The sequence below is a fragment of the Loxodonta africana genome, chromosome 7 (assembly GCF_030014295.1).
Source record: "Loxodonta africana isolate mLoxAfr1 chromosome 7, mLoxAfr1.hap2, whole genome shotgun sequence".
Taxonomy (NCBI): Eukaryota; Metazoa; Chordata; class Mammalia; order Proboscidea; family Elephantidae; genus Loxodonta; species Loxodonta africana.
The window spans coordinates 34012086-34084174 of NC_087348.1; the positions used below are offsets into that span (position 1 = coordinate 34012086).

At 36.6% G+C, this 72089-nt stretch overlaps 3 protein-coding genes across 3 annotated transcripts; all 3 read right to left on the reverse strand.

Moving 5' to 3' along the window:
* Positions 1-11600: 11600 nt before the first annotated feature.
* Positions 11601-12518, reverse strand: LOC100676427 (olfactory receptor 4A15-like). Its single transcript, XM_023550603.2, has one exon. It carries the CDS (start codon positions 12516-12518, stop codon positions 11601-11603), a length of 918 nt encoding a protein of 305 aa, XP_023406371.2.
* Positions 12519-26805: 14287 nt separating this feature from the next.
* On the reverse strand, positions 26806-27915 carry LOC111747562 (putative olfactory receptor 4A4). The gene has a single exon (XM_023550604.2). It carries the CDS (start codon positions 27913-27915, stop codon positions 26884-26886), a length of 1032 nt encoding a protein of 343 aa, XP_023406372.2. The 3' UTR covers positions 26806-26883.
* A 25352-nt stretch (positions 27916-53267) lies between these two features.
* Positions 53268-54185, reverse strand: LOC100676709 (olfactory receptor 4A15-like). Its single transcript, XM_003412070.2, has one exon. The coding sequence runs from the start codon at positions 54183-54185 to the stop codon at positions 53268-53270; it is 918 nt and encodes a 305-aa protein (XP_003412118.2).
* Between the last annotated feature and the right edge of the window lie 17904 nt (positions 54186-72089).

The following is a 72089-nucleotide window of genomic DNA, read 5'->3' on the forward strand; positions in this document are numbered from 1 at the left end:
TATGGTATTTTATTTCTAGCATTTCAAGGAGTCACCATATTTTACATTTCCACCAGTAGTGCATAAGAGAGCCAATCTCCCCACGACCTCTCCAACATTTGTCATTTTCTGTTTTATTTTTATGAGTTCCAGTAATGTCCAGGCGACACGATATCTCTTTGTAGTTTTGATTTGCATTTCCCTAATGGCTAGTGAACAATGAAGTAAAGCAGTTGAACACACAATTTCAAAGGACTGCTTGAAAAGACAAAGTAAAGCATTACAAAATGCACAAAGACCTAGAGTTAGAAAAAGAAAAGGGAAGAACACACTTGTCATTTTTTAAGCTGAAAGAACTGAAGAAAAATTCAAGCCTTGAGCTGCAACATTAAAGTATGGGAAAATATTAAGTGATTCGGGAAGCATCAAAACAATGGAAGCAATATACAGAGTCACCATATTAAAAAGAATTTGTTGACATTCAACCATTTCAGGAGGTAGCATGTGATCAGGAATCAATGGTACTAAAGGAAGAGGTCCAAGCTGCGCTGAAGGCACTGGCATAAAACAAGGCTCCAGGAATTGACAGAATACCAACTGAAATGTTTCAACAAATTCATGCAGCGCTGGAAGTCCACACTTGTTTATGCCAAGAAATTTGGAAGACAGCTACCTGGCCAACCAACTAGAAGAGATCCATATTTGTGATCATTTAAAAGAAATTATCGTTTGCAGAAATTATCAAAGAATATCATTAATACCACCCAGAAGTAAAATGTTGCTCAAGATTATTCAAAAACAGTTGCAGCAGTACATTGACAGGGAGCTTCCAGAAATTCAAGCACGATTTGGAAGATGAGGAACAAAGGATATCATTGCTGATGACAGATGAATCTTGGCTGAAACTAGAGAATGCCAGAAAGCTGTTTACTGTGTTTATTGACTATGCCAAAGTATCCAAATTATGGGTAACATTAAGAAGAATGGGAATTCCAGAATGCTTAATTGTGCTCATGTGGAATATATATACAGACCAAGTGGCAGTCTTTCAAACAGAACAAAAGAATACTGTGTGGTTGAAAATCAGGAAAGGTGTAGGTCAGGTTTGTATTCTTTCACCATGCTTATTCAATCTGTATGCTGAACAAATAATCCAGGCAGCTAAACTATATGAAGAAGAACAGGCAGGCAACAGAATTGGAGGAGGACTCATTAACAACCTATGTTATGCAGATGACACAACCCTGCTTGCTGAAAGTGAAGAGGACTTGAAGTTCTTGAACACCAAAAACTATAGCTTTCAGTATAGATTAAACCTTAACATAAAGAAAATAAAAGCCTTCACAAGTGGACCAATAAACAACATCATGATAAACAGAGAAACAATTGAAGTTGTCAAGAAATTCATTTTACTTGCATCAACAATCAACAGCAATGGAAGCAGCAGTCAAGAAATCAAAGAGCATATTGCATTGGGCAAGTCTGCTGCAAAACACCTCTTTAAAGTGTGAAAGAGTAAAGATGTCACTTTAAGGACTAAGGTGTGCCTGACTGAACCGTGGTGTTTTCAATTGCCTCATATGCGTGTGAAAACTAGACAATGAATAAGGATGTATGAAGAAAAGACATCTTTGAATTGTGCTGTTGATGAGGAATATTGAATATACCACGGACTGCCAGAAGAACGAACACATCTGTTTCTGAGTAAGCACAGCCAGAATGCTCCTTAGTACCAAGAATAGCAGGACTTCCTGTCAAATACTTTGGGCATGTTATCGGGGGAAGGAGTCACTGGAAAAGAACACCATACTTGGCAAAGCAGTGGGTCAGCAAAAAAGAGGAAGATCTTCAAGGCGATGGTTTGATACAGAGGTTACAACAATGGGCTCAAGCATAACAACTGTGAGGACAGCGCAGGACCGGCCAGTGTTTCTTTCTGTTGTACATAGGGTCGCTATGTGTTGGAAATGACTGGAAGGCACCTAACAACAACAACAATGGCTAATGTTTGTGAACATTTTCTCGTATGTCGTAGCTGCCTGAATATCTTCTTTGATGAAGTGTGTGTTCGTATCCTTTGCTCATTTTTCAATTGGATTTTTGTCTTTTTGTTGTTTTGGTGTTGAAGTATTCTATAGATTTTAGACATTAGAACCTTCTTGGATATGTCTTAGTCAAATTTTTTTTTTTTCTCTGTGTGTTCTCTTGTTACCCCTTTGGTGAAGTCTTTTGATGAGCATAATTGTTTAATTTTTAGAAGATCCCAGTTATCTAACTTATTTTCTTGTGTGTGTCCATTGTAAGTAATGGTTTGCATTGTATTTATGCCATATAACAGGGCCCCTAGCATTTCCCTATTTTTTCTTCCATGATCTTTATCATTTAACTTTTTATATTTATGACTTCGATCCATTTTGAGTTAATTTTTGTGTATGGTGTGAAGTGTGGGGTCCTGTTTCATTTTTTTTACAGATGGATGTCCAAATTTGCCAGCACCATGTTTTGAAAAGTCTTTTTCTTATTTAATGGATTTTAGTCCTTTGTCAAAGATCAACTGACAATTGGTGGAATGATTTACCTCTGGGTTCTTGATTGTGTTCTTTTGGTCTATGCATCTGTCATTTTACCAGTACAAGGTTGTTTTCACTACTGTGGCTATATAGTAAGCTCTGATATCAGGTAGTGTGAGGCCTTCCTACTTTGTTCTTTTTCTTCAATAATGCCTTTTTTATCTGGGACACTTCCTTTTCCATTTAAAGAGATTTGTTTATCCATCTTGTTAAAGAATGCTGTTGGTATTTGGATTGGGATTGCGTTATATCTGTAGATCTCTTCGGTAAAATTGACATTTTCACAATGTTGACTCCTCCTATTCATGAGCATGGTATGTTATTTTCCATTTATGTAGGTCTCTTTTGGATTCTTGTTGTAGTGTTCTGAATTTTTCTTTGTATAGGTCTTTTACGTTCCTGGTTAGATTTATACCTAAGTATTTTATCTTTTTAGGGGCTATTATAAATGGTATTGTTTTCCTGATTTCCTTTACAAAGCTCTCTTTGTTTATGTATATGAATCCAAATGATTTGTATACATTGATCTTGTATCCCACTACTCTGCTGAATCTTTGTACTAGTTCCAGGAGTTTTTTTTTTTTTTCTCTTGTATGTGTGTGTGTTTGTGGAATATTTGGGGTTTTCTGTGTGTAAGATCATATCATCAGCAAATAGGGATAGTTTTATTTCTTCCTTCCCAATTTGGATAGCCTTTATTTCTTTTTCTTACCTTATGTTAAATAAGAGTACCAATAAAGCACATCATTGTCTTCTTCCCATTCTTAGGGTGAATGCTTTCAGCCTCTCTCCATTGAGAATGACACTGGATGATAATTTTGTATGTTGTTGTTAGGTGCCATCTAGTTGGCTTAAATTTATGGCGACCCTATGTACAACAGAAAGAAATATTACTCAGTCCTGCGCCATCCTCACAATCATTGTTACGCTTAAGCCTACTGTTGCAGCCATTGTGTCAATCCATCTCTTTGAAGTTCTTCTTCTTTTTCACTGATGGTCTACTTTACCAAGTATGATGTTCTTCTCAAGGGAACAATCCCTCCTGATAACATGTTCAAATTATGTGAGACATAATCTCACCATCGTTGTCTCTAAGGAGCATTTTGGTTGTGCTCTTTCCAAGATAGACTTGTTCATTTCTCTGGCAGTTCATAGTATATTCAATATTCTTTGCCAACACCAAATTCAAAAGTGTCAATTCTTCTCCGTCTTCCTTATTCATCCTCCAGCTTTCACATGCATATAAGGAGATTGAAAACACAATGACTTGGGTCTGGCACATCTTAGTCTTCAAGATGACATCTTTGCTTTTCAACATTTTGAAGAGGTTTCTTGCACCAGATTTGCCCAGTGCAATGGGTTTTTGGATTTCTTGCCTGTTGCTTCCATAGGTGTCGACTGTGGATCCAAGTAAAAAGGATTCCTTGACAACTTCAATCTTTTCTTCGTTTATCATGATGCTGCTTATTGGTCCACTTGTGAGGGTTTTTGTTTTCTTTATGTCGAAGTGTAAATCCATACTGAAGGTTGTGGTTATTGATCTTAATTAGTAAGTGCTTCAAGTCCTCTTCACTTTCAGCAAGCACATTTGTGTCATCTGCATAACCCAAGTTGTTAACAAGTCTTCCTCCAATCCTAATGCCACATTCTTCTTCATATGGACCAGTTTCTTGGATTATTTGCCCAGCATGCAGATTAAATAGGTATGGTGAAAGGATACAACCCTGACACATGCCTTCCTGAATTTAAACCATGCAGTATCTCTTTGTTCTGTTCAAAAGACTGCCTCTTGATCCACGTACAGATTCCTCAAGAGCACAACTAAGTGTTTTGGAAGTCCCATTTTTCGCAATGCTATCCATAATGTGTTATGATCCACACAGTCGAATGTCTTTGCATAGTCAATAAAAGCCAGGCAAGCATCTTTCTGATATTCATTGCTTTCAGCCAGGATCCATCTGACATCAGCATTGATAATCCTCATTCTATGTCCTCTTCTGAATCTAGCTTGAATATCTGACTGTTCCCTGTTGATGTACTGCTGTAGCCACTTTTGAATGATCTTCAGCAAAATTTTACATGCATGTAATAATGATGACATTGTTCGATAATTTACACATTTGGTTGGGTCACTTCTCTTGGGAATGGGCACAAATACGGATCTCTTCCAGTCAGATGGCCAAGTAGCAATCTTTCAAATTTCTTGGCATAGACAAGTGAGCACTTCCAGTGCTGCATCCATCTGTTGAAACATCTCAACTGGCATTCTGTCAATTCCTAGAGCTTTGTTTGTCGCCGATGCCTTCAGTGCAACTTTCGCCTCTTCCTTCAGTACCTTAGGTTACCTCCTGAAATGCTTAAACATTGACCAATTCTTTTTGGTATAGCGACTCTGTGTATTTTTTTTTTTTTCATCTTCTTTTGATGCTTCCTGGGTTGTTTACTATTTTCCCTGTAGACTCTTTTACTGTTGCAACAAGGGTCTTGAATTTTCTCTTGAGTTCTTTCAGCTTGAGAAATGCAGAACATGTTCTTCTCTTTTGGACAAACTCTTTGCACATACCCTTATAATACTTTAGTTTGTCTTCTCAAGCTGCTATTTTAAATCTTCTGATCAGCAATTTTACTGGTTTTGTATAGCCCCCCCAAAAAATATAGGTGCTTTTTAATATATTCAGGAATTTCCCATCTATTCCTATTCTATTGAGAATTTTGGGTTTTTTTTTTTTCCTTTTTTTAAATCAGGAATTTGTGTTGGATTTTATCAAATCCTTTTCCACTTTGAATGAGATAATTATGTGATTCTTTCCTCTTGTTTTATTTATGTGGTAGATTACATTGTTTGATTTTCTAACGTTGAACTACCTTTGCATACCTAGTATGAGTCCTGCATGGTTGTCGTGTTTTTTTTTGTTTTTTGTTTTTTTTTATGATGCTGTATTCTATTGAGTAGAATTTTTTATGTATATTCATGAGATTTTTTTTTTTTATGTGCTTTGGGTCAGTTCCTACCCATAAACCAAAAAAAAAAAAAAAAAGCCATTGCTGTGGAGTCGATTCTGACTCATAGTGACCCTATAGGACAGAGTAGAACTGCTCCATGGTTTACGAGGAACTCCTAGTGGATTCGAAGTGCTGCCCTTTAGTTAGCAGCCATAGCATTTAACAACTACACCACCAGGATTTTCATTGTGACTCATAGGGACTCTGTTTACAACAGATCCTCACAATCCTTGCTATGCTTGAGCTCATTGTTGCAGCCTTCTGTGTCAATTCACCTCATTGAGGGTCTTCCTCTTTTCTGCGGACCTTCTACTTTACAAAGCATCATGTCTTTCTCCAGGGACTGATTCTCCCTGATAACATATCCAAAGAATGTGAGATGTACTTTTGCCATCCTTGCTTCCAAGGAGCATTCAGGTTGTGCTTCTTCCAAGGAGCATTCAGGTTGTGCTTCTTCCAAGGAGCATTCAGGTTGTGCTTCTTCCAAGGAGCATTCAGGTTGTGCTTCTTCCAAGACAGATTTGTTCATTCTTTTGTTAGTCCATGGAACATTTCAAAGAATGGGACTTCCAGAATACTTGATTGTGTTCATGAGGAATCTGTACATGGATAAAGAGGCAGTCTTTTGAACAGAACAAGGGGATACTGCATGGTTTAAACTCAAGAAAGATGCATATCAGCGTTGTATCCTTTCACCATATTCAATCTGCATGCTGGGCAAATAATCCAAGACACTGGACTACATGAAGAAGAGTGTGGCATTAGCATTGGAGGAAGACTTATTAACAACCTGCGTTACGCAGACGACACAAACTTGCTTGCTGAAAATGAAGAGAACTTGAAGAACTTGCTAATGAAGATCAAAGACCACACCCTTCAGTATGGATTATACCTCAACATAAAGAAAACAAAAATCCTCACAAGTGGACCAATAAGCAGCATCATGATAAATGGAGAAAAGATTGAAGTTGTCAAGGAACCCTTTCTACTTGGATCCACAATCAACATCCATGGAAACAGCAGTCAAGAAATGAAAAAAACCCATCAACATTGGGCAAATCCGGTGCAAGAAACCTCTTCAAAATGTTGAGAAGCAAAGATGTCACCTTGAAGACTAGGAGCGCCTGACCCAAGTCATGGAGTTTTCAATCGCTTCATATGCCTGTGAAAGCTGGAGGATGAATAAGGAAGACGGAGAAGAATTGACACTTTTGAATTTGGTGTTGGCAAAGAATATTGAATATACCAGAGGAATGAACAAATCTGTCCTAGAAGAAGCACAACCAGAATGCTCCTTAGAAACAAGGATGGCGAGACTATGTCTCACATAATTTGAACATATTATCAGGAGGGATTGTTCCCTTGAGAAGAACATCACATTTGGTAAAGCAGAGGATCAGTAAAAAAGCAGAATACCCTCAACAAGATGGATTGACACAATGGTTGCAACAGTGGGCTTAAGCATAACAATGATCTTGAGGATGGGGCAGGGTTGGGCAATGTTTCCTTCTGTTTTATATAGGGTCACTATGAATTTAAGGAGAAACCCTGGTGGTGTAGTGGTTAAGTGCTAGGGCTGCTAACCAAAGGGTTAGCAGTTTGAGTCGGCCAGGCACTCCTTGGAAACTCTATGGGGCAGTTCTACTCTGTCCTATAGAGTCGCTATGAGTCGGAATGGACTCAATGACACTAGGTTTGGTTTTGATTTGGTTATGAATTTAAGCCAACTACATGGCACCTAACAACAAAAACGTACGAAACCAACAAACAATGTCATTCTCAATGGAGAAAGGCTGAAAGCATTCACCCTGAGGCTGGGAACAAGACCATGATATGCTTTATTGCCACACTTATTTAACATATTGCTAGAAGTAACCTAGGGCAACAAAGTTAAGAAAAAGAAATAAGGGCATCCAAATTGGAAAGGAAGAAATAAAACTACCCCTATTTGCAGATATGGTCCTATACACAGAAAACCCTAAATATTCCACATACACACACACACAAAAGGAAAAAAACAAAACAAAACAAACAAACAAACAAAAAACACTGGAACTAATAGAAAGATTCAACAGAGAAGCAGAATACAAGATCAACATAAAAAAATTATTTGGATTCGTATACACCAACAAAGAGAGCTTTGTAAAGGATATCAGGAAAACAATACCATTTATTGTTGTTGTTGTTAGGTGCCATCGAGTCAGTTCTGATTCATAGCGATCCTATGCACAACAGAACAAAACACTGCCCGGTCCTGTGCCATCCTTGCAATCGATGTTGTGCTTGAGCTCATTGTTGCAGCCACTGTGTCAATCTACCTCATTGAGGGTCTTCCACTTTTCCACTGACCCTGTACTCTGCCAAGCATGATGTCCTTCTCCAGGGACTAATCTGTCCTGACAACATGTCCAAAGTATGTAAGACGCAGTCTCGCCATCCTTGCTTCTAAGGAGCATTCTGGTTGTACTTCTTCTAAGACAGATTTGTTCATTCTTTTGGCAGTCTATGGTATATTCAATATTCTTCAGCAACACCACAATTCAAAGGTATCAACTCTTCTTCAGTCTTCCTTAATCATTGTCCAGCTTTCACATGCATATGATATGATTGAAAATACCATGGCTTGGGTCAGGCACACCTTAGTCTTCAGGGTGACATCTTTGCTCTTCAACACGTTGAAGAGGTCCTTTGCAGCAGATTTGCCCAATGCAATGCATCTTTTGATTTCTTGACTGTTGCTTCCATGGCTGTTGATTGTGGATCCAAGTAAAATGAAATCCTTGGCAACTTCAATCTTTTCTCCGTTTATCATGATGTTAGTCATTGGTCCAGTTGTGAGGATTTTTGTTTTCTTTATGTTGAGGTGTAATCCATACTGAAGGCTGTGGTCCTTGATCTTCATTAGTAAGTGCTTCAAGTCCTCTTCACTTTCAGCAAGCAAGGTTGTGTCATCTGCATAACACAGGTTGTTAATGAGTCTTCCTCCAATCCTGATGCCCCATTCCCTTTCGTATAGTCCAGCTTCTCGTATTATTTGTTCAGCATACAGATTGAATAGGTATGGTGAAAGAATACAATCCAGACGCACACCTTTCCTGACTTTAAACCATTCACTATCCCCTCGTTCTGTCCAAACAACTGCCTCTTGATCTATGTAAAGGTTCCTCATGAGCACAATTAAGTGTTCTGGAATTCCCATTCTTTGCAGTGTTGTCCATAGTTTGTTACGATCCACACAGTCAAATGTTTTTGCATAATCAGTAAAACACAGGTAAACATCCTTCTGGTATTCTCTGCTTTCAGCCTGGATCCATCTGACATCAGCAATGATATCCCTGGTTCCACGTCCTCTTCTGAAACCGGCCTGAATTTCTGGCAGTTCCCTGTCGATATACTGCTGCAGCCGTTTTTGAATGATCTTCAGCAGAATTTTGCTTGCGTGTGATATTAATGATATTGTTCTATAATTTCCACATTCAGTTGGATCACCTTTCTTGGGAATAGGCATAAATATGGATCTCTTCCAATCAGTTTGCCAGGAAGCTGTCTTCCATATTTCTTGGCGTAGACAAGTGAGCACCTATAGCGCTGCATCTGTTTGTTGAAACATCTCAATTGATATTCCATCAATTCCTGTAGCCTTGTTTTTCGCCAATGCCTTCAGAGCAGCTTGGACTTTTTCCTTCAGTACCATCAGCTCCTGATCATATGCCACGTATTGAAATGGTTGAATATCGACTAATTCTTTTTGGTATAATGACTGTGTATTCCTTGCATCTTCTTTTGATGCTTCCTGCATCATTTACTATTTTCCCCATGGAATCCTTTACTATTGCAACTTGAGGCTTGAATTATTTACGAAATATCCATATAATAATATTAGGAATAAAAGCAAGGTTACAAAATCGTGCATACAGTATGATTTATCAGTGAAAAGGGCCTGTTCTTCCATGCTCTTTGCCCCTCATGAAGCCAAACTAGGAGAGGCAGAAACCGTATCTTTGATCACATGTTCCTACAATATTAGGGGTAGTTAATATTCTATTTTAAGCTTGATTCAGAAAGAGAAAGGTTTACAAATATTTTATGATTGAGACCTCTGTCAAACAGAATAATATATTCTGATCTCTTTATTACCTAATAATCTGTATTCCCTTATTAAGGGATGTGAGAATGGAAAAAAGTATGAATTGTCAGCATCTTTCCTGACAATGAAATCATGTAAAATAATCCAGTGTTAATTTCTGTATTTTGTATTTGAGATTCATTTATTATGGATTGTTTCTAATTTTACATATGAAAGGGAATGTCTGTGATTCCATTAGAAAGCCATGAGACAATATAAGCAAGAAGGAGATAAAAAAAAAAAAGAAAAACCATTGCCATCAAATCGATTCCAACTCATAATGACCCTATAGGACAGGGCAGAACTGTCCCATAGAGTTTCCAAGGAGTGCCTGGTGGTTTTGAACTGCCGACATTTTGCTTAGCAGCTGTAGCACTTAACCACTACACCACCAGGGTTTCCAGGAAGGAGATGGGGATGTTAAAAATAATAAAGCTATCATCAGATATTTTAAACTTTCAGGGAAGATGAATAGTTTATCTTTAGAAAATTATAACTCCAGACAAAGCGGCTCCACTTAAGGAAATAAGATCATTCTCTAATTGGAAAAATAAATATGACGTAGTCATTTTTCTGCCTATCTGCCTATCTATCATTTTGATTCCTTTTGTATATTTAGCCATCTTATGATCAATATGAATAGTAGAATGTTTCCAGAGGGGCACAAATGGCTACATGATCAAATACTAACAAAAAGCTTGGCAGTTCAAGCATAATCAGTGGTGCCTCAGAAAAATGTCCTGAAGATCTATTTATGAAAACTCAAAGGAGTATAATTCTACTATGTAACACATGAGGTCACCATAAGTCAAAAGTGACCCAACTGTAACTGGATGATTAATATTCAAACTCTGAAGCCTCTTTCCTCTTCAACTGCAACACACTAAGCAAAAGAAGCAAAACTAAATACTTAAAATGCCTTACTGATACAAAAATAAGAATATGTAGTTTAAATGTTAACATGGGCTATCTCTGTGTGGAGAGGTGTCTTAGTCATCTAGTGCTGCTATAACAGAAATACCACAAGTGAATGGCTTTAACAAACAGAAGTTTATTCTCTCACAGTCTAGTAGGTTAGAAGTCCAAATTCAGGGTGCCAGCACAAGGCGAAGGCTTTCTCTCTGTGTTGGCTCTGGAGGAAGGTCCTTGTTATCAATCATCCCCTGGTCTAGGAGATTCTCAGTGCAGGGACCCAGGGTCCAAAGGACTTGTTCAGCTCCTGGCATTACTCTCTTGGTGTTGTGAGGAGCCCTTGTCTCTCTATTGGCTTCTCTCTTCTATATCTCAAAAGGGATTGAGTCAAGAAAAGCCTAACCTTTTAAATTAAGTCCTGCTTCATTAATATAACTGCTTCTAAACCTGTCTCATTAACTTCCTAGAGGTAGGATTTATAGCACTTAGGAAAATCACATCGGATGATGAAATGGTGGACAATCACGCAATACTAGGAATCAAGGCATAGCCAAGATGACACACATTTTGCAGGGACACAATTAATTCCATGACAAAAACATTCAATCATGTTTTTTCATCTTATTTTATTATTGTGAAATCAGTAATGAGACCTATTAATTCTGAAAAACAATTGAATTGATTAAGAAAGAGACATGAGAAAATTTTCCATCAACTAAAATAAATTTCTGGTATTAACTTTAGCATAACTCATCACATGGAATATAAATCCATAGTCTCAAGAAAATTATTTTATACCCCCAAAAATTAACAAATATTTGCCAAGACATGAAAGTCTTAAAAATATATTTTGAACAAAAGTAATCATTGGAAGTTTACACGTAATAAGTATTTTTAATCATTTATAACTTATTAAATGGGGAGAAAATTTTACCACAATTATAATTACACAGGGCATTTTTGAAGGAGCTGTTTTTCACTGAAAGTAGGTGATGCATTTGCCTCCAAGCTTATTTGCGTTTTCTGGTCCAGATCTTCTTCATGGCATTTTTCATCTCTGCATTTCTCAGAGTATAGATTAAGGGGTTCAACATAGGAGTGATGACAGTGTAAAACACAGTCAAAGATTTATCAATGGATAAGGTGGAAGGAGGTCTCACATACATAAAAATACAAGGGACAAAGCAGAGAAACACCACGGTGATGTGGGAGCCACAGGTGGATAAAGCTTTGCGCCTCCCTTCCTGACTAAGATTCTTGAGGGAGTGTAGAATGACTCCATAGGAGATGAGTAACAGCATAAAAATGACCATATATATTACCCCATCATTGGCAACCACAGTGAGACCAATGATATAGGTGTCAGTGCAGGCAAGTTTTAATAAGGGGTACATGTCACAGATGAAGTGGTCTATGACATTGGGACCACAGAAGGGAAGATTGCAAACAAAGAGAAGCTGAACTACAGCATGCACAAAACCTCCAACCCAGGCCACCAAGAGCAGCAGAACACACACCTTTTGGTTCATGATGGTCGTATAATGCAGGGGTTTGCAGATAGCCAAATAACGATCATAGGCTATGACCACCAGAAGTAAAATCTCAGCACCACCGAATAGGTGTCCTACAAAAAGCTGAGTCATGCAAGCTCGGAAGGAAATGATTTTCTTCTCATAGAGTAAGTCTATAATCATGTTTGGGGTAACTGTAGTAGAATAAACAGCATCCGTAAAGGATAAGTAGCCAAGAAAGAAGTACATAGGGGCATCCAGGGTAGGGCTGATCACCACAGTCATGACAATGAGGAGGTTGCCCACCATTGTCACAATGTAGATGAGCAAGAACAAAGCAAAAAATATTTTCTGACCATGGAGACTCTGAGTGAGGCCCAAGAGGACAAATTCAGTCACATTGTTCCTTTGTCCCATAAGTTCTTCTGTGTGTCCTTATTTCAGAGTTCAGAAAAAATTAACCTGTAAATATAATGATTTTCAGTGATTTTTTGAAGTCCCAAACTGATTTGTTTATTCATTCAACAAATAGGCATTATGATTTATCATGTTTCAGCCCTGTCCCAGATGATAAGACTACAAGGCTGATTTATTAAAACATGGTCCCTGACCTCAGTGATTGTATAGACTAATGGAGAGACAAATTAGAAACACACATGGAAAATGGAGAGATTATTAAATAATGGGACTGTCACACTGACTTTCATCTGGAAGAAAGTAAAATTGTGCCTATAGGTAGTACCATAAACAAAAATAAAATAGAAATTCAGTAAAGGTTTAATGTTAAAATGAAGTACAGTTTACTTTATATTTACTTTCAAGTCAGTAAAATAAATTATTTTCTATATTCTAGGAATGGAAGAATCTTCTTAACTAATAACTAAATTCCCAATTAAGCATATTTAATAATTTCAAAATTTTTTAAGTATTTTTGTTGATACAATAAACACAGTCCATAGATAAAAAATATCTTAGGGAAAATATGTACACTTTAGAGAACATACATAATATTCGTACCAAATGTAGATAAATAATTCCAACTAGTTAACCAGGAAAAGACAATCTAATGGCAAAGTGGGCAAATGATATAAACAAGCAATTAAAAGAAGAATACATACAAATGGCCAACAAACATATGCTAGGATGCTGAAACTCATCTGTAAGTAGCGAAATGAAAAATCAAATAAGAGATGTCACTTTGCACCGATTAGATTGACAAAAAAGTTAAAAAAAAAAAGTATTAATTGCTATAACTGGCAAAAATAGAGAAAAGGGCTTTCTCTTCCATTGCTACTAAAAAATGTTAATTTTATAATATCTTTGGAATGAAATCTAGCCATCTCTGTTGAAAATAAAAACACATATACTTTTCATTACAACAATTACACATCTTAGATTCTATCCATAGGAAGCAAGGCATCAGTGCATAAGAATACACTCCTGGTATGTTTTTGTTGTATTATTTATAATGACATTAAATAACAAATATGAGAGAAAGATATTTAAGTGAATTCCAATCAATAGAGAAATAGTTGAATATATCTAAAGAAACAATCAATTACATGGAATACATTCATTTGAATGAATGAATTAGAACTATGCTGGTATCATTAGAGAAATTCCCACAAGGTACTGTTGAGTAAGAAGGAAATGAACATAAAACTATCCATAATATATTATTATAGAATGAAAATAAAAATATAAATATATTAGCTAATAAATGTTTGTATATGATTATATGAGCATAAGAAAAATATGGAAGGAAACAGTTGTTGTTGTTGTAGACAGTTTACATTTGTGCTGGTGCTGTATGTGAAAGAATGAAAATAATGAGAGGGCAGATTCCAAAAAGAAAAAGAAAACTGTACACATAGAGAAAAAAAGTCAAAATATTATTGATACGCACCCACATTTGTGTCTTCAAATAATCCTAGTAATGATATCCAGATGCTCTCTAAGTCTCTATTGACATTGACTTCAATATCTGACCTCAAAATTCTATCTGACCTCCTTTTCACAATACACGGATTGTCCATGTTTCTAACTACGGCCAAGTCCTCTGCATGTGCACTAGGTCCCATAGTGTTTATCATACTCAAAACAGTGCTCCTGTAATTGTCTCCTCCATTTCTACATCATTAGTTTTCCTCTACAATTTGCATTTTTCTGTCCACATATTTATACAGCATAATATCTCTATTGCTTAAATAATCTATCCACCAACTCCACATCTCTTTCAAAAAAGCAACCCAATTCTCTCTTCTTCTTCATAAAAAACACCTTCACCTTTGCTAAATGTAATGGTTCATTGCACTCCTTTTCTTACCCGGCTTATTATTTCTATGGGTTGAAGTAATAGCTTTCTTGCATAATATCATCTTAGGTTCTTGAAAGTCAATCATTCAAGTTTTATGGATGCTACATCATTTTCTAAGAATTAAAGGATTAACAGCCAACGCTTCAGAACACTGCAATTGATCCTACAATGATATTTACAAATGTGTGCCCATTAAAATATCCCCCAAATAGTTACACTTTAATTAGTTTCTAAAAATACCAGTGTTCAAGAAAGTAAATGTAATATGGATCTTTATAGCATAAAATATCCAAAAGAGCATTACAAAACTGACTCAATATTCATATATTCTATTGATCACAAAGGATCTCCAACATGACTGATTATAAGGATCACATAGGAGAACTTTTAAAAGTCTATGACATTCCAAATCACACTACCAAAGTACTTTTGGATAATGTAAAGCCAAGTAAAGACATTCATGTATAAAAACACTTCCTGGTTTACCTGCATAATGAGGCAGTCATTCAGCACAAATTCTGGATTGTGGTGCCTTCTCCCTTGTCCTAAAAGATAATATCTTCATTCACTGATGCCTTCCCTGTGAACACAGAGAGTAAGATAGTACACGCACCATCTCCAGATCAAGGAATGCTTCCATATTACTAACTATTTCCATGCTGCAAGAAGTCTGTCTCATCTCAGACTTTCAGAAAAATGGTACCTTTGAAACTGTTGGAATTTTCAAGATGGGTATCAAAAATGGCCTGTAACCAAAAGAAGCCTGAACCTTGATTGTAAAAACAAAAGTCAAACAACTAATATGAAGTTTTAAAAAAAGTCAATTCTGTGAAAGAAAAAAAATTATGAATTGTTTGAATATTTTACAGTTTGTGTTTTGGAAGTGAAATAGTGAAAAACCTTCACAACATTTTGATTCTCAAACTGTTATACTGGCCTGACTTCATACATCATAGTTGAACTTTGGTTTGCCTGAAGGATGAAGAATAATTTCATATCCATATTTCATTATGCTTTGAGTTCATCATTTCAATTCCTGAAAAAGCCAGTCATGTAAATACTCATGTAGACAAACACTCTCTGTGGTAAGGGCAAAAGTCTATGGACACTTTATATATATATGAACTACAAGACATATTGTTGAGTCATTCAATGGGTGCAACACCAAGAACGACTCTACCATAATTAAACTCATTGGGACCTTAATTATAATTCTAAGAGTAGATTCTGCATCTCCAGAGATGGCGCAAGGATAATCATCCACATAGAGCATGACTTACATGACCAGGTTCTCGGGGGAGAAAATCACCAAAGAACAATATGAGGGCAAGTCACCCAAATGGAAGAGTGCATGGTACACAGAATTTGAATATGTAAAAATCATGAAATTCAAAATAGATAGTCCTTTGAGTATATAAGTTTAAGCTATACATATGTAGAATACATTTGAACTCACTCCCAGAGAACCACGAAAGTTATTTCAGAACAAGTCATTGAAAACTTGGTTCAAATGCATATAAACCACGGTTCTCACCTGTTATGGATTTAATTCTGTCCCCCAAAATGATATGTTGAAGTCCTAACCCCTGTGCCTGTGAATGTGACTCTGATCGTAAATATCTTCTACAAAGATGTTATCAATTAGGTTAAACTGAGGTCATACGGAAGAAAGGTGGGTCCCACAGGTATTCTTATAAATGAGCAGAAGATACACAGAAACAGAGAGATAGTTGAAGGATGCAGTGTGATGCTGCAGTTGCAAGCCCAGGAATGCCTGGAGGTACCAGAAGCTAGGAGAGAGGAGTAGAACAGATTCTCAGTCAAAACCTCAGAAGGAATCAACATGTCACACTGACTTTGGACAATCAGCCTTCAGAGCTGTGAGACAATAAATTTCTGTTGTTAAAGCCACCTACTTTGTAGACTTTTGTTATGCAGCCCTAGGAAACGAATACATCACCGTAGCAATAAGAGTCTTGAGTTTGTTACAGAAAGAGTTTCAGATAGATGAGTTGATAAAATATGTATTGAACATGGAAAAAAAAAGCATAAAACATTTAAAGGGATAACTTGAAAATGCATCTTTTCTAAGTCCTTATCATATAGGTTTTCTGAGAAAAATATTAACACCCTGTGTTTCTACACAAAGTTTCAAAGAACTGTATTAGTGTGAGAGGAGGGAATTCTAGCACTTGGTAATGTGATAGAGAAGGAAGACTAGCATAAATTGTAGAGTTCTGATTGTCTTCTTCATATTTTGCCCCTTCTAAGTTATTCCAAACCAAATCCACTGCTGTTGAGTCAAGTCTGACTCATAACAACCCTGTAGGACAGAGTGGAACTGCCCCCACAGTGTTTCCAAGGCATAAGTCTTTACAGAAGCTGTCACATCTTTCTCCCATGGACAAGTAGCTGAGTTTGAACCACTGGCCTTTCAGTTAGCAGTCAAGCACTTAAGCACTGGGCCATCAGAATTCCTTTCTACCTTATTATTAGATCTTACATTTTCAGGAAAAGCAATAGTTCCAGACTGAAAAAAATTACATTTCACAGCAACTTTTGATTATTAAGGTGGTCAATAGCATACAAACTAAGTCATTAGGCGGGACTTGCAGGAACTGAGATGATTCAACTGGAGGTGAAACTCCATTTTGACCTTCCTCCTTGATGCTTCTCTAGATCTCAGACAAGTTGTCCAGAGCTCCAACAGCCATCCTGTGACCATGATCATACCACAAGAATGGAAGTCAAGAGTTTGGGTGGTGAGAGTTCTCGAATTCTGCTTCTCTTTTTTAGGGATGTTTAGACTATTTAGGACCCTTGGCAGTTTCATACAAATTTGAGGATTGATTTTTTCCATTTCTGTAAAGAAGACTATAGAAAATTTGAGGGAGATTCCATTGAATTTATACACTTTTGTAGGTAGTATTGATATCTTGACAATATTGAGTCTTCTGATACATGAGCATGAAATATCCTTCCATTTATTTAGATCATCTCTAAGTTCTTTTAGTTCTGTTCTATAAAAAAAAATTTTTTTAGTTTTCTGTAAGTCTCTAACTTCCTTGGCTAAAGTTATTCATTGGAATTTTAATCTTTTATATGCTATTAAAAAGGGGATTCTTGATTTTCTTTTTAAGTTGCTCATTGCTGATTTATAAAAAAATGACTGATTTTGTGAGCCCTCAAAATGTTTCCCCTGGTAATCTTTAAACTTTAAACCTTAAACCAAAACTATCACCTAAGTCTTCTATGAACAACAAAAAGAAATTAAAAAATAGCTTATTTTAATTAGCAAAGTGCCTCTGCTTTGAGGACTGTGCTCTTTTACAGAATTACTTATGTGAGATCAAATTGGCAACCAGCAACTCAAAAGGTTAGACGGGAAACAGGCAGCAGCGAGTTTACGATAATGGCAGTGGGATAATGTGAAAAAGGATAGGGAGAATGGTAGCACAACTTGAAGAATGTATCCTATGTCCCCGAATTGTACATGTGAAAATTGTTGAAATAGTGTATGTTGGCTCTCTACACTTTCACCAAAATGAAAAAAAATTAAAAAATAAAATAACCTGAAAGTTAACAGCTAGTAATTACTGAGCTGAAGGAATCCGTGTCTATAAGCATTTGGGACCAACTTCAGTCAACCTCTTCTGCACTTCTTTTACAGGACAGAAAATCAAAACTCTATCATGTTGCCTTAGGCTGGGTTATCTAGAGGAGCAAAACCAGTAAAGCATATCTACATAAACACAGAATCATATATATATATATATATTTCAGAGAAATGGCTCACACAGTAGTGGAGGCTGGCAAGTCCCAAATCCATTGGCCAGGCATCAGGCTGGAGGCTTCTCCTGACTCACATGGTTGAAGGGGCTGACAAACCCAAAATCAGCAGACCAGATGACAGCATACTATCTCACATCCCATGAACCAGAGATCAGAGGGTGACAAGTCAGAGGCAGGATTAAGAGGAAGAGAGCTTCTCCAGAACATCCTATATATTGGGTGAAGTCCATACCCTCAAGCAAACTCAATATTCAACTGATTGGCTGCTCACAATAGATCACATTGTAGATGATAATATCTGCTGAATCACTGAGAATCATGGCCTAGCAAAGTAGATACTTAACCTTAACCATCACAGGCCACCACTTGTCAACTTGGCACCTGTACACATCTCCTTAAACTATACATAACCTCTAAGCAAAGACAATTATAAAGCCATATTGCACTTGACATGATACAACTAACATGCATACAACCAAACGCACTAGCCCCAATTACATCTTATATTTTGTAAGTAATAGAATAAGGGAGGGAAGAAAACAAAGATAATTTCAAGAGAGGGAGAGAAAGAAGAGCCCTGGTGGCCCAGTGGTGAAGAAATTGGCTGCTAACCAAAAAATCAGCAGTTCTAGTCAACCAGCCACTCCTTGGAAACCCTACAGGGGCAGTTCCACTCTGTCCTATAGGGTCACTATGAGTCAGAATCGAAGGCAACAAGGACATACAATATATATATATATATATATATATATATATATATATATATATATACATGCACACATACACACACATATAACAAAACAAGGAAAACATACTAAAAGCAGTTATGGTCCTTGTTTCTGAAACAGCACCAACTATATATAGTAAGCTGGTCACATGGTCGTAGCTGGTATTTGAACTACTTTCTTCCACCACCCATTCTGTATTCTCTTTGCCCTCAGCAAGCACCTAGGCTGGTTGTTGTTCTTTGCTTGTTGGGGTGACCCAAGCCTTCCTTCCTGAAGTGTCTGGGCCATAAGTAGTCATGTCAGAATTGGGTTGCTGTAGATTTCCATTAATTTTCATCACAAAGCTTGGTACTACTACGACACACCCTAAAGAATCTCCTATATTTTGGACATACTGTTCTTTATCTCCATTATGTAATATCAATCTGATTTCCTCTTGGTAATCAGGATCAATCATAACAGCCAATATAACTCTCTTCTTTGCCTGTTGATTCAGAGGCATGAGGAACCCAAATTGGCTAGGCAGCATTCTTATCTCCCAGTTCGATGGAATCAATCAATGTTATCTCCCCAGGCGGGGGCATTTCTCCCTTTGGAACTAAGACTTCTAGACTTGCAGGGCAAGGGTCACAAAAACGGGAAGGCAAAATTTTGCAACTAGGGGTAATAGTGAGTAATACCGCTCCCATTTCCACCCCTTGATTCCAGGACCGGTGGATCTTGCCTTTGGGAGAAACAGCACCAACTATATATAGTAAGCTGATTTACAGCATACACAGCCTCCTGGAGAACACTGGCCCAACCCTGCAAGGTATCGCCACATAGCTAGGACAATAATTGTGTTTTTAGAAGGCCATTCCTTCATCCTATCAAGCCAGCTGTTTCAGGATAATAGGAAACATGGTCAGGCCAGTGAATTCCCTGAGATGGGAATTCATGTTATTTGTTGTGAAGTAAGTTTCCTGATCTGAAGCAATGCTGTGTGGGATACCACGACAGTGGATAAGGCATTCTGTAAGTCCATGGACAGTAATTTTGGCAAAGAAAGCAAATCCATAATTTGGATTTTCTCTATCTTTTGAAAGAGTTTAAACAGCATTGGTTTATTTCTTCTCTAAATGTTTGTTTAGAATTCCCCAGTGAAGCCTTCTTGTCAAGCCTTTTTTTTTGGTGGGGGGGAGGTTTTTGATCACTGATTGGATATTTTCACTTGTTATGAGTCTGTTGAAACTATTTCCTTTTGAGTTGGTTTGGGTAGGTTGTGTGTTTCTAAGAACTTGTCTGTATCATCTAGGTTATCCAGTTTTCTGCTTATAGCTATTCATAATAGTTTCTCATATTTTTCTTTATTTCTGTTGGGTCAGTATTATAATGTTCCTTTTTTCATTTTTTATTTTTGATTATTTGCATCTTTTCTTTGTCAGTCTAGCTAAAGGTTTGTCAATTGTATCGATCTTTTCAAAGAGGCAATTCTGGTTTTATTGATTCTCTCTGTTGTTTTTCTGTTTTTGATTTTATTTATTTATGCTCTGGTCTTTGTAATTTCCTTTCTTCTTGTAGGTTGAGGCTCAGTTTACTGTTCTCTTTCTAGTTCCTGGAGTTGTCAAGTTAGTCTGTTAATTTGAGATCTTTCTTTTTCTTTTATGTAGGCATTTATTGCTCTAAGTTTCCCACTGAGTACTGCCTTTGTGGATTTGTGCTGCGAATTACTATTTTTACAGGGTATTGTATGAAGTGTCTGGAATTTTGATAGGAAAAATAGAAATTTTGAAAATTTTTATTTGGGACACATACATCCCAGTGGACTCTGGTGGGACTCTGGGGGTGGAATTAGTGGGACAAAGTATGTCCCTTGGGACTGTAAAGGTAGGCTTATGGTATGAGGCAAGAAAAAAAATTTATACTATCAAAAAATTCAGAAACTCACAAGGATTTGGCATGCTTCCATTCATGAAAACACATGGTATCAAAAGAAAAAAAAAACTCATATCAGAAAATAATTGTTTAATTAAAGGGTTAATTCAGTTAGGGCAGGTCCCACTGTCAAACCTGACTCACGTAAAATAGCAATTGTAATCTTCAAGGATCTTGGGTCTTTCTTCACAAATTTTTTCCTTACAGTTGTGGTAAAAGTGTTCTCTGGGCACTACGTGTGGGTGGGTCTGTGGGCACAACCTGATAAGTCTACACTGATATGACAATTTCCTTAAGTGTTTGGGTACCTTCTTCTACAATATACCAAGGCAGGTATGATCTTTAAACTTGATTTACCCAGTGGGCCAAATCCATGCTTTAGTGAACCAACAAAATAAACTACTAGATCCTTTTCTAACCTTTCGAACTAAAACACTGAGTAAAGAATCTGTGCTTAGTGGGCCCATATCAATAAACTCAGACCTGATAACAACTTTATATCCCTTGCGTCATTATCCCACACCCTTAATAGCCATCCCACTCATATTTCCCAGGTTTCTGTTTGTATATATTGTAAAAATCAAGCAGTTCATTTGGAGTGTACTGTACCTCCTCCTGGGTCATACTTCGTAATTCATCTTTTGGGGCTTGCTGGAACTTAAGTCTAATTATAGATCTAGAAAAAAAAAAGAGGAGTAGGGGTGAGTCCTGGGGACATTAAGCAATGACTTTTAAGGCATCTACCTCAGGTGATGGCCTAGGTAATGCCCCAAGCCCTGCCCCGGCCTTCAGACACAGCTGGGCTAATCTCATCTGATGGGTGTAGAAAGAATAATGGTTTCATTTGGGAGGGTAGCTTAGCAGACAGATAAAGAAGGAATATTCCCTAATATAGTCTGTGATGCAAACATAATCCTGATACCCAAACTAGACAAAGACAACACAAGAAAACTGCAGGCCCATATCTCTTATGAATATAGATATATGAATTCTTCACTTGTCTTCTTTTTTTCATTAACCAGCATTTGCATAAGAAAGCCATAATCCTAGTGCTCAGATAACTTTGGAAATGTCTATTATATGAACATATGTAGCCTGAAGACACTGGCAGAAGCCTAATACAGCCACTCAGTGACAAGCACTAGGGGGTGGGATTTGAAAGTTCCCTGATAGGGTGGTGAGATCCATGCTATCTGAAAGAAAGCTAGTGGGAGGTCATTGAACTTTCATAAAGGCACAAAGAAATGACATCATGAGTGCCCTTTATGGCATGGGTGATGTTAGAGGGTCATTCATTAAAAGATTGAGCAGGATAACAAAACTCTTTAATAAAAACAAAATACTACAGACAGGTATATAGCATAGGAGGTGGCTCAAGGGAAGTATATCATATTCAGGAGCATAACTTTCAGAACAAATTGGAATCTCTGGCAAGATTTCCACTTCTGTTGTTGATTGATATGAATGCAATATTCACTTCCTGCTAAAGAAAAACAGATATTTATTTACAAAAAAAAAAGTATCAAGGAAGTTCTCAAATAGAAGGGTATGATTCAATATGGAAATCTGCTGAAATTTTCCCTCTGAATGGTACAACCTTAGTCAAAGAAGCAAAGTTAAATCTACCCAATGGCCAGATGTATGAGCAGCATATTTAATGTGCAGGGAGCTCTTGGTTCTCACAGTCAGAGCAATGTCTGGCTATTTACATGCTAATGGGTTGTGGATAATACCCTCACCATTTGGGCAGACAAACAATCCCCTGAGGAATGGACAATCAAGAAATGCTGTTATGGAAGGCGTTATGGGTATTCTGAGGAAAGATTAAAGTGGGTCCCGTAGATGACAAGAAGAAAACCAGGCATTGGCTCAAAAAAGGAATAGAATGCCTTTGGCGTAACCTCCAGAAGTGACCACTTGGATATATAAGATGAATGATATGCAATTATGCATGGAATAGCAGCATATCCCACTAAAGCAACCAAAGTCACTAATGTTTTGGGAGACAATGCCAAATAACAGTAGCAGGAAAGCTCTTAATACAGCTTCCAGGAAGATTCCTCTGGGTCAAGGACCAACACAGGTTTTTGTTGTTGTTACGTGCCTTCAAGTCAGTTCTGTCTCATAGCTACCCCATTCACAACAGAAGGAAACACTGTCCGGTCCTGTGCCATCTTCACAATCATTGTTATTCTTGAGCCCACTGTTGCAGCCACTGTGTCAATCCGTCACTCTGAGGGTCTTCCCTTTTTTGCGGACCCTCTGCTTTGCCAAGCAATATGTCTTTTTCCAGGGACTAGTCCTTCCTGATAATATGTCCAAAGTATGTGAGAGTAAGTCTTCCCATCCTTGCTTCTAATGAGCATTCTGGTTATACTTCTTCTAAGACAGCTTTGTTCATTCTTCTGACAGTGGTTTATTCAATATTCTTCACACACCATAATTCAAAGAAGTCAACTCTTCAGTCTCCCTTATTCATTTTCCAGCTTTCACAGGTATATGAGGCAATTGAAAACACCATGCTTGGATCAGGCCCACCTTAGTCTTTAAAGTGACATCTTTGCTTTTTAACACTTTAAAGAGATTTTTGTGCAGCAGATTTGCCCAGTGCAATGAGTCATTTGATTTCTTGACTGCTGTTTCTGTGGGTGTTAATTGTGGATCCAAGTAAAATGAAATCCTTTAAAACTTAAGTATTTTCTCCCTTTATCATCATGTTGCTTATTGGTCCAGTTGTGAGGATTTTTGCTTTCTTTACTTTGAGATGTAATCCATACTGAAGGCTGTGGTCTTTGATCTTCATTAGTAAGGGCTTCGAGTCCTCTTCACTTTCAGAAAACAAGGTTGTGTCATCTGAATATCGAAGATTTTTAATGAGTCTTCCTCCAATATTGATGCCATGTTCTTCTTCATATAGTCCAGCTTCTTGGATTATCTGCTCAGCATACAGATTGAATAAGTATGGTAAAAGGATACAACCCTGATGCACACCTTGCCTGAATTTAAACCACACAGTATCCCCCTCGTGCTATTCAAAGGACTGCCTCTTGGTCTACGAACAGCTTCCTCAAGAACACAATTAAGCGTTCTGAAATTCCAAATTTTGCAATGCTGTCCATAATTTGTATATTCATATGTACACCCCTGTGTGACCTTATACAGAGCCATAGTGGCATACTGATTAAGTGCTATGGCTGCAACCAAAAGGTCAGCAGTTCGGATGCACCAGCCACTCCTTGGAAACCCTATGGGGCAATTCTACTTTGTCCTACAGAGTCATGAAGAATCGGAATCAACTCAAAGGCAGTGGGTTTGGTTTTGTTTTTTGGTGACCTTACACAGACCCATGTGTAATCAGACACCAGTCTATGTGCCCGTGGTTTTGAGGATTGTGCACTAATTCATACCAGCAAAAGACACTGAGTCCTTTCAGGACAACTCACTAAAATGTGAATCAAATGTAAATAAGAGAATTCCCTTTGTAAACAAGAAAAACAAAAGGTAAGTTCTATGTACACTGTGTGGAGCTGATTACAAATTTTCACTGAGACTTATAAACTAAGGCTTCACGGTATGTCTCTTATTCTGGATGGGAAAGCTAGACATGACAACATAGCATTTAATCAAAATAGAAATTTAAAACATGAAATTCTAAATGTAATACATAGGAAGTGTTTGAAACTTACAAAATGATCTTAACATTTATCAAGAAGAATAAAAATTTAGAAATTATACAAAATTTTTTGAAATAGGTGAATAATTACTGGAGTTTATCACTACCAGATGGTGCAGTGTTTAACAGCTTGATTGCTTACAAAAGGTCTGCAGTTTGAATCCACCAGGCACTTCTTGGGAGTCCTATGGGGAAGTTCTACTCTGTCCTATATAGTTGTGATGAGTCAGAATCGACTCGACAGCAATAGGTTTGGTTTTTTTGTTTTATAACTACTGGGTATAAATAACATTAAAAATAATTATTGAAATAATGTGTTAGTGGAAGAGAAATAAACCAAACAGAAAAAAAAGTAGAAGAAAATATCGAATATTTTGGGTGTATAAAATGGCATTTACCAGGAGAAATTTCAGATTAGTGCTGAAAATAATTAATACGCTATGTTGGAAGAATATTTTATCAATTTTGAGAAAATAGATTTCGATATTCTCTCACCACAAACAAATAAATTCTAGGTGGGTTGAAACAGAATTATTTGAAAAGTTTTTTAACAAAAAAAAAAGACAGAGAGAGAAAAAAGATTAAAATGTATAAAGTCAACGAAAAGGAACAGAGTTCTCCAAGTATGTGTTAAAGAAGAAATTAAAAAAAAAAAAAACTAAAAGAATTTTTAAATATTAAATATTTAAATATAATATCTACATATAAAAACACTCATAATTATAATATGAAAAACATGGTAAGGTAAACGTTTATAGCAAATATCAAAGAAAAATGGTACATATATTTGATATATAAAGAGTTCATTAAAATCTATCAGTAAAAATTCTGACTCCAATAGAGAATTCAAGAATACCAAAAATTTACAAAGTTTCTAGGATGAAATCTATATCCCAGATGTTGGGTGAGAAACATAGAACACAAAAATTTTCCCTGCCTTCAGGGAACTTAGAGATCAGTGAAAATATGTACTCAATTAACCAGGATTTTTGTTGCATCACTTGATATAACTATACAAATTTGAAAACTGACTAAATGTCTTAAAGTAGAGGATTTAGTTAGGTTCAGTCAGACCCAAACAAATGGGTAATATTATTTGATGAATAGTGTTATGCATAGGAAGAGATGAGATGATGTAAGAAATATCCACATGATAACACTAGGCATAAAAACCAGGATACAAAGTCATGCATATAGTGTGCTTTATCAATAAAGTGTACCCAATCCTCCATCGCCTTAGAACCTCGTGAAACAGGACTAAATAGGGGTGACAGGGACCATGAGTATCTTTGGCCACAAATTTTCTATTACATCAGAGGCAGACAATATTCTATTTTAAGCCCAATTCAAAAGAGAAATGTTCACAAAGATTTTATGAATGAGGTCTTTGTCAAATAAAACAACATATTCCAGTCTCTCTACTACCTAATAATCTACATTCCTATAGGAAGAGATGTGAGAATTGAAATAGTATGGTCGGCATCTTTCTTGAAAACAAAATCATGCAAAATAATCCAGTGTCAAGTTCCAGGCTATATATATGAAGCTCATTGATTATGGATTTTGCTGATTTTACATATGAAAGGCAGAGTTTCAGTCCCTATTAGAAGACAAATGACAGACTATAAGCAAGAAGGAAATGGGACATTGAGAAATAGCAAAGCTATCATAAGATATTTTAAACAATCTGGGAAGATGAATGCATCATCTTTGTGAAAACATAACACCAAAGAAAGCTGCTCTACTTGAAGAGATAAAATGATTTCCCAATTGGGAAAATAAGTAAGGTCTAGTCATTTTTCTGCCTGTCTGCCTTTTTCATTTGGATTCTTTTTGTATATTTAGTGTACTGATGATTAATTTAGAACTCTGAGACATCCTTTCTCGTAAACCTTAATATGCTAAGCAATATAACCAAAGCTACAGATATAAAATATCATACAGATACAAATATAAAAATACATGTCTCTAATGTTGCTATGAGTTATCTCTGCATGGGGTGCTATGAATCATATTTTTGTGTCTTATTTTGAATCGTATTACTCTGAAATCTGTAATGAACACTATTAATTGTGAAAAAGGATTAGATTTATTTAAGAAAGAGACATGAGAAAATCTTCCATCAACTAAGATAAATTTCTGGTATTAACTGTAGCATAAGTCATAACTTAGATATAGACTCAACAGAACCATTCTACACCAAAAAAGAACATACATTTTCCTAAGAAATGAAAATCTTAAAATATATTTGGAATAAACTTATCATTGGAAGTATCCTAATAAATGTTTTTCATCATGCGCAAGTTATTTAATGTGAGGAAATACCCAAATTAAAAAATTACACACAAGTTTCTGGAATCAATTCAATGACAATGGATTTGGATTTTTGTTGTGTTGTTGTTTTTGTTTTGTTTTGTTTTCCAAGAAGGGGCAATTCTTTATTGAAAGTAGATGATTCATTTGCATGTTGCCCCATTTTCTTTTTCTGGTCCAAAGCCTCTTCATGGCATTTTTCATCTCTGCACTTCTCAGGGTATATATTAAGGGGTTCAACATAGGAGTGAAAATAGTGTAAAACACAGCCAAAAATTTATCAGTGGATAAGGTGAAAGGAGGTCTCACATACAGAAAAATACAGGGGACAAAGAAAAGGACCACCACAGTGATGTGGGAACCACAGGTGGATAAGGCTTTGTGCCTCCCTTCCTGACTAAGGTTCTTCAAGGAGTGCATAATAACTCCGTAGGAGATGAGTAACAGAATAAAGATGACCACACATATTGCTCCATCATTGGCAATCACGGTGAGACCAATGACATAGGTGTCAGTGCAGGCAAGTTTTAATAAGGGGTACATGTCACAGCCAAAGTGGTCAATGACATTGGGACCACAGAAGGGAAGGTTGTAAACAAAGAGAAGGTGAGCTACAGCATGCACAAAACCTCCAACCCAGGTCACCAGCAGCAGCAGAACACGCACCTGTTGGTTCATGATGGTCATATAATGCAGGGGTTTGCAGATAGCCGCATAGCGGTCATAAGCCATGACCACCAGAAGTAAAATCTCAGCACCACCAAATAAGTGTTCTACAAAAAGCTGGGTCAGACAGGCTTGGAAGGAAATGGTTTTCTTCTCATACAGTAAGTCTATAATCATATTTGGGGTAACTGTAGTAGAATAAGCAGCATCCATAAATGATAAGCAGCCAAGAAAGAAGTACACAGGGGCATCCAGTGTTGGGCTGATCACCACAGTCATGACAATAAGTAGGTTGCCCACAACTGTCACAATGTAGATCAGCAAAAATGCAACAAATAATATTTTCTGACCCTGAAGGCTCTGCGTGAGCCCCAAGAGGACAAACTCAGTCACATTGTTCCTTTGTTCCATATGTTCTTCTGTGTGTCCTTATTTCAGAATTCAGGACAAATTTACCTGTAAATATAATGATCACTAGTGACTTTTGGAGGTCTCCAGATAATTTGTTTATTCATTCAATAAATAGACATTATGTTTTATTATGTTTCAGCACTGTCCAAGATTTTAAGAATATAAGGCTGAACAAAACACAGTCTATAACCTCAGTGAACTTGTCAGATAATGAGAGACAAACAAACATATGGGAAAAGAGTAGATTGTGAAACAAATGGGGTTACCACATTAACTTAGCATCCAGTAGAAAATAAAATTATATATATATATACAGTTAATACTACATATAAAAATAAAATATAAATAGATGAAAATTTTAATGTAAAACAAAGGAAGTTTATTTAATATCCACTTTCATATTAATACTTGAGATTGTTTTCTACATTCTAAGAATGGCAGGACCTTTTTAATGAATAACTTAAATCCCCAGTGGACATATGTCACAATTTCAAAAATTGGTACTGATAAGGTACAGTTGAGCAATAAAGAAATAAGCATAAAACTATGTATAACACTATTATCAAGCAAAATAAAAATAATTATATGAGCATGAGGAAATCATGGAAAGATACACTTTTTTCTTGGAAATGGGTTACTTTTTTGCTGGTGATGAATGTGCAGGAATGAAAAAGAAGAGAGGAGAGATTCCAAGAAAAAAAAGAAAAAGAAGACTGTGTACGCACACACACACCCCCAAAAACAGTGCATCATAAATATCATCAATATTAACCAACCCTCCTATCTCTTAAAATAATCCTAGTGATGATATCCAGTTACTCTTGATAACTCTACCGGTATTTGCTCCAATATCTGACTTCATAATTCTGCTGGACCTCTTCTTCACAATACATGGATTTTCTGTTTCTTTTTATGGCCAAACCCTTTGTGTGTACACTAGATCCCATCCTCTTTGTCACTTTTCCTCCTGTAATTGTCTCCTCCATTTCCTACATTAACTATTTTCTTCTCTGTATTTAGACAGTATAGTAACATCATTGTTTAAATAATTTATCCTTCCACTCCTCATCTTTTGCAAACATGCAGCCCAATTCTCTGTTCTTTATGAGAACACCTTAGCTTTGCTAAAACTAATGATCAATTTCAAACCTTTTCTTACCCAACCTATCACTCCTATGAGTTGAAGTAATAACCTGCTTGCATAAGTATTAGGCCTTTGAAGGTCACTCATTCGAGGTTGACAGATTTACATCATTCTCTAATTATTAACAGATTAACAAACAATGCTTCCAGAGCACTTCCGTTGATCCTACATATGTCCATTAACATATTCCCCTAATTGTTACCCTTGAAATTCCTTTCTAAGAATACTGATATTAAAGAAGGTGAAGGTACTCTAGATCTTTGTGCTATGAAAATATTCAAAAGGGTATTATAGAATTAAGTCAATCTCCACACATTTTATCAATCACCTAGAATGTCTAACATGGCTGATTATTTTCTTAGAAGAACTTTTAAAAGACCATGACTTTCTAAATCATACTACCAATGTACTCTTGTGTAATAAAAACCCTTCTGAAGACTCATGTATAAAAACACTTCCTGGGTTACCTGCAGAATGAAACAGACATTCACTTCAAGTTCTGGATTGTGGTGCCTTCTCCCTTGTACTAAAAGATAACAACTTCATACACTGACGCCATCTCTGTGGACACAGACAGTAAGATAGTACACGAACCATCACTGGACCTAGAAATGTTCCTCTGTGGCCAATTCTTTCCATGCTTCAGGAAGTCTGTCTCACCTCAGCCTTAAAGAAAATTGTTACCTTTTCAATAGTTGAGATTTTTAATACAAATATCAAAAATGTCCTCCAACAAAAAGGAGTCTGAATACTGATTAAAACAAAGACAGCCAAAAACTCAATTGCTGGCATAATTTGTCCTAAAACAAACAAATGTTAAATAAGCAGTATGAGGTTAAAAAGTAAATTTTGTGGGAAAGAGAACTGTGAATTGTTTAGAGAAATATTTTGCAGTTTGCAGTTTAGGAGTGAAATAGCTTGTTACCTGATTTTCATTCTCAGTCCTTTATACTGGCCTGACTTCAAATGACATAGTTGAACTATGGCCTACCTGAAGAAAGAAAAATAATTTCATGTTCATATTTTGTTGTGCTTTGAGTTCATCATTTCAATTCCTGAAAAACCCAGTCCTGTAACTACTCATATAAACAAGCACTCTCTGTGCTAAGGGTAACAGTCTTTGGACACTTTATTTCCATTTGAACTACAACAAATACTGTTGAGTCATTTCATTGGTGCATCTCAAAGTGTGACTCTTCTGTAATTAAACTCATTGGGACCTTAGTCACAATTCTGAGAGTAGATTCTGCATCTCCAGAGATGCTATAAGAATAATCTCCCACATGGAATACGACTTACAGGACCAGGCCCTCGGGGGAGAAAAATCACAAATGCATAATCCAGGGTCAACTCACCAAAAGGGAAAAGTCCAGGTTGGGAATAACTTGAATATGTAAAAACTTTCTTGTTTAAATCATGACCTTCAAAATGGGCAAAAACGTTGGACCTATAAGTTTAAGTTGAACCTTTGCAGATGACATCTGAATTCATTCCAAGAACACCAAGAAAGTTGATTTCAGAACAAGTCATTTAAAACTTGATTCAAATGCATATAAAGCAAGGTTCTCCCCTACTATGGATTGAATTGTGTTCCCCACAAAGATATACTGAAGCCTGAATGCTATGTTTGTGACTCTATAAATAGGGTCTAAGAAGATGTTATCAGTAAGGTTAACAGGAATGTATACTAGAGTAGGATGGGTCCCACTGGTGTTCTTATAAAAGAGAAGATAACCAGAGACAGAGAGAGAAAGGAGAAGGATTACATGTGATGCTGCAATAGCAACCCATGAATTCCTGGAGCTATTAGAGGTTAGGAGATATGAGTAGAACAGATCTCTGTCAAAGCCTCAGAAGGAATCAACACAGCTGACACCCTGACGTTGGACCTCAGGCTCCAGAAACTGTGAGACAATGAATCTCTGTTGATTGAAACCACCCACTTTGTAGAATTTTCTTATGGTAGCTCTAGGAAACTAATATATCGCCCTAGTAGTAAGAGTCTTGAGTTTGTCCCAGAAAGAATTTCAAACAGCCAAATTGTTAAAATCAGTGATGAATATGAAAAATATAAATATATATGTATATATAAAATTTGAAAGAATGACTTGAAAATCTATGAATTCAAAGTCTTTATCATAAAGCCCTTTCTGAGGAAAATATTACCAACTCTTTCTTTCTACACAATGTTTCAAGGAACTGCGTTCTTGTGGGAGGAGGAAATTCTATCACTTGGAAATATGACTAAAGAGAAGGAAGTACAGTTGAAATTGCAGACTTCCAGTTGCCTTCACTGTATTTTCTCCCCCCTTCCTGCTTCACCTAAGTACTAGATCTTATATTTCCAAGGCAATCAATAGTCCTAGATTTAAAAAATTACATTTCCCAGCATCCTTTGAAAATTAAGGTGGCCTTTTTTTTTTACATATACACATATATAAGATACGAGTTATGTAATTAATTGAGACATGCAGGAAGTGAGATGATTTAACTGAACGCCAAACTCCCTTTTGCCCTTCACCCTTGATGCATTTCCAGATCTCGGGTAAATTGTCCCAAGCTCCAACAACCAGCCTGTGACCATGATCATACCATAAGAATGGAAGTCAAGAGATCTGAGGTGGAGGTGGGGCCAAGATGGTGGAATAGCCAGACTTTTCCTGTGTACCCTCTTACAATAAAGACCCCCCCAAAAACAAGTCAAGTGAATCTATTATATTTATGACAACCTAAACAAACAAACAAAAAAACCTAGGAGCCCTGAAAATCAAAGGTAAAGTTAGAAAATGGACTAAGCAGCAGGGTGAGAGGGAGGCAGTTCAGAAGCAGAGAGGAGTTGCCAGACCTGAACCGCTGGGATACCTCAGGCACCATTCCCAGGAGAGGCTGTGGCGGACTGGTAGTACCGTTCGGCCACAGTTTCTTCAGGGAGAAGCAGCCAGATGCACAGCCTACTCACACTTCCAGAACCAGAGAAGAATGATGCTCTCATCAAAACTAAGGACTAACGTATTTTTAACTGTGCCCCCCACCCCCTAGCTGGCTTCAGTAGCTGTTGATTTCTCTGGACGTGAGATAGGCCCTGCTGAGCGCCTGGAGCCATCCTCCCAGCTGTGAAGAAGGAATAAGTTTGCAATTGGGGGGAAAGACAATTTGCCAGTTCCACTACCCTGGGTAGCTCAGGACAGAAGCAGCTCCTGTCGAATCATAAACAGTCTATGGACTTTGAATACCTTTCTGCACTTCATGGACCCGTGTGGGCCTATTTCAGGAGAGTAGGCCCTTGTTGGCAGACCATGACTGTTTCAGCTGTGCGGCGGAGAGGTGGGTGTTTGATGTTTGACACCGCTTTGCCTCTAAACAGGGTCCTCTCCTACCCACATCAGGGGACTAACAACTGGTGGCTCCACTCAGGCCGCCCAGCCACACAACACAGGAGTCCAAGAATAACTGGTACCTTCCAGTCCTTACAACCAAAAACATTGGGTGCTCATGGTCCATCTGCAGAACTCACCCACCTGTACGCTGTAGGGAAGAGGGAAGCACTTTCCTCAGAGACACTTGGGGGATGATTCTCAGCTCACTGCCTTGTTCAGAGCATGACTCCCTGCTATAACCAGATATCAGTACCTACACTAATCACCCCCGCCCCTCTAAAACTGTAGGACAGAGCCTGTACCACACACTTGATGATCAGCTACCTGGACACCTGAGCTGAATTCATACAAGAAAAGTGAATGGACTACTAGACTGATATACCTTATAACAGCTCTAGGCATCTGAAGACAGGATGTCAGAGCTCCAAAGGCAAAAATAATCAAGATAGCTCACTCAAGCAACCCATATGGGCATATCAAAAAAAAAAAAAAGAAAAGGCAAGAAGCTAGGATACAGTAAGCAAACATAAAATATACCAATACAATAACTTATAGATGACTCAGAGACAACAGTCAATATCAAGTAGCATAAAGAAACAGAACATGATCATCGACCAGCTCTCAAAAAAAAAAAAAAAAGAATCAACAGATCTTCTGGATGAAGGTGCCTTCCTGGAATTACCAGATGCAGAATTCAAAAGGTTAATATACAAAACTCTTCAAGACATCAGGAATGAAATTAGGAAAGAGATCAGGCAATATGCAGAACAAGCCAGGGAACACACAGATAAAGTAATTGAAGAAATTAAAAAGGTTATTCAAGAACATAATGAAAAATTTAATAAGCTGCAAGAATCCATAGAGAGATAGCAATCAGAAATTTGAAGATTAACAATGAAAGTACAGAATTAGACAACTGAGTAGAAAGTCAGAGGAGCAGAATTGAGCAAGTGGAAGCCAGCATTGGTGAACTTGAAAATAAAGCACTTGACACCAATATATATGAAGAAAAATCAGATAAAAGAATTCTAAAAAACTAAAGAAACCTTAAAAATCATGTGGGACTCTATCAAGAGAAATAACCTACGAGTGATTGGAGTACCAAAAGAGGGAGGGATAACAAAAAGCACAGAGAGATTTGTAGACGATATGTTCACAGAAAACTTCCTTGGTAACATGAAAGATGGGAAGATTTCTATCCACGATTCTCATTGAACTCCACATAAGGTAGATTTTAAAAGAGTCACCAAGACATAATCAAACTTGCCAAAACCAAAGATAAAGAGAGAATTTTAAGAGCAGCTAGGGATAAACGAAAAGTCACCTACAAAGGACAGTCAATAAGAATAAGCTCGGACTACTCGGCAGAAACCACGCAGGCAAGAAACTAGATATCCACCTGCAAAAAAATGAAACAAGACCCATACCTTACACCATGCACAAAAACTAACTCAAAATTAATCAAAGACCTAAATATAAAATCTAAAATAATAAAGATTATGGAAGAAAAAATAGGGACTACGGTAGAAGACCTAATACATAGCATAAACAGTGTAAAAACATTACTAACAATGCAGAAGAGAAAGTAGAAAACTGGGAGCTCCTAAAAATCAAAAACCTATGCTCATCCAAAGACTTCACCAAAAGAGTAAAAAGATTACCTATAGACTGGGAAAAAAAATTTTAGCTATGACATTTCCAATCTGTGCCTGATTTCTAAAATCTACATGATACTGCAAAATCTCAACTACAAAAAACAAATAATGCAATTAAAAAATGGGCAAAAAATATGAACAGGCACTTCACTAAAGAAGACATTCAGGTAGCTAACAGATACATGAGGACATGCTCATGATCATTAGCCATTAGAGAAATGCAAATCAAAACTACAATGAGATTCCAACTCACTCCAACAAGGCTGGCATTAATCCAAAAAACACAGAATAAGAAATGTTGGAGAGGTTGTGGAGGGACTGGAACACTTATACACTGCTGATGGGAATATAAAATGGTACAACCACTTTGGAAATCGATTTGTCACTTCCTTAAAAAGCTAGAAATAGAACTTCCATACGATCCAGCAATCCCACTCCTTGGAATATATCCTAGAAAAATAAGAGCCTTTACACAAACAGATATATGCACACCCATGTTCCTCGCAGCACTCTACAATAGCAAAAAGATGGAAGCAACCAAGGTGCCCATCAATGGATGAATGGATAAATAAATTATGGTATATTCACACAATGGGATACTACACATCGATAAAGAACAGTGATGAATCTGTGAAACATTTCATAACATGGAGGAATCTAGAAGGTATTCTGCTGAGTGAAATTAGTCAGCTGCAAAAGGACAAATATTGTATAAGACCACTGTTATAAGAACTTGAGAAATAGATTAAAAAAAGAAGAAAATATTCTTTGATGGTTATGAGATGGGTGAGGAAGGGAGGGAGGGAGGGAGAGGGGTATACACTAATTAGATAGTAGATTAAAACTATTTTAGGTGAAGGGAAAGCCAACACATAATACAGGAGAGGTCAGCATAAATGAACTAAACCAAAAGCAAAGAAGTTCCCTGAATAAACTGAATGCATTGAAAGCCAGCGTAGCAGGAGTAGGATTTGAGGACCATGGTCTCAGCGGACATCCAAGTCAATCGGCAAAATAAAATCTATCAAGAAAACATTCTGCAACCCACTTTGGAGAGTGGCATCTGGGGTCTTAAACACTAGCAAGCAGCCATCTGAGATGCATCAATTGGTCTCAACCCACCTAGAGTAAGGAAGAATGAAGAACACCAAAGACACAAAGTAATTATGAGCCCAAGAGACAGAAATGACCACATAAACCAGAAACAACCTCAGCCTGAGACCAAAAGAACTAGATGGTGCCTGGCTATAATCAATGACTGCCTTGACAAGGAGCACAACAGAGAACCCCTGAGGGAGCAGGAGAGCAGTGGGATGCAGACCCCAAATTCTCATAAAAAGAGCAGACTTAATGGTGTGACTGAGGCTAGAAGGATCCTGGTGGTCATGGCCCCCAGACTTTCTGTTAGCCCAAGACAGGAACCATTTGACAGCCAACTCTTCCGACCAGGACTGGACTGTACAATGGGGTAAAAAATGATGCTAGTGAAGGGTGAGCTTCTTGGATCAAGTAGATACATGAGATTATGTTGGCAACTCCTATATGGATGGGAGATGAGAGGGCAGAGGGGGTCAGAAACTGGCATAATGGACATGAAAAAAGAGAGTGGTGGGAAGGAGTGTGCTGTCATATTGGGGGGACAGCAATTAGGAGTATATAGCAAGGTGTATATAAATTTCTGTTTGAGGGAATGACTGAATTTGTAAATTTCACTTAAAGCACAATAAAAAAAAGAGATCTGAGGTGAGAGTCCTTCTACTTTGGCCTTTTCTTTTCAGGATTGCTTAGGCTATTTGGGGCCCTCGGCAGTTTTATATTATTTCAGGATTGATATTTCCATTTCTTTAAAGAAGGCTGTTGGAATGTTGAGGGGGATTTCCTTGAATTTACAAATTTCTTTAGGTAGTATTTACATCTTGACAACACTGAGTCTTCCATTCCATGAACACTAAATGTCCTTGCATTTATCTAGGTCATCTTTAATTTCTTTCAATACCATTTTACAGTTTTCTGTGTACAAGTCTCTCACTTCCTTGGCTAAAATTATGCCTAGGAATTTTATTCCTTTAGATGCTGTCTTGCTCATCTAGTGCTACTATAACAGAAATACCACCAGTGGATGACTTTAACAAAAAGATTATTCTCTCACAGTCCAGTAGGCTAGAACTACTAATTCAGGGCCTTGGCTCCAGGGGAAGGCTTTCTGTCTCTGTCCACTCTGGAGGAAATTCCTTGTGATGCTTCATCTTCCCTTGGTCTGGGAGCATCTCAGCACAGAAACTCCAGGTCCAAAAGATGTCCTCTGCTCCTGGAACTGCTTTCTTGGTGGTATGATGTCCACCTGTCTCTTTGCTCACTTCTCTCTTTTATGTCTCAAACGAGATTCACTTCAGATACTATGTAATCTTGTAGATTTCACCAATATACCTGTCTCTAATCCATCTTATTTATTACATCATAGTGATAGGATTTACAACACATAGGGAAATCACATAAAGTGGTGGACAATCGCAAAATACTGGGATTCATGGCCCAGCTTAATTTACAGATATTTTAGGGGGACACAATTCAACCCATGACCAATACTATTGTAAAGGAGATTTTTTTTCGTAATTTCCTTTTTCATTGCTGATCTAAAAACAATCACCTTATTTTTCTGAGCAAAAGAAACTTGTGCCCTGAGATATCTTTAAATCTTAAACCAAAAATATCCCCTGAAGTCTTCTTTGAAACAAAAAAGAGATTATTTTAATCAGTAAATTACCTCTGCTTTTAGTATTTTGGTCTTTCAAAGAATTATCTATGTGTTATCAAATTTACAACCAGCAAATCAAAACATTGGGTAGGAAACTTAGGCAGTAGTTAAAGACAGTTGTCATAGAATAATGCGGAAAAGGATAACTATGGAGAATGGTAGCACAATTTAAAGACTGTAACTAATGTCATTCAAATGTAAGTGGAGAAATTGTTGAAAGAGTGTATCTTGGCTCTGTATACTTTCACCAAAAAAAATTTTTTTTAATTAAATAACATTAAATAACAAGAACTAATAATTGCTGAGCAGAAGAAATCAGTGTCCATGAGAATTTGGGGCCAACTTCAGCCAACCTATCCTATATATTTTTTACAAGACAGAAAATCGAAACTTTACCTTGTTATTGTCACAGTTCTTTTGAATCTTTGTTACTAGCAGTCCAAAACCATCTTAATTACATTTTAGAATATCTCCTGAAGGATTCTATGGCTTGATTCCAGTTTTCCCTAAGGCTCCTCAGTCTTGACAGCAATGAAATTTGCTGTATACATTGTAACAATTCTTAGATGTTGCCCTGTCTAACAAATCCTAATGGTAAAACATTACATGAGTGTGTCTAGTTACCACCAAAAACACCTAGCTTAATTTTTTTAAACATTTCATATAATTGCATTAGCCAATGCTCAACAGAGTGTGATAAAATTAACAATGTCCTGTATTTCCTTCTTAAGAACATTATAGAAATAAATATTGTTAGATTGGAATGTAATGATATATATAAATTTCATTTTGGAATCCATTTCACTACAACTTATACTGAAATAAAATATGTATATAATCATCTCTTCACATTAAATCTGGTTACAAAACTTAGAAACACAAATACCTATAATTATACTAAAAGGAGAAATTATACTCGGTAGAATAAAATGCTGATTAACTACCATCTGAATCTAAAGTTTACGTTAAGCCATAAGACAAATATAAGATGACCGTATGGAGAAGGAAAAGAAAATCTGTGGCTATTCTACTTACCCCGAAGTGCTCATGGAACCGTCACCAAAATAGACAATATCCTAGACCACAAATAAGTTGCAATACATTTCAAAGGACTTATACAGAAATATGTCTGATAATAATAACATTCAACTAGAAAAATTGACTGAAAAAGAACTAAACACTTCTCAATTATTTACAAATTAAACAACACAGTTCTAAATAAGCTGTGGGTCAAAGAAGAAATCACAATGGAAATTAGAAATATTTTTGAACTGTAAGATAATAAAAACAAAACAGTAAAATTTATTGGATGCAGATAAGATAGTACTTAGAAAGAAATATATAACTTAAACACACGTATTAGAAAATAAGAAAGATTAAAGGGAGGCCTAAAGACAGCATACCAACAAGAAAGAAGCACCAAGAGCATAGCATTTCCTTTGGACCATGGATCCACATGCTGGGAAGTTCCTCAACCAGGGTCCTGGAACTGGTACCCTAAATTCGGACTTCCAACCTACTCTACTGTGAAAAAATAAACTTATCTTTGTGATTAAATTTGTGATATTTTTGTTGTAGCAGCACTAGATAACTAAGACACGGACCAAGCCTTTGAAAAACACAATTTTCTTCACACACATGTACAAAATTAAACATTAGGATAACACGATAGTAGTTAAATGAATTGATTCTTTAAATAGGATATTCCCCCCACACACAAAAAATAAAATCCATTCACAAATAGCTTTATTAATGAAATCCATTTAGTATTTAGGCAAGAAATATTACTAATCTTACACAAATACTTTTGGGTACAAGAGAAAATTAAAACACTTTCAAACTCATTTTATACAGCCAGCATAACTCTTAAGCACAGATGAAACAAAAGCATTACAAGATTTTTAAAAAACTCATCATATAAACACAGAATTTCTCACCTATTATTTAGTAATTCAAATATAGCTACGTATTTTAGAATGCTAATATGACAAAGTAGAAATTATTACAGGAATAAATGTTGTTTAACATTTGATATAAATTGATGTAAGTCAACTGACTACAGGAAGCATCATAGCCTTCTCCTTGACACTCTTTTGAAAAGTAGCATTTATTTTGGTTATCTTGCCATGGTTTTTATGTCGTGTATGTAGAAAAGAGAAAATGTCTCCAGTTCACGTATCTTTAAATACAGAGAAGCAATAGTTTGGAAGCTGTACAAAACTAACCGTACTCAAGGAACCACATCTACAGCACTTATGGATTTAGAAGTTGAGGTCCTGGACTTCAAGCTGATGTTGTGATGGGATAAGATGTTGGTGAACGAGATGTGTGTACCTTGCACATTTAGTATGTGTATTATTGTGACCAGAGGCAAACTGGAACAAAATGTGTTTCTAAAGGTGGACACAACATCTCCCTTGCCATGCTTTTACCCATGTTACGTTATCACAACTCAAAGATATAGAACCAGTTTCTCCAATCTTCTCAATCTGGACAAGTCTATGGTTGCTTCAACCAATAAAATATGACAAAATAATATTGGGCCAGTTGTGGGGATAGTACTTACCTACTCTGGCAGCTTCTGCCATCTCCCTCTGAGAACCCTAAGCTGCCATTTTAGAAGTCTAACAAGCTCACTGGAGAGAACTATTCTTCATATCTCTACACGGAGAGGGAGTGGAACCCGACAGATGTATCTCTGCCCAGGCACCATTCATATGAATAAGGTCATCTTGAACCCACCATAAGTCCAGCCCTTAGCAGAACATCAGAGAATGAACTAACTCCATGCCATATGGAGAAAAATTGCTTAGCCAAGATCTGCCTAAATTTCTAACCTCAAAAATAAGTGACATATAACAAAATATGTCTTTTTTTTTTTTTTTAAGTTTTAGGGTAGTTATGCATCAGTGCATAAATGGAACAGTAGTGATTCTATAAAGTATATTAAATTGAAAAGATTCCACAACTAAAATAATCTTGAAAATAAAAGTGGTAGGATAACACTACATGATTTTAGAATTTACTACAAAACAGATGTAATTAATACTCTGTGTTGCTGGTGAAAGATTAGGCAAATAGTTGAACAAAGTAAACTTCAGAGTCTAGAAACAGAACCACATATATATGCTAACATATTTTCAACAGTTTCCATTCAGCACAACAGGGAAGAGAGAGAATTTTAAGGAACCAGTATTTGAACAACTGATATCCACATTAAAACATTAATCATGTGATCCAGCTAACATGGACCTTAGACAGATGCACCATGCCATCTCTCTGCAGCAAAAACCTGAAAAAGACGATAAAACAGATACAAATATCAATCCTAGAATTCTAAGCATCAGATGAAAGGATAAAGAACTGGATTGAATACTGAATGGAAGATGAAATTGACAGACAGCAGAGAACAAGGAGACATATGAGGAGGCCCCTGCCCACTAACATGGCACAGCATCACCATCTTGAAGCATAGCCAGCAATGACTGCAGACATGGAGTATAGAACAGCAACTTCATGGAGTTCTCAACATGAGACAGACACCTTGTAACCAGAGAAACATGCTTTCTCACCCCTCACACATCTGCCACATACACCAACTTCCCCAATTCCTTCTGGTACCTGCTGAGCTGCTGTGGCTAGAGAATCCCTGAAACTCTTAGGCCATCCCCACGCTGGACCCACACTGCCCCTCCACTCCTGCCACTTGACAAGCTGCTGAATGGTGGAAAGGGAGACCATCTGGCAAGGGGCTGTGAACAGTTCACACCACTGGACCAACATCAGGAGGCAGGCTGTACATGTCCCAGTCCACCTTCAGCCACCTTGCCAAAGCAGTGTACAGCAATGCGGGCTTGCTCTACCAGCTGCTGCCTTCCCATCTGCACAAGGTGGTGAGAGTTATTGTGCACACAAACTGTTAAGCAGCAAAGCATGCCCAACTTGCCCACCCTGACTTATCAAAAGAAAACAAAGCAACAGGATAAACAAGAGAATATAAAATCAATAAATAAAGAAAATAATACATTACTGTCTCAAAGACAGCAGAAAATGTCCAAATATACAAAAAGCTGGACAAGATGGCTCCAGCAAGTGACCAAAATAAAGAATCAGATGACCTTCTAGTAGGTGAAAAGGCAGTGGAACTACCTGATAATTCAAAAGTCTGGTATTTATGGCTCTCCAAGACGTAAGGAAAGAGATCAAGGAAAACACAAAACCAAGGAAAAAAATAGACAAAATCATGGGAGAAAAAAAAAAAAAGACAAAACCAGTGCAAACATACTCAAAATCAATGAAAACACAGGAAATGCAATGGAAGAAGTCTGGAAAATAGAAGAAAAGGTCAAAATAAATGAACAAATAGAAGTCATGCAAAAACGGCAAATAGATACCCAAAATAAAAACAATAGAATTTCAGAAATGGACAGCTCCATAGAAGGTATTGGGAGCAAATTTGAAACAATAAAAGACAGAATAAGTGAAATTAAATACAAATCCATGGACACCACTTTCTTTGAGAAAAAATCAGAGACAAGAATGAAGAAAACCTAAGACTTATGTGGGACACAACCAATAGCAAAAATCTGCATGTGATCAGAGTTCCAGAACACGAGAAGAAAGTGAAAAACACAGAGAAGATTGTGGAAGGTTTGCTGGCAGAAAACTTCCAAAATTGCATGAAAGAAGAAAAGCTGACCATACAGGATGCACAAAGAATTCCATACTGGATAGACCCCCAAAAGAAAATCAACAAGATATATCATAGTCACACTTTCCAAAATCAAAGATGGAAAGAATCCTGAGGGCATCTTGAGACAAGTGAAAAGTCATATACAAAGGGGAAACAATAAGAATAAGCTTTGATTACTTGGCAGAAACTATGCAGGCAAACCACTGGCCTAACTGACAAAAATAAAAAGGAGAGGAAACAAATAATCCAATAAGATGAGATGGAAGAAAACACGACAGACCTAATCGAAATAAAAAAGATCCTAACAAAATACTCTAGAAACCTTGGTGCCGTACTTGTTAAGTGCTATGGCTGTTAACCAAAAGGTTGGCAGTTTGAATCCACCAGGTGCTCCTCATAAACTCTACGGGGCAGTTCTACTCTGTCCTATAGGGTCGCTATGAGTCAGAATTGACTTGATGGCAATGGGCTTATGGGTAACAAGATACTAAGGAAAATTGTGCTCTGACAGATTTGAGAACCTAGGAGAAATGGATCATTTTCTAAAAATGTACTACCTATCTAAGCTAACACAAACTAAAGTAGAAAATCTGAACAGACCCATAACAAGAGAAAAGATTGAAGAGATTAAAACAAAACAAAACAAAAAAAGCCCTGATCTGGATGGCTTCACTGAAGAATAACATTAAACATTTAGAAAAAGGGCTGTCATCAGTACTATTCAAACTATTTCAGAACATAGAAATGAACAATACTCCCAAATTCATTTCATGAAGCCAGCAAAACCCTGATACCAAAGCCAGGAAGAGAAACCAAAAAAAAGGAAAATTACAGACCAATATCTCCCATGACAAATCAGCTGCAAAATACCTCTTTAGGGTGTTAAGAAACAAAGACGTCACCTTGAAGACTAAGATAAGCCTGAGCAAAGCCATGGGGTTTTCAATCACCTCATATGCATGTGAAAGCTGGATGATAAATAATGAAGACAAAAGAAGAATTGACACCTTTGAATTGTGGTGTTGGCAAAGAAAATTGAATATACCATGGACTAACAAAAGAACGAACAAATATGTCTTGGAAGAAGTACAACCTGAATGCTCCTTAGAAGCAACAATGGCAAAACTACATCTCACACACTTCGGATGTTATCAGGAAGAATTAGTCCCTGGAGAAGGACATCGGGCTTCCTAAAGTAGAGGGTCAGCAGAAAAGAGCAAGACCCTCAACAAGGTGAATTGACGCAGTGGCTGCAAAAATGGTTTCAAGCATAACAATGATTGCAAGGATGGCACAGGACAGGGCAGTGTTTTGTTCTGTTGTAAATAGAGCCCCCATGAGTCAGAACAGAAATCCTGGTGGTGTAGTGGTTTACTGCTAAGGCTGCTAACTAAAAGGTTGGCAGTTCGAATCCACCAGGTGCTCCTTGGAGACTCTATGGGGAGGTTCTACAATGTCCTATAGGGTTGCTCTGAGTCGGAATCAATTCCACAGCAATGGGTTTGATTGTTTTTTTTTTGTTTGTTTATGGGTCAGAACTGACTCAACATCACCTAACAACAACATCTCTCATGAATACACAAGCAAGAATTCTCAACAAAATTCTAGCCAATAGCATCATATAAAAAAAAATAATAATAATAATACACCACGACCAAGCAGGATTCATACTAGGTATAGAAAGGTGGTTTAACATCAGAAAATCAAACATTGTAATCTACCACATAAATAAAACAAGAGGAAAGAATCACATAATCATCTCATTCAAAGTGGAAAAGGCATTCAATAAACTCCAACACACATTCCTGATTTAAAAAAAGAAAAAAAAAAACTCTCAATAAAATAAGAATAGATGGGAAATTCCCCAATATATTAAAGGGCATCTATATAAAACCAGTAAAAAAGCTGAACAGAATATTTGGAAGAGCAACTTGAGAAGACAAAGTAAAATATTATAAGGATATGTGCAAAGACCTGGAGATAGAAAACCAAGTGAAGAACACACTCAGCATTTCTCAAGCTGAAATAACTCAAGAAAAAAATTCAAGCCTTAAGCTGCAATAGTAAAGGATTCTACAGGGAAAATATTAAATCATGCAGGAAGCATCAAAAGAAGATGAAAGGAATGTGCAGAGTCACTATACCAAAAAGAATTGGTTGACATTTAAGCATTTCAGCAGGTAGCCTATGGTACTGAAGGAAGACGTCAAAGTTGCACTGAAGGCACTGGTGAGAAATAAGGCTCTAGGAATGGACAGAATACCAACCGAGATGTTTCAGCAGATGGATGCAGCTCTGGAAGTGCTCATTTGTCTATGTCAAGAAATTTGGAAGACAGGTACTTGGCCAACTGACTGGAAGAGATCGATATTTGTACCCATTGCCAAGGAAGGTGACCCAAACAATTGTGTAAATTATCGAACAAGATCATTAATATCACATGAAAGTAACTTTCTGTTGAAGATCATTCAAAAGTAGCTGCAGCAGTACATTAACAGGAACTGTCAGATATTCAAGCTGGACTCAGAAGAGGACTGGGAATGAGGGATATCATTGCTGATGTCAAATGGATCCTGGCTGACAGCAAAAAATATTAGAAAGATGTTTACCTGTGTTTTATTGACTACGCAAAGGCATTTGACTGTGTGGACCATAAAAAATTATGGACAACATTTCAAAGAATGGGACTTTCGGAACACTTAATTGTGCTCTTGAGGAATCTGTACATGGATAAAGAGGCAGTCCTTTGAACAGAACGAAAGGATACTGCATGGTTTAAACTAAGGAAAGGTGTTTGTCAGGGTTGTATCCTTTCACCATACCTATTCAATCTTCATGCTGGACAAATAATCCAAGAAACTAGACTATATGAAGAAGAATGTGGCATTGGGATTGGAGGAAGACTTATTAACAACCTGCATTATGCAGATGACACAAACTTGCTTGCTCAAAGTGAAGAGGACTTGAAGCACTTACTGATGAAGATCAAAGACCACAGCCTTCAGTACAGATTACACCTCAATGAAAAGAAAAGAAAAATCCTCACAACTGGACCAATAAGCAGCATCACGATAGATGGAGAAAAGATTAAAGTTGTTAAGGAATTCATTTTACTTAGGTCCACAATCAACACCCATGGAAGCAGCAGGCCAGAAATCAAAACACCCATTGCATTGGGCAAATCTGGTGCAAAGGACCTCTTCAAAATGTTGAAAAGTAAAGACGTCACCTTGAAGACTAAGGTGTGCCGGACCCAAGTCATGGTGTTTTCAATCACCTCATATGCATGCAAAAGCTAGACGATGAATAAGAAAGACCGAGGAAGAATTGGCGCTTTTGAATTTGGTGCTGGTGAAGAATATTGAATATAATACGCTTGGACTGCCAGAAGAACGAATAAATCTGTCTTGGAAAAAGTACAAACAGAATGCTCCTTAGAAGCAAAGATGGCGAGATTACGTCTCGCATAATTTGAACATGTTATCACGAGGGATTGTTCCCTGGAGGACATCATGCTTGGTAAAGTAGAGGGTCAGTGAAAAAGAAGACCCTCAACCAGATGGATTGACACAGTGGCTGTAACTATGGGCTTTAGCATAACAATGATTATGAGGATGGCACAGGATCGGGCAATATTTCTTTCTGCTCTACAAAGGGTTTCTATGAATTTAAGTTTACTAGATGGCACCTAACCAAAAAAAAAAAAAAAAAAACTTACAAAACCAACAACCAGTGTCATTCTCAACAGAGAGAGGCTGAAAGCATTCACCCTGAGAATGGGAACCAGATAATGATGTGCTTTATCGCCACTCTTATTTAACATATTGTTGGAAGTAATCTAGGGCAACAAGGTAAGAAAAAGAAACAAGGGGCATCCAAATTGAAAAGGAAAAAATAAAACTATCCCTATTTGCAGATGATATGATCCTACACACAGAATACCTCAAATATTCCACATCCCCCCTGCCCCCAAAAAAAACCTACTAGAACTAATCCAAAGATTCAGCAGAGTAGCAGGATATAAGATCAACATACAAAAATCATTTGGATTTGTATACACCAATGAAAAGAGCTTTGTAAAGGAAATCAGGAAAACAATACCATTTATAATAGCCCCTAAAAAGATAAAATACTTAGGAATAAATCTAACCAGGGACATAAAATACCTATACAAAGAAAACTACAAAACACTACCACAAGAAGCCAAGAGAGACCTACATAAATGGAAAAAAGCATACCCTGCTCATGAATCGGAGGAGTCAACATTGTAAAAATGTGAATTCTACCAAAGAGATCTACAGATATAATGCAATCCCAATAAAAAATACCAACAGCATTCTTTAACAAGATGGGAAAACTAATCTCTTTATATGGAAAAGAAAGTGGCCTGGATAAGCAAGGCATTATTGAAGAAAAAGAACAAAGTAGGAAGGCCTCACACTACCTGATATCAGAACTTAGTATATAGCGGTGAAAACAGCCTTGTACTGGTAAAATGACAGACACATAGACCAATGGAACACAATCAATAACCCAGACATAGATCAATCCACCAACTGTCAGCTGATCTTTGACAAAAGACTGAAGTATATTAAATAAGAAAAAGTCTTTTCAAAACATGGCACTACAAATCTGGATGTCCATCTGTAAAAAAAAAGAAACAGGACCCATACTTCACAGCATACACAAAAATTAACTCAAGGTGGATCAAAGACCTAAATATAAAAAGTAAAATGATAAAGATCATGGAAGAAAAAATAGGGGAAATGCCAGGGGCCCTATTACATGGCATAAATACAATACAAACCATAATTAACAATGGCACAAACACCAGAAAATAAGTTAGATAACTGGGATCTTCTAAATTTAAACACTTAAAAGACTTCACCAAAGGAATAACGAGAGAATACACAGACAGGGAATAAAAAAATTGGCTAAGACATATCCAGCAAGGTTCTAATCTCTAAAATCTATAGAATACTTTGACACCAAAACAACAAAAAGACAAAAATCCAATTAAAAAATGATCAAAGGATATGAACAGACACTTCATCAAAGAGGACGGTCAGGCAGCTAGCAGACACATGAGAAAATGTTTGTGATTACTAGCCACTGTTGTTGTTAGGTTCCTTCCAGTCATTTCCAACTAAAAGTGACCCCATATGTACAACAGAAAGACACATTGCTGGGTTCTTTGCCTTCCTCACAATTGTTGTTATGCTTGAGCCCGTTGTTGCTGCCACTTTATCAAATCATCTCATTGAATATCTTCCTCTTTTTGGCTGACTCTCTGCTTTAATAAGCATGATACCCTTTTTCAGTGACTCTTTCTTCCTGAAAACATGCCCAAAGATATGAGAGGAAGTCCTGCAGTTCTTGCTACTAAGGAGCTTTCTGGCAGTACTTACTGCAAAACAGGCTTGTTTTTACTTCTGGCAGTCCATAGTATACTCAATATTTTTCACCAACACCATAAATCAAAGATATCTGTTCTTCACACTTTCTTAATCATTGTCCAGCTTTCACATGCATATGAGGTGATTGAAAACATGAGAGCATCAGTCAGGCACACCTTAGTCCTTAAAGTGACATCTTTACTTTTTAATACTTTAAAAGGCTCTTTTGCAGCAGCTTTGCCCAATGTAATGTGTCCTTTGATTTCTTGACTGCTGCTTCCATGGGTGTTGATTGTGGATCCAAGTAAAATTAATTCCTTGACAACTTCAGTCTTTTCTCCATTTATCATGACATTGCTTATTGGTCCAGTTCTGAGGATTTTTATTTTCTTTAGGTTAAGGTGTAATCTATACTGAAGACTGTAGTCTTTGGTGTTCAAGTGCTTCAAGTCCTCTTTACTTTCAGCAAGCAAGGATGTGTCATTTGCATAACTCAGGCTGTTAATGAGTCTTCCTCCAATCATGATGCCAACCCGTTCTTCTTCATATAGTCCAGCTACTTGGATTATTTGCTCAGCATACAGATTGAATAAGTATGGTGAAAGGATACAAACCTGACCCAAACCTTTCCTGATTTTAAACCACGTAGTTTTTTGCTCTGTTCAAAAGACTGCCTCTTGGTCTATATATATTTTCCACATGAGCACAATTAAGTGTTCTGGAATTCCCATTCTTCTTAATGTTACCCATAATTTGTTATGGACACTTCAGCATAGTCAATAAACACAATAAACATCTTCCTGGTATTCTCTACTCTCAGCCAAGATTCATCTGTCATCGATGAATCAGATGTCATCTTCTGAATCCTGCTTGAATTTCTGGAAGTTCCCTGTTAATGAATTGCTGCAACCACTTTTGAATAATCTTCAGCAAAATTTTACTTCTGGGTGATATTAATGATATTCTTTGATAATTTCTGTACTGTGTTGGATCACCTTTCTCTTAAATGAGCACAAATATGGATCTCTTCCAGTTGGTTGGTCATCTAGGTGTCTTCCAAATTTCTTGGCATAGACAAATGAACACTCCCAGCACTGCATCCATTTGTTGAAACATCTCAGTTGGTATTCTGTCAATTCCTGGAGCCTTGCTTTTTGCCAGTGCCTTCAGTGCAGCATGGACCTCTTCCTTTAGTACCATTGATTCCTGATCATATGCTACTTCATGAAATGATTGAAAGTCAACAAATTATTTTTGATACAGTGACTCTATATTGGTTCCATCTTCTTTTGATGCTTCCTGAATCATTTAATATTTTCCCCCACGGAATCCTTTAACATTACAACTCAAGGCTTGAATTTTTCTTCAGCTCTTTCAGCTTGAAAAATGAAAAGCGTGTTCTTCCCTTGTTTTTCTATTTCTAGGTCTTTGTACATTTCATTATAATACTTAGTCTTCTCAAGCCATCCTTTAAAATTGTTCGACTCTTTTACTTCATCATTCTTTAGCCGTTAGAGAAATGCAAATCAAAACTACAATGAGATATCGTGTCACCCTGACATTATTGGAACTAATAAAAATAAAAACAGAAAATAACTAATGTTGGAGAGGTTGTGGGAAGATTGGATCCCTTATGCACTGCTGGTGGGCTTGTAAAATGTAAATCCACTATGGAAAATATGGTGCCTCCTTGAAATGCTAGAAATAAAAATATCATACAATACAGCAATCCCACTCCTTGGAATATATCCTAGAGAAGTAAGAACTATCACAAAAATAGACATATACACATTCATGTTCATTGCAGCATTATTCATAATAGAAAAAAATGGAAGCTACCTATATGACCATCAACAGATGAATGGATAAACAAATTATGGTATGTACACATAATGGTATACTACATAATAATAAAGAACAATGATAAATCCTCAAAACATCTCACAACATGTATGAATCTGGAGGACATTATGCTGAGTAAAATTAGTCAATCACAAAAGGATGAATATTCCCTGAGACCACCCAAGAAAAGATTTATACACAGAAAAAAAAAAAAAACCAATCTGATGATTATGAGGGAGGGGAGGGGTGGTTTGGGAGAATCACTAACTAAACAATAGACAAGAGTAAACTTTGGTGAAGGGGAAGACAGCACACAATATAGGGGAAGTTAGTACCTCTTGACCAAGGCAAAGGCTTAGAAGCTTCCTAGACAAATCTAAACACCTTGAGGGAGAGAGTTACTGTGGTTGAAGGGTGGATGCCATGGCCTCTGGGGACATCTAGCACAATTGGCACAACATAGTTCATAAATGAAAGGTTTTAAATCCTACTTTGCTGAGTAGTGGTGTCTGGAGTCTTAAAATCTTGTGAGCACCCTCTAAGATACATCAATTGATCCCATCCTGTGTGAAGCAAAGGAGAATGAAGAAAACCAAAGACATAATGACAATATTATTCCAAAGAACTAATGAACCACAGCCTCCACCAGCCTGAGCCCAGAATAATTAGCTGGTGCCTGGCTACCGCCACCAGCCACTCTGACAAGGATCACAATAGAGGGTCCTAGACAGAGCAGGAGAAAAATGTTCAGCAAAATTCATATTCACACACACAAAAAAAAGACCAGACTTACCAGTCTGACAGAGACTTGAGGAACCCCTGAGAATATGGCCCCCAGAAACCGTGCTAACTCAGAACTGAAGCCACTCCTAAGTCCACGTTTCAGGCAAAATTTAGACAGACCTATAAAACACACAGTAACATGTGAGGAATATGCTTCTTAGTTCAATCAATTGCAGGAGACTAATTGGGTAACCCCAGCCCAAAAGCAAAGAAGAGAAGGCAGAAAGGGACAAGAAAACTGTAGGAATGGACAAGGGGTACCTGGGGTGCAATGGGAAAGACAGAGAGTGTTGACACATTGTGGGAATTGCAACCAAGGACATAAAATAACTTAGGCAAAAAATTTGAGTAAGAAACAAATTTGTGCTGTAAACTTTACCTAAAATACAGGAAAATTTTAAAAAATGAATCATGTGTAAACAGATACAGCTTTGTTTGTGGTGGACACAGACATGTGTATGGTAGATATAGGTATCTGAGTGGTTGGATACAGACCTGTGTGTGGTTACAGACAGGCTTATGACTTGTCAGACTCAGACCCTTATGTGTTCACATATTAACTCACGTGTGATCAGATACAGGCCCATGTGTGGTCAGATACAGTTGCCTGTGTATTTAAATATAGACCCATGTGTGACCTTAGACCCATGTGTAAAAAAAAAAAAAAAAAATGTGTAGACAGATATAAATCTGTGTGCGTTTGGTATAGACCTGTGTCTCTAGTTTTGAGGATTGTGCGATAACATGCCAGCAAAAGACACTGAATCCTTTCAAATGAACACATTGAAAATGAGAATCAAATGTAAATAAGAGAATTCCCTTTGTAAATCAGAAAACAGAAGGGCAAGTTGTATGTACACTCTGTGGAATTAACTAAAAATTTTATTGAGATTTTTAAATCAAGACTTAAAAATATGCTTCTTATTCAGGATGAGAAATCTAGATTATTATGATATACTCTTTTTTTCAATAGAAGTATTTCAAGACATGAAATTCTAAATGTAATTTTTTAGGAATTTCTGAGCCTTATAAAATGGCTTTAAGATTTATTAGGAAGAGTTAATATTTGAGAATTGCAAGAAAATGCTTTAAATGGGTCAGTAATAAGGGAGATTATCCCTACCAGATAATATAAACAAACATTAAAAATCTTCAATCCCTGAAATAGTGTTAGTAGTAGAGGATTAAAAAAAAAAAAAAAAAAAGTAGAAGAAATAAAAGAAATAGTGAAAAGATTGAATAACACAAATAATTTACAAACCTTATGGAGTGAATTCTATGTCCCAGACATTGTGACAGAAACAGAGAGCACAAAGACAATTAAGGAGTATCCCTGCCTTCAGGGAACTTATACACAATGAACATAAATATACAACAGACCAAGATTATCATCTCATCACTCCATACATAACTACGTAAATTTGAAAATTAACTTAATTTCCAAAAGTGGAGAACTTAGTCATGTTAACTCTGGTTCAACCAAATTCTCTATATTATTTGGTGAATAATGTTATGTTTAGGAACAGTTTGAGATGATATAAGAAATATCCATGTAATAGTATTAGGAATGAATATAAATTTACAAAGTCATGCACATAGTGTGCTTTACCGGTGCAAAGGGGCCTTTCTCCCATCCCCTGAGCCCCTCATGAAATCAAACTTATAGGGGAGGCAGGAACCGTAAGTGTCTTTGATCACATGTTCCTACAATATTAGGGGGAGGTAATTTATTTTAAGCCTGTTTCAGAGGGGGAAAGGTTCACAAAGATTTTATGATTGAGGCCTCTGTCAAATAGGACAATATATTCTGATCCCTGTATTACCTAATAATCTGCATCCCCCTAGTAAGGGAGGTGAGAATGGAAACAGTAGGAATTGTCAGCATCTTTCTTGACAATGAAATCATGTAAAATAATCCAGTGTCAATTCCTGTATTTTATATTTGAAGCTCATTGATTATGGACTTCTTCTAATTTTACATATGAAAGCCAGGTCTTTGTCCCCATTAGAAAGTCATGAGAAGCTATAAGCAAGAAGGAGATGGGGATATTAAAAATAATAAAGCTATTGGAAACCCTGGCGGCATAGTGGTTAAGTGCTACAGCTGCTAACCAAAGGGTTGGCAGTTCGAATCCACCAGGCGCTCCTTGGAAACTTTATGGGGCAGTTCTACTCTGTCCTATAGGGTCGCTATGAGATGGAATTGACTCCATGGCACTGGGTTTGGTTTTTGTTTTTTTTTTATCATCAGATATTTCAAACTTTCAGGGAAGATGAATGGATCATCTTTAGAAAAATATAACCCCAAACAAAGCTGCTCCACTTAAAGAAATGAGATGATTTCCCAAATGGGAAAAAAAATAAAATTTATTGATTTATTTGCCTATCTGCTTTGTTCATTTTTTGATTCTTGTTGTATAATGAGCCTTCTTATGATTAATATGAATAATAGGTTTCTAGAGTCGTAAATGGTTACATGCTCAACCAGTAACAAAAATCAGTTCAAGCACAGTCAGAGGTGCCTTAGGAAAAAGTTCTGGAGATCTCTGTCTGAAAGTTCAGAACCATGAAAACTCAGAGGAGTGCGGTTCTACTGTATAACACATGGGGTCGCCATAAGTCAAAACTGACCCAAATGTAACTCAATGATTAATGTGAGAACTCTGAAGCCGCCTTCCTCTTCGACCTCAACATACTAAACAAAATAAGCAAAACTAAATATTTAAAAAACCTTACTGATACAAAAATAAGAATATATAGTTCAAATGTTAATATGGGCTATCTCTGTGCAGGGAAGTGTCTTGGTCATCTAGTGCTGCTATAACATAAATACCACAAGTGGATGGCTCTCGCAGTCTAGTAGGCTAGAAGTCCAAATTCAGGGTGCCAGCTCAAGGGGAAGGCTTTCTCTCTCTGTCAGCTCTGGAGGAAGGTCCTTGTTATCAATCTTCCCCTGGTCTAGAAGCCTCTCAGTGCAGGGTCCAAAGGACATGTTCAGCTCCTGGAACTAATTTTTTAGTGTTATGAGGTCCCCCTGCCTCTCTACTGGCTTCTCTCTTTTATATTTCAAAAGGGACTTATTCAAGAAACAGCCTAATCTTTTAAACTGAGCCCCGCCTCATTAACATAACTGCCTCTAATCCTGCCTTATTAACATCATAGAGGTAGGAGTTATAACACATAGGAAAATCATATCAGATGACAAAATGGAGGACAATCACACAATACTGGGAATCATGGTCTAGCCAAGTTGACACACAATTTGCTGGGACACAATTAAATCCATGATAGGAGGGTTGAATCATGTTTTTATGTCTTATTTTATTATTGTCAAATCAGTAATGAGACCTATGAATTCTGAAAAAGGATTAAATTTATTTGAGAAAGAGACATGAGAAAATCTTCCATCAACTAAAATAACTTTCTGGTATTAACTGAAACATAACTCATGACATAGAATATAAGTCTATAGTCTCAGCAGAACCATTTTACACCTCCCAAAAGTGACATATATCTGCCAAGAAATGAAAATCTTAAAAATACGTTTTCAGCAAAATTAATCATTGGAAGTACACACATAATAAATATTTGTAATCATTTATAAGTTACTAAATGGAAAGAAAAATTTTACCACACTTATAATTACACAGGACCTTTCTGAAGGAGCAGTTTTTCATTGAAAGTAAGTGATGCATTTAGCCCCCAGCTCATTTGTGTTTTCTGGTCCAGAGCTTCTTCATGGCATTTTTCATCTCTGCATTTCTCAGAGTATAAATTAATAGGTTCAACATAGGAGTGACGGCAGTGCAAAATACAGTCAAAAATTTATCAGTTGGTAAGGTGGAAGGAGGTCTCACATACATTAAAATACAAGGGACAAAGAAGAGGGCCACTACAGTGATGTGGGAACCACAGGTGGATAAAGCTTTGCGCCTCCCTTCCTGACTAAGATTCTTCAGGTGGTGTAGAATGACTCCATAGCAGTTGAGTAACAGCATAAAAATGACCACACACATTGCGCCGTCACTGGCAACCACAGTGAGACCAATAACATAGGTGTCAGTGCAAGCAAGTTTTAATAAGGGGTACATGTCACAGATGAAGTGGTCTATGACATTGGGGCCACAGAAGGGAAGGTTATAAACAAAAAGAAGCTGAACTACACCATGCACAAAACCTCCAACACAGGCCACGAACAGCAGGAGAACACACGCACTTTGGTTCATGATGATCATATAATGCAGGGGTTTACAGATAGCCATGTAGCGGTCATAAGCCATGACCACCAGAAGTAAAATCTCCGCACCACCAAATAAGTGTCCTATAAAAAGCTGAGTCATGCAAGCTTGGAAAGAAAATGTTTTCTTCCTGTAGAGTAAGTCTGTAATCATATTTGGGGTAACTGTAGTAGGATAAACAGCATCCATAAATGATAAGTAGCCAAGAAAGAAGAACATAGGAGCATCCAGTGTTGGGCTGACCACCACAGTCACCACAATGAGGAAGTTGCCCACCATTGTCACAATGTAGATGAGCAAGAACAAAACAAATAATACTTTCTGACCCTGGAGATTCTGAGTGAGGCCCAAGAGGACAAATTCAGTCACATTGTTCCTTTGGTCCATATGTTCTTCTGTGTGTTCTTATTTCAGAGTTCAGGACAAATTTAACTGTAAATGTAATGATGACTAGTGACTTTTTGAAATCTCAACAAATAGGTTTAATGATTTACTGTGTTTCAGCCCTGTCCCAGATGATAAGACTGCAAGGCTGATTTATTAAAACATGGTCCCTGACTTCAGTGATCATATAGACTAATGTGGAGACAAATTAGAAACACGCATGGGAAAAGGAGAGATTACTAAATATTGGACTGTCACACTAACTTCCATCTGGAAGAAAATAAAATTGTATCTATAGCTAGTACAATAAACAAAAACAAAATAGAAATCCAGCAAAGATTTAATGTTAAAGTACAATTTATATTTACTTTCAAGTCAGTAAAATAAACTATTTTCTACATTCTAGGAATAGAAGAACCTTCCTAATTAATAACTGAAGTCCCAACTAGACATATTTGACAATTTCAAAAATTTTAAAAGGTTTTTTAAAGATACAATAAACAGTCTATAGACAAAAAATATCTTGGGGGAAATATGTCTAAAATAGACAAATAATTCTAACTAGTTAACCAGAAAAAGAGAAACAACCTAATGGCAAAGGATATAAACAAGTAATTAAAAGAAGAGTACATCCAAATGGCCAACAAACATATGATAGGATGCTGAAACTCACCTATCAATAGCAAAATGTAAAATAAAATAACAGATATCACTCTGCACCCATTACACTGATAAAAAAAAGTTTTTTAAGAGGTATTAACAGCTATTACTGGCAAAAAATAGAGAAAAAGGCTTTCTCTTCCATCGCTAGTAAAAATGTTAATTTTATAACATCCATCTAGCCATCTCTACTGAAAATAAAAACTCATATACTTTTCATCATAACAATTACACTCTTTAAAGTCTATCCATAGGAAGTAAAACAACGGTACATAAGAACATACTTGTACGTTTTTGCTGTGTTATTTACAATGGCCTTAAATAACAAATATGAAAGAAAAATAAGTGATTTCCATTCAATAGAGAAATGGTTGAATATATCTAAAAAAAAAAAATCCAGTAAATGGAATACTTGCATTTGAAAGAATGAATTAGAACTATGTTGGTAACGTTACAGAAATTCCCACAAGGTACTGCTGAGCAACAAAGAATGAACATAAAACTATCCATAATATATTATTATAAAACAAAAAAAAATAGAAATGTATCAGTTTATAAAAGTTTATATACGATTATATGAGCATGGGAAAAATACGGAAGGAAACTTTGTTGTTATAAACAGGTTACATTTGTGCCGGCGATGCATGTGAAAGAGTGAAAATGATGAGAGGGCAGATTCTAAAAAAAAAACTGCGCAAATACAAAAAAATTATTTGAAAATATTATGGATATTCACGGGCCTTTTTATCTCTTAAAGTAATCCTAATGATGATATCCAGATACTAAGTCTCTGTTGACATTGACTTCAGTATCTAACGTCATAATTCTGCGTGACCTCCTCTTCACAATATATGGATTGTCCATGTTTCTAACTATGGCCAAGCCCTCTGCAGGTACACTAACTAGGTTCCACAGTCTTTATCGCACTCAAAACAGTGCTCCTGTAATTGTCTCCTCCATTTTCTATATCATTAGTTTTCCTCTCTATTTTGCATTATTCTGTATAATATCTCTATTGCTAAAATAATCTATCCCCAACTCCACATTTCTTTCAAGTGAGCAGCACAATTCTCTCTTTTTCTTCATTAAAAACACCTTCACCTTGCTAAATCCAATGGTCCATTACACGCCTTTCCTTACCCAGCATATCATTCCTATGGATTGAAGTAATAGCTTGTTTGCATAATGTCACCTTAGGTTCTTGGAAGTCAATCATTCAAGTTTTATGGATGCTACATCACTTTCTAAGAATTCAAGGATTAACAAGCAATGCTTCAGAACACTACAATTCATCCTACAATGATATTTACAAATCTCTGCCCATTAAAATAGCCCCCAAATTGTTATACTTAAATTAGTTTCTAAGAACACTAATGTTAGAGAAAATAAATGTACTATGGGTCTTTACAGGATGAAAATATCCAAGGGAAAATTACAGAATTGAGTCAAAACTCATATATTTTATTGACCAAAAAGCATCTGTAACACACCTGATTATCGGAATCATGTAGAACTTTCAAAAGTCTATGACATTCCAAATCACACTACCAATGTGCTCTTGCATAATCTAAAGCCTAGTGCAGACTCCTATGCACAAAAACACTTCCTCAGTTACCTGCATAATGACGTAGTCATTCAGCTCAAATTCTGGATTGTGGTGCTTCTCCTGTGTCCTAAAAGATAATATCTTCATGCCCTGATGCCATCTCTGTGAACACAGAGAGTAGGATGGTACACGCACCATATCTGGATCAAGAAATGTTTCCATGTACCTTTTATATAGCTGGAAGTTTTATATAGCTGGTAGTTTTAATACAAATATAAAAAATGTCCTCTAAGAAAAACAAGTCTGAATCTTGATTATAAACAGAGTCAAAAACTCCATTGCTGGCATACGTTGCCCTGAAACAAACAAATGTTAAAAAAAAAAAAAAAGCAATATGAGGTTAAAAATAAACAAATTAATAAATTTTGTGGGAAAAAGAATTGTTGATAGTTTAGATAAATATTTTGCAGTTTGTGGTTTAGAAGTGAAATAGCCTTTACAACATATTTATTCTCAAGCCATTATTCTGGCCTGACATCATACAGCATAGTTGAACTTTGGCTTGCCTGAAGGACAGAAATATATTTCATGTTCATATTTTGTTATGCCTTGAGTCCATTGCTTCAATCCTGAAAAAGCCAGTCATGTAAATATTCATATAGACAAGCACTTCTTTATGGTAAGGGTAAGAGTCTTTGCACACTTTATTTGCATTTGAACTAAAACAAATACTGTTGCTTCATTTAATTGGTGCATCTCAAAGGGTGACTCTTCTATAATTAAACTCATTGGGACCTTAATCATAATTCTAAGAGTAGATTCTACATCTCCAGAGATCATACAAGGATAATCACCCACATAGAACAGGACTTTCAGAAGCAGGTCTTTAAGGAGAAAATCACAAAAGAATGACCCGAGGTCAAACCACCCAAAGAGAAGAGTCCAAGTTGGGCAGAATTTGAATATGTAAAAACTCTCTTGTTTAAATCATGACCTTCAAAATACGCTATTGGGTGTGTAAGTTTAAGTTATACCTTTGCAGATGATATCTGAACTAACGCCAAGAGCACCAAGAAAGTTGATTTCAGAAAAAGTCATTGAAAACTTGATTCAAATACATTTAAAGCAGAGTTCTCCCCTGTAATGGATTGAATTCTGTTCCCCAAAAAGATATGTTGAAGTCCTAAACCCTATACCTGTTAATGTGACTCTGTTTGTAAACTGGGTCAAAAAGATATTCAGTTAAGTCTCACTAATGTTCTTATAAAAGAGAAGATAAGCAGAGACAGAGAGGTGAAGGTTGCCATGCAATGCTGCAGCTGCAACCCAAGAATCCCTGGAGCTACCAGAATCTAGGAGAGAGGAACAGATCTCCATCAGAGCTTTAGAAGGAATCAACACAGCCGTCACCCTAATGTTGGACTCTCAGACTCTAGCAACTGTGAGACAACCAATTTCGTTGTTAAAGCTACCTAGTTTGCAGAATTTGGTTATTGCAGCCCTAGGAAACTAATACATCACCCTAGCAGTAAGAGTCTTGATTTTTTCACAGAAAGAGTTTCAGACAGGCAAACTGGTAAAATCTACATTGACTATAAAAAAAAAACAGGTACAAAACATTTAAAGGGATAGCTTGAAAAATCTATGAATTCTAAATCTTTCCCATACAGCTCTTTCTGAAGAAAATATTACCAACTGTTTCTACCCAACGTTTCAAGGAACTGTGTTATTGTTATTGTGTCTTAGTTATCTACTGCCACTGTAACAGAAATACCACAAGTGGATGGCTTTAACAAACAGAGATTTGTTCCCTAACAGTTTAGGAGGCTATAAGTTTGAATTTGGGACGTCAGCTTCAGGGTAAGCCTTTCTTTCGGTGTTAGCTCTGGAGGAAGGTCATTCTCATCAGTCTTCCCCTGGTCTAGGAGCTTCTTAGCGCAGAGACCCCAGGTCCACAGGAAACACTCAACTCCTTGCTCTCCTTTCTTGACAGTAATGAGGTCTCTCTCCTCTCTGCTTGTTTCTCTTTTTTTATCTCAAAAGATACTGAATGAAGATAAAACCTAATCCTGTAGATTATGTCCTGGCTCACGAAGATAACTGCCTCTAATCCTGCCTAATTAACATCATAGAGGTTAGGATTTACAACACATACGATAGTTCAAATAACAAACTGGAAGAAAACCACACAATCATGGGAATCGTGGCCTAGCCAAGTTGACATACATTTTTGGAGGACACATTTCAGTCCATAACTGTGTGGGAGGTGGGAATTTCATCACTCGGAAATGTGCATAAAGAGAAGGAAGACTGGTAGAAATTGTAGAGTTTTAGTTACATTCTATATATTTTCTCCCCTCTTCCCCATTCACTTTAGTATTAGACTTTGTATTTCCAGGGAAAGCAGTAGTCTCAGATTTAAAAAATTACATTTCACAGCATCCTTTGTAAATTAAGTTGGCCTATAAGACACTAGTTAAGTCATTAATTGGGACTTGCAGGAAGTGAGATAATTCAACTGAAAGCCAAATTACCTTTTGTCCTTTCTTCTTGATGCTTCTCTAGATCTCAAATTGTCCAGAGCTCTAACAGCCATTCTGTGACCATGATCATACCGCAGGAATGGAAGTGGTGACAGTCCTCCTACTCTGTTCTTTTTTTCAAGGCTGCTTAGGTTATTCAGGGCCCGTGGCAGTTCCATATAAATCTGAGGGCTGATTTTTCCATTTATGTAAGGAAGGCTGTCGGGATTTTGAGGACTATTGCATTGAGTTTATAAATTGCTTTAGGTAGTATTGATATCTTGACAGTATTGAGCCTTCTGGTCCATGAGGATGAAATGTACTTCTATTTAGGTTATCTTTAATTTCTATTGGAGCCCTGGTGGTGGAGGGGTTAAGAGCTAGGCTGCTAACCAAAAGACCAGCAGTCTGAAACTACCGGCTGCTCCTTGGAAATCCTATGGGGCAGTTCTACTCTGTCCTATAGCTCCACTATGAGTTGGAATCAACTTGATGGCAACGGGTTATTGGTTTACTAATTTCTTTTAGTATTGTTTTACAGTTTTCTGTGTACAAGTCTTTCACTTCCTTGGCTAAAATTATTCTAGGAATTTTATTCTTTTAGATGCTATTGTAAAGGTGTGATAGAGTAATCATCCATACTCAGTGATGTAAAGTTGAGAGATATATTAAAAGGAAAGAGGTGGCTTGAGCTGAGACTAGACAGAACTCCATGCAGTGGAATCCAGTAATCCAAAATGACAACTCAGAAGTTACATTTTATAGGCAGGGAACAATGAAAATTAAATACATTACTTGATTGGTATTTACAGGCTTAGGTCACTGAAAGATTATTTACTCAATTGGCAGCAGGTCATTTTAAGGCAGAAATTCCTATGGCAAGGTCTGTGAGGAGATTGGCTTAAAAGGGTATACATCTCTTTCTTAGATTGGTTATAGTTTGGCAATTACATGAGTATGTGACAGGGAGGGGTAGCAGTATACTTACATCATTACTAGACATTCCTCTCTTAGAAACAATATGGAAGATGGCTGCCTCTAGGGTGGAAAATGAACCAGCAAAAAAGGAATCACACCCAATCCTCAAACACCATTTCAGATCTTACTAGGCACCTCAAATTTTTTTCTTTGATTCCCTTACACATTCCCCCATTTTGATCAAGGATTTTGAGAAAAATTCTTTGATCAGTTCACTAACCACTATTCTGAAAGAAGGCTTTTTTTTCCGCAGGGACTTTGAGCATAAGTTTATTCTGGACAGCTGCTTATTTATACGTCTACAAGCCCTTGGGTGCTACACATGTGAAAAGATTGTTATTGTTAGATGTCATCGAGTTGGCTCTGATTCATTAGGGACTCCACGCACAACAGAACAAACTCCCACCTGGTACTTTTTCAAGACAAATTTGCTCACTCTTCTGGCAGCCCATTGCACATTCAGTATTCTTTGCCAACTCTCTTAATACAAAGGTGTCAATTCTTCTTCGTTCTTCCTTATTCACCATCCAACAGTCACATACATATGAAGCTACCAAAAATGTTATAGTCTGATACAAGTGCACCCTAGTACTCAACGTGACACCCCGATTTTTAACGTTTCAAAAGGGTCTTTTGCTGAAGATTTGTCCAAATATAACATGTCCTTTGATCGCCTGACTGCTGCTTCCAGGGTTGCCAACTACGGATTTGAGAAAAATGAAATCAAACTGTAAATAGCAGCAGAACACTGTGAAAAGGTAGCTGGGCAGTATTTGATGTCTTCACCAAGCCATGGCTTTAGCCTCTTGCTTCCATGGTTTTATTATTTGAGGGCCATTGCAGTGTGGGCCACACTACAGGAATAACCTTACATCTGGTGGCTTAGTCAAAGAGTGGGCTTCAGTCATTCTGAAATGTGTTGATGTTGATGTTGTTGTTAGATGCCGTCAATTCAGCTCTGACTCATAGTGACCATATGTACAAGAAAACAAAACACTGCTTGGTCATGCACCATCCTCACAATCGTCGTGCTTGAGCTCATTGTTGCAGCCACTGTGTGAATCCATCTTATTGAGGGTCTTCCTCTTTTTCCCTGACTCTCTAACTTACCAAGCATGATGTCCTTTTCCAGTGACTGATCCCTCCTGATAACATGTCTAAAGTATACGAGATGAAGTCTTGCCATTCATGCTCTAAGGATCATTCTGGCTATACTTCCTCCAAGACAGATTTGTTCATTCTTTGAGCATTCTATGGTATATTCAATATTCTTCGCCAACTCCATAATTCAAAAGCATCAATTTTTCTTCAGTCTTCCTTATTCATGGTCCAGCTTTCGCATGCATATGAAGCAATTGAAAACATCATGGTTTGGGTAAGGTGCACATTAGTCTTTTGTGACACCTTCACTTTTTAACATTTTAAAGAGGTCTTTTGCACAGATTTTCCCAATGCAATATGTCATTTGATTTTTAGACTGCTGCTTCAATGGGCATTGATTGGGGATCCAAGTAAAATGAAATCCCTGACAACTTCAATCTTTTCTGTGTTTATCATAATGTTGCTTATTGATCTAGTTGTGAAGATTTTTGTTTTATTTATGTTGAGGCATAACCCATGCTGAAGATTGTAATCATTGATCTTCATCAATAAGTACCTCAAGTCTTCTTCACTTTCAGCAAGCAAGGTTGTGTCATCTGCATATTGCAGGTTGTTAATGAGTCTTCCTCCAACCCAGATGTCCCATTCTTCTTCATATAGCCCAGTTCTTGGATTATTTGTTCAGTATACAGATTGCATAAGTGTGGTGAAAGGATGCAACCCTGATACACATCTTTCCTGACAAGAAACCATGCAGTATTCCTTTGTTATGTTTGAATGACTACCTCTTGTTCTATGCACAGGTTCCATTTGAGCACAACTAAGTGTTCTGGAATCCCCATTCTTTGTAATATTATCCATAATTTGTTATGATTCACATAGTCATATGCCTTTGTGTAGTCAATAAAACACAGATAAACATCTTTGTGATATTCTTTGCTTTCAGACAGGATCCATCTGACATCAGCAATGATATCCCTTGTTCCAAGCTGTCTTCTGAATCCAGCTGGAATTTCTGGCAGTTCCATGTCGATGTACTGCTGCAGCCACTTTTGAATGATCTTTAGCAAAATTTTACTTGTGTGTGATATTAATGATATTGTTTGATAATTTCCACATTTGGTTGGATCACCTTTCTTGGGAACTGGCATAAATATGGATCTCTTCTAGTTGATTGGCCAGGTAGCTGTCTTCCAAATTCTTGACAGAGGCAAGTGAGCACTTCCAGCACTGCATCCATTTGTTGAAACATCTCAGTTAGTATTCAATTCCTGGAGCCTTGTTTTTCGCCAATGCCTTCAGTGCAGCTTGGACTTCTTCCTTCAGTACCATTGGTTCCTGATCATATGCTATCCCTTGAAACGGTTGAACATCTACTAATTCTTTTTGGTATAATGACTCTTTGTATTCCTTACATCTTCTTTTAATGCTTCCTGAGTCGTTTAATATTTTCCCCATAGAATCCTTCAATATTGCAACATTATTTCTGTTCTTTCAGCTTGACAAATGCTGAGCATGTTCTTCTCTTTTGGTTTTCTAATTCCATGTCTTTGCACATGTCATTATAATACTTTATTTTGTCTTCTCAAGCCACCCTTTGAGATCTGCTCAGCTCTTTAACTTCGTCATTTCTTCCATTTGATTTAGCTACTCGACCTTCAAGAGCCAGTTTCAGAGTCTCTTCCGACATCCATTTTGGTCTTTTCTTTCTTTTCTGTCTTTTTAAAGACGTTGTTTTCTGCATGTACGATGTTCTTGATGTCATTCCACAAGTCTTCTGGTCTTCAGTCATTAGTGTTCAAAAAGTCATATCTATTCTTGAGATGGTCTCTAAATTACAGGCTTAGGTCATAGAAAGACATTAATTGATTAGTAATACCTCATTTTAAGGCAGGAATTCCTGTGGTGGAACTCATAAGGCAGGAATTCCTGTGGCAAGGTCTGTAAGGCAATTGGCTTAAAAGGATATATGGCTTTTTCTCAGATTTGTTAAAGTGCAGTAATTATACAGGTATGTGACAAGGAGGGATTACAACGTAGTTGCATAATGATTACCAGACATTCCTCTCTTGGCAACAATATGGCTGCAGCTAGGTGGAAAAAGAACTGGTAAACAAGGAATGGCACCCAGTCTTCAAACTGGCCATTTCAGCTCTTAACAGGTACCTCAAAATTTTTTACTCTTTAATTCCCTCACGCAAAGGGGATTTTTTTCTTAATTTCCTTTTTTAGCTTGTTCATTGCTGCTGTAGAAGAAACAACTTATTTTCATTAGCACGAGAAACTACTGCCCTGAGATGAACTTTAAATCTTAAACCAAAACTATCCTCTGAAGTCTTCTTTTAACCAAGAAAGATTATTATAATTAGTGAAGGATCTCTGTTTTGAGTGTTGTGCTCTTTTCTAAAGAGCACTATTTTTTTTTATGTGAGATCAAATTTTTAACCACCAAAGGATTGGATGGGAAACTTCTAGGGCAGTTAAAGATAATGGTGGTGGAATAATGTGGAAAAGGTAACTAGGGAGAATGGTAGCACAATTTGAAGACTGTAACCAATGTCACTGAATTGTACATGTAGAAATTGTTAAAATGGTAGATCTTCAGTTTTTATACTTTCACTAAAATATAAAAAAATAATAATTTGGAAATCAAGAGCTAATAATTGATGAGCAGAAGAAATCAGTATTCATAAGCATTTGGGACCAACTTCAGTCAATCTATCTTGTATTTCTTTTACAAAGCAGAAAATCAAAACCCCACCTTGTCAAATCTTTGTTACTAGCAGCCCAAAATCATCTTAATTACAGTTCAGAATGTATCCTGAAGGATGCTGTGGCGTGACCCCGTTCTCCTTAAGTTTCCTCAGGCTTGACAGCAAAGAAACTTGTTACATACATGGATGGTTCCCCCACTATCTATTTTCCCTGTGTAATAAATCCCCATTGTCAAACATCACGAGCGTGTCTATTTACAACTAAAAACACCTAGCTTAATTTTTTTTAACATTTCATGTAATTTTAGTAGTCAATGTTCATAAAAGTGTGCTTAAATTGACAATTTCCTATAATTCTCTCTGAAGAACACCTTAGAAATAAGTATTTTGAATTAGAATATAATTACAGATATAAATTTCACTTTGGAATTCATTTTGAGGCAATCATTAGAAAAATATTCATTACAACTTATACTGCAATAAAAATGTGTTTATGATAATCAACATTAAATCTGACTGTGAAATTGAAACTGAAATTCCTTAAAAAATCATGTGTAAAGAGATACAACACTGTTTGTGATGGACACAGACCTGTGTATAGTAGATATAGATCTCTGAATGGTTGAATATAGACCTGTGTGTGGGTAGGCACAGACTTATGGCTTCTCAGACTTAGATCCTTGTTTTCACATTTTGACTCATGTGTGATCAGATATAGACCCATGTGTGGTCAGATATAGACACGTTGTATATAGACCTGTGTGTGACCTGAAACATATCTGTGTATGGACAGGTACAGGTCTGTATATTTGGATACACCTGTGCCCATGGCTTTGATGATTGTGAGGTAATTCATGCCAGCAAAAGACACCGAATCCTTTAAAATCAATTCATTTAAAATGTGAATCAGGTGTAAATAAAAGAATTTCTTTTGTAAATAAGAAAGCAAAAAGGCAAGCTGCTGTAGATTCTATGGAGCTGATTACAAATTTCAGTGAGATTTTTGAATCAAGTCTTTTCAATATGTATTTTATTTTGGATGAGAAACCTAGATTACTGTAACATACCCTTTTTTTCAAAAGAAATATTTCAAGACATGAAATTCTAAATGTAATTTTTCAGGAAGGTTTTGAACTTTGCAAAATGACTGTAAGATTTATCAGGGAGAATTAATACTTAGAAATTGCAAGTTTTTTTTTTTTAAAAATACGGGAGTTATAGGGAAGATTATCCTTACCAGATATAAATACACATTAAAAATTTTTGATCACTGAAAGATAATCAAAGATGATAAAGGCAGAGAAATAAACCAAAAAAAAAAAAAAGTAGAAGAAATTAAAGAAATGGGGAAAAGGTTGACTCTTTTACATGTATAATATGACATATTGAAAGGAGAAATGCTAAATTACTACTGAAAATAATAAATTATGTTGGCAGAATATTTTACATATTTGGGGAAAAAGATTTGGTTATTCCTTCATCAGAAACAAAAATAAATACTAGATAGGTTCAAAAACAAAATTGAAAAATTGTTTAGAAAAAAATGAGGATAAAATGTATCAAGTCAGTGAAGAAAAATAGAATTTTATAATTTCTGTCATTGAAGAAATCAAAAGGCAGAATTTTAAAATAAAATATCTGTATATAAAAACACTCATAATTTGGAAACCCTGGTGACATACTGGTTAAGTGCTATGGCTGCTAACCAAAAGGTCAGCAGTTCAAACCTACCAGGTGCTTCTTGGAAACTTTATGGAGCAGTTCTACTCTGTCCTATAGGGTCAGAGTAGATTAAATAAGATAGTCAAATCATAGCAAATATCAAAGAAAAATGATACCTATATTTAATATATAGAGTTCAAAATTCATCAGTAAAGATTCTGACTCCAGACAATTGAGAATTCATGAATACAAATAATTTAAAAGTTTAAATAGTGAATTCTATGTCCCAGACATTGTGAAATAAACAGAGACCACAAAGACAATTAAGGAACTTTCCCTGCCTTCAGGGAGCTTATAGACAATGAACATAAATACACAACCTAATAGCAAAGTAGGCAAGGGTATAAACAAACAATTAAAGGAATAGTACATCCAAATGGCCAACATATGATAGGATGATGAAACTCACCTGTAAATAGCAAAATGCAAAATAAAATAACAGATAAAATTTTACATGCATCAAAATGACAAAATAGAGAAAATAGGGAAAAGGGCTTTTTCTTACTGCTAGTGAATATTTTAATTTTATAATATTTTTGGAACAAAATCCAACCATCTCTATTGAAAATAAAAATACATATACACTTCATCACAGCAATTATGCTCTTTAGAATCTATAGGAATTTAGGTGCCATTACATAAGAATATACTCATGAGATGTTTTTGCTGTATTGTCTACAAACCCAAAACCCACTGCCGTCGAGTCAATTCCAATTCATAGCGACCCTATAGGACAGAGTAGAACTGTCCCATAGAGTTTCCAAGAAGCCCTTATTTATCATGGCATTAAATAACAAAAACAAAACAAAAAAATTAAAATGAGTTCCACTCAGTACAGAAATGGTTGAATATATCTTTAAAATCTATTAAATGTAATACATCCCTTTAAAATAATTAATTGGAGTACTGTTAGAGAAATTCCCGCAAGGTACTGTTGAGTAAGAAAGAAATGAGCATAAAATTATGCATAATATATTATTATAAAACCAAATAAAAAATCAATACATCAGCTTATAAATATTTGCATATGATTATGTGGGAAAAATATGGAAGGATACTGCTGTGTGATTAAGGTAATTGTGGCCTACAAAGGGGATTTTGTCACTTTTGCCTTAAAAGAGAGCCAATTTCAGAACAGGAGGAAGAACTCACCACCAAGGAAGGAGAGACCAGCAGGAGAAAACTAGCAGCAGAGACCCAGCAGCAGGAAACAGCATAGTGGGCTTCCCAGCCGATGGAGAGAGAAAGCTGAGTCCCTTTGGGTAGAGGCTGAGGGCCAGGAAGAGGCTGCCTGCAAGCACAGATGGGGAGAGGCTATCCTGATGGAAGAACTGTATCCTGAGTGTTCTTGAGCATGAATTGTAACTGTTTCTTACCTAATAAACTCCATGATTGTGAGTATGGTCTGTGAGTTCTGTGTGGCCATTGTAATGAATTATCTAACCCAGTAGAGACTGCTGTGGGAGGGACAGCTGGTGTCAGAATTGATAAATATGGCAGAGAGAGAAGGCAAATCTGACCTCCACCTCATAGGAATCAGCCTTGGACTGTTGATCTTGGTTCTCCTTTCCCCTTGTGGGCTGGGAGGAGTTCAGACACTGTCCCCATGTCTTTTTTACAGATACATTTTTGTTGCTGTTATAAACAGGTTACATTTGTGGTGGTGATGTATGTGAAAGAATGAAAATGATGACAGGGCAGATTTCAAAAAGAAACAAAACTGCACATATACAAGCAAATCTATATCAAAATATTATTGATATTCTCCAGAGCTGCTATCTCTTAAAATAATTTTAGTAATAATATCCAGATACTTTCTAAGTCTCTATTGACATTGACTTCAATATCTGACCTCATAATTCTGCCTGACCTCTTCTTCACAATACATGACTTATCTGTGTTTCTATGCCCAAGTCCTCTGCATGTTCACTAGACCCCATCTTCTTCAGCACACTCAAAACAGTGCTCCTGTAATTGTCTCCACCATTTCCTACATCATTAGTTTTCCTCTATATTTTGCATTATTCTGTCCACATATTTATGCAGCATAATATCTCCATTGCTTCAATAATCTAGCTGCCAACTCCACATCTCTTTCAAGCAAGCAACCCAATTCTCTCTTCTTTATACTTTGCTGTATCCTATGGTCAATTACACTCCTTTTCTTACCCAGCCTATTATTCCTGTAAATTGAAGTAATAGCTTGCTTGTGATAATATCACTTTAGGTTCTTGAAAGTCAATCATTCAAGTTTTATGATGAACTAACAATGCTTACACATTTCAATTGATCCTATAATGATATCCACAGATGTCTGCCCATTAAAATATCCCTCATATAGTTACACTTAGGTTAGTTTCTAGGAATACTAATGTTGGAGAAAGAAAATGTACTCTGGATCTTTATAGCATGAAAATATCTAAAAGAATATTACAGAATTGAGTCAATTCCCATATATTTTATTGATCACAAAGAATCTCTAACATGGCTGATTATCATATTCACTTTGGAGGGCTTTTAAAAGACTACGGACTTTCCAAATCACACTAACAATGTAGTCTTGCATAATATAAAGCCTAGTGAAGACTTTGTATAAAAAAAACTTCCTGGATTGCCTACATAACGAGGCAGTCATTCAACCCAAATTCTAGATTGTGATGCCTTCTTCCTCATCCTAAAAGGCGACAGTTTCATGCACTGATGCCAGGGAGTAAGGTAGTACATGCGCCATCACTGGCCTAAGAAATGTTTCCATGTGACCAACTCTTTCCATGCTTCAAGAAGTCTGTCTCGTCTCAGCCTTCAGTTTCCACCTTAACAAACTGAAAAAAGAAGAGCAAGTTAAACCTGAAGTAAGGACAAGGAAAGAAATAATGAAGATAGGAGCAGAAGCAAAAGAGAAAATCAATCAAATCAAAAGCTGGTTCTTTGAAAAATATCAATAAAGTTGATTGAAAATACTAATTGAACTGTGTTTCCTGACTAGACTAGCTCATTTTAAAATTCGTGTGAAAACATAGATAAACAAGAATTGGCATAATTCAGAAAAACAATAATAATGAGACACTACTAGGCTTATTAAATAGGGGCCCGTGGGTAGTGCATGGTTAAGCTGTCAGCTACTAACAGAAAGGTTTGCAGTTCAACATACTCAGAGGACCCTCACCAGAAAAACCTGGCAATCTGCTTTCCAAAGGTCACAGCCATGAAAACTTTATGAAGCACTGCTCTACTCTGCGACACGTGGGGTTGCCGTGATTCAGAATCAACTCCACACGACTAGTTGATTGGTTGCTAGGCTTATCAAATATCAAAATGTAATACAGACAATCGCAATTCTGTCAAGTGTAAAAGCACCTGGACAAAGAGATCAACAGACCAGAGTAGAGTCCTGAAATGGATCGCATACACGAAGGACTTTAGAATACAATAAGGATGTGATTTTAAATCAGTGGGGAAAAGATAACTAGGCAACTATTAAAAGTGGCCATCTAGAAAAACAAAGTTTAATCTCCATTTAATTTCTTATATCAATATAAATCCCAGATGGGTAAAAATGTTAAATGTAAAATTACAATGATGTTAAAAAATTAAATGCAAAAATGTGGAGGAATATTTGATAAAAGTGAAGTAGGAAAAATCTAAGCAAAATATAAAAAATAAAGAAAATATTGATAAATCTAATTATATAAACAAAATTTTCCACATGACAAAAAAATTCTGCATAGCATAAAAACAGATCACAAGCTTTAAAAATAGTAGTTACACATAACAGCAAGAGAGAGTGCTGCCATCATATATAATTAACTCATGAAATTCAATAAGGAATTAAATTGTTGATAACAATCTAAGAAAATAAGTAAAAGACATTAACAGGCAAGTCACAAATAAAGAACAAAAATAGTTTTAAATGTGAAAAGGTGTGCAAACTCAATTATAGTTGAAGAATTTCAACTAAAACATGCAGTTGAAATACAGTTTCTTTAATCAGATTGTCAAATACTATAAATGTTTATCAAACACTGGTTGTTAGGGATGTGGACAAACTGGTACAGGTTTCCCACGTATCTGAAAAGTAGAACATTCCTATGAAAGGTTTTTAAGCCAAAATGGTGTAAAGCAGAAAAGCGATTACCATTAATTTATATGGGAAAAAATTTTTAGCATTCCCAGACCCAAAAAATAACCTACCAAATGATACCAAATAACACTACAGAGTAAAAGCAGGAATGATAAGATAAATGCACTGCCTATGTAAAGTAGAAATAATGTGTGTACAGTGTAGTTTCACTTACCAGAATCAGGAATACAACAGCACACTGGAAAGCTGGGAGGTGGTGGTGGTGATGATGGTAGCCCTGGTAGAGTAGCTGGCAGTGGCATATGGGGCTGAGTTGAAGGGCCAGGGTTCGAATCTCGAAGAAGAGCGGGATTTATATTAACTGTGAATGCAGAGGGATGAGTCCTACAGGGGACAAGTCCAGGATAGAATCTTGCGACGCATGGTATTACTAGCAGAAAAAAATTATGCCAACTTTCACGGTTCTTTCTTTCTACGTGTGAACAGTACAAATGGCGGACACAGTCAAGTTCAACGCATGCACGATGTCTTTATTTTGATCAAACTGCTTATTTACATCCAGTTTTAAGCTAACACCCTTAGGAACTCTTTTAGACTTTTCTGATACTTTAGGACACATCTTGATGACGGATGCACAAAATAAATCAAGATAAACCACAGATGCTTACAGACACAGTTCAAAGCTACAATGCCTTGATGCTGAGATACTGAGGGTCGTTCTCAGGAAAGAAGCTTGGCCACGCCATTCTCACTGCTCCAGGTGCGTTGTGTTTCCGTAAGCACTCACTGCAAAACAAACGCTGAATGCTATTTCCGCTTTCCGTTAGAGAAAACAGGTAATAATGTAGGTATTTTGTAAAAGTAAAGTGGCATAAACAAAACTTTCAAAACACAACTTCATAGATGACATTTTGGATATAAATATAAGCATCAACATTTTAAATATATATGCCACAGGACCCAACAATTCCACCATGGGAGCACATACTTTTGTATATTCAGAAACACATATATTGAATACAGACCTATTTGTCATAAAAAGGGATTGGAATCAACCCGAAGACGACTGTACACATTAATTTAGTCTATCTTCATAAGGAAGTATTACACAGTACAAAGATGACTGAGAATGAGTTAGATTTATATGCACTGATATGGAAAGATCTTTAAGATGTAGAGTAGTAAAAAGCAAATTTTTATATGCAGTTATAAAGCCACATACATATATGTGAATAGACTTGTATTTGCAAAGATTATTACTTGAACAATCCTAAGAAACAGAGTACAGTGACCACCTCTGAGGAGGAGCGCTGGGAGACCAAGGAGAGAGGTTTTTATTTTTACTATTTATTATCATCACATGTTCAATTGTTTGGTTCTAAAAAGTAGAAGTATTACACATTTTTAAAATCCCATGCAATGGAACTAAAATTAAATAAAGAGGACAGCCAATATAGTGTTAAATACTTTAACTGGTATAATAAAAACAATAAACACCAATGACAATAACTTTATTATTAAAAAAACCTTAGGCTTAGAAAGAAATTAATAAAGATAATGTAGGAATGAATTAAAAATCAGTGTGATTGTATAAAAATTTCATTTGATAATGCATTACATATTATTTATTGATTCCCTACTACATATGCATTAAATCTTTCAAAATGCAGTGATAAGCAGGATATTATAGGGCTTACATTCTAGCAGATAAACTGTTACTAACAGCCCAATCATATGGTTAATCCTTTAATTGCAAATATAATACATGCTTTCAAGGAAAGGGAAGGTAGAATCAAGTTTAAGAAGATTTTGGGATTCCAAGGAGTTCTTTTCTTGATGGATGAAATATTTACTACCTGATATGATTTTTCTCCTCCAGAGTATTTGTCATCTCTGAATTTCTCAGAGTAGTTTGTTTTTTGGTTTAATCTTTGTGGGAGTAGATAGCCAGGTCCTTTCTCCTGCTGAGCCACTAGTGGGTGTGTATATAGTGGCATCACTAGGGGTGTGCAAGGGGTGCAGACCACACTGGGTGACACTGGCAGAGGAGACGACACCAAAAATGACTATAAAATTTTCATGCAGTGTTTCAGCAGAAATTTATTATTTTTTATAAAAATATCCCTGTAGTTAGTTGTAACAATGAAAGCATGTTGCATAAGCCCAACTTACACATATCAAACTCTATGCCAATTGACTTTTTGACCCTTCTAATGTGCTCAGTCAGAGCTGTCATTGTTACCCAATTATAATGATGCTTCCAATTGCTTGGTTTCCTCTGCACATGCTACAAGCTTGTGCTATTTCCATTTCTGCTGGTGTTTTTATAGTTGCTGATTTTCTCAAATTTTATGGTGTTTTAGCTACCATATTGTGGTAATTAGTATTTGTGAACCTATATCAATAACTTTTTGGAGAATGAGGTAATAATTAAAAGAAGGAAAAAATCAAAAAGGCTTCTGCTCAGTTACTAATAATGCTATAACTAATAATGTAATTCAATGTAGAAAGATTTTACTAAACAATTTTGTTGTTAGTATTCGTATAATCTAAGAAGTATTGCATTTAAGCAATTCACAACTA

What these genes read in the sequence shown, in the direction of transcription:
- LOC100676427 (XM_023550603.2), bottom strand. Translation starts at nt 12,518, where the DNA reads ATGGGACAAAGGAACAATGTGACTGAATTTGTCCTCTTGGGCCTCACT.
- LOC111747562 (XM_023550604.2), bottom strand. Translation starts at nt 27,915, where the DNA reads ATGGAACAAAGGAACAATGTGACTGAGTTTGTCCTCTTGGGGCTCACG.
- LOC100676709 (XM_003412070.2), bottom strand. Translation starts at nt 54,185, where the DNA reads ATGGACCAAAGGAACAATGTGACTGAATTTGTCCTCTTGGGCCTCACT.